Source organism: Neomonachus schauinslandi, chromosome 12, assembly GCF_002201575.2.
Source record: "Neomonachus schauinslandi chromosome 12, ASM220157v2, whole genome shotgun sequence".
NCBI classification, from domain to species: domain Eukaryota; kingdom Metazoa; phylum Chordata; class Mammalia; order Carnivora; family Phocidae; genus Neomonachus; species Neomonachus schauinslandi.
Window position 1 is genome coordinate 94,374,858 of NC_058414.1, and position 72,089 is coordinate 94,446,946.

Below are 72,089 nucleotides of genomic sequence, written 5' to 3' on the forward strand. Positions count from 1 at the left end.
AGTTAAGAAGTCTTGATGAAAAAGTACATGTGATCTCAATAGCCTCCCAGGGAATGAACTAGGGTGTGGATGGGGAAGGAGCATCCCTCTTGAGGATGATGTAATGGTTGCGACGGGAGCCCCAGGGGATGGTGGCTGTGGCTGACGGTGGTCAGGGCTGTGAGGTCTAACAGCCCTCCCTTTTGTGGAGATTCTTTTTCCTTTTCCACCCTGGGAGAATTTGGTTTTAATTTTATAAAAACTACCGGAAGGTTTCTTTACAGCAACCCATCTCTTTTCTCATTATTATTTCCATTGTTCTGCCTTCGGTTTTCTCCCCTCTGAGGTCTAAGTGGCAGCCAGACTTTTTCCATGTTTATTCTTCCTTTAGAATCACACATTGTAATTTTCCACATTTTCACATTGTCTCTGGAACTTTGTTGTTTTTCCTCAAGCAAGTCACAAAGTCACATGTGAATTGAATAAACATGTACTTTGAGTTCTGAAAAACGAAGACTCAAGCGTTTCATTTAGTTTGTGTCCAAAAACGATTTAACCTCTTTTTGTTTTTAAGAATCACCCTATTAAATCTTATGTTGAAATATTGTTTTGAAATAGCTTGCTCCATTTACTGTACAAACATTTCTAGAAATAACTTTGGAAAAAATTCTGTTTAGAGTTGGGTGCCTCTAAGGCAGGCTTAAAAGTTTTTGCTCAAAGGCCCCAGTGTGCAAATTTCAGGATCTAACTTGCAATTGGATGTCTGGTAGGGAGAAATTTTAACGTCCTCTGAGAGTGAAAGTAGTTTCCCTGCTGATTAGGGTATATGCTGCTGAGTGGAACTACACTCATGAACTAAAATCTTTGTGCAGATTATTCCATATTTTTACTTTAAACATTTATTTTTTAATAGGTTACATTTGCATGGCTAAAAATTCAAAAGGTACTCAAGAGTATATATAAAAAATCTCTCTCATAACTTCCCCTTCTGAGGCATTCTCATCAGTTTTATGTCTGTCCTTCTAGAGAGATTTCATTCTGTAGCAGAAAGCCACCAATAGCTAACTACCAAACCAGTCAACTAACTTACTTATGTACTTACTTATATATTCCACACAAGGAACTCACTAACCAACTGACTTATTAGCTGTGTTCTTTCTCCTTGTGTCCTTCTACACAGATGGGTGCACAGTATGCATGCTGTTCTGCTCCTTGCTCTTTCTACTTAACATATCTTGGAGATCTACATGTTGGGGAAACACCGCGTTCCTCACTTTTAGGTTTTCTGTTTTTTGTTTTGACATAGATGCACCACAGTGTCTTTAACTGGTCACCTGTTTGTGGTCATTTAGGTTGCTTCCTGTCTTTTGCTATTACCGCGATGTTGCGATGTTGAATGAGTCTTCTACATAAGTAATCTTCCACATGTGCCAATTAACCATAGGATAAATTCCACGAAATGGGATTACTGGGTCAAGTGGCATGTGTATTTCTAATTTTTTTTTAATCAACTTATTTTATTTAAATTCAGTTAGCATATAGTGTATCATTAGTTTCAGATGTAGAGTTCAGTAATTCATCAGGTGCATATAACACCCAGTGCTCATTACATCACGTGCCCTCCTTAATGCCCATCTCCCAAGTTCCCCCATCCCCCACCCTGCATTTCTAATTTTGATGGATATTGCCCTCTATAGGTTTGGATCAATTTACTTCCCCATCAGCAGTTTAGGAGTGCACATATTTTCACACTTTCTTTTTTGCCAATCCGTTAGGTAAAAAATGGCCTATTAGTGTAGTTGTCATTTGCCTGATTCCTATTTTGGGTAAGGTTTATTATTATTTTATATGATTAGAGCCATCTGTGTGTTTATTTTCTGTAGACAGTTATATCTTTGCTTACTTTTAGATTTGTATTTTTGCTTTTTTCTTATTGGATTGTAGGAGCTCTTTATATCTTAGAGAAATTAGCTCTTTGTTTTTGATACAAGTGGCAAAACATTCTCCCACCCTCAGTGTTTTTTATTTTATTTTTTGTCTTTTAATCTTTAAATTTTTTATTGTTATGTTAATCACCATACATTACATCATTAGTTTTTTATTTTAATTTTTCTTGATACCAATATTAATTTTAAAACTTTTCTTATTTTGAAGTAATTATAGACTCACAGGAAGTTGTTAAGAAGAGTACAGAGCCCTATGTGCCCTCCCGGGGGTTAGCTCCCCCCCGATGGTAGTGTCTTACAAAGCCACAGTCCGATAGCGAGACTGGGAAACTGATACAGGTGCGTTACTGCTAAGAAGTCTACAGATCTTATTCAGTTTCCCCTATTCTTTCAAACCTGCATTCATGTGTGTGTGTGATTTGATGCAATTTTATCCCATGTACAGATTCGTGTAGCCGCAGTCGAGGCAAGGAACTCTTCCCTCATCACAAAAGAACTCCTATGTGTTACCTGTTTGCATTGTACCTGCCTCCCACCTTACCCTCCATGTGTTTTTATTTTTGCTTTTTACTTTTATAACAATGGCTTTTGCCGTGCAGATTTTTTTTTTGCTGAATTTTTTTATTTATTTGTTTGTTTTTTTAAAGATTTTATTTGTTAGAGAGAGAGAGAGAGAGAGAGAGCACGAGCAGGGGGAGGGGCAGAGGGAGCAGCAGGCTCCCACTGACCAAAGAGCTGGATGTGCACTCGATCCCAGGACCCTATGATCATGACCCGAGCTGAAGGCAGACGCTTAACCAACTGAGCCACCCACCCATGTGTCCCTTGCTGAATTTATTTAAAACAATAATGACGGCTGGAAGTTTGTCTCATAGTTTGAAGGTATTCCTCACTGTGATATCATTAAAAAAACCTGCCTTTTGGTTTCTTCTAGTACTTTTATGCTTTCATTTTTTTTTTTTAAGATTTTTTTTTTTGTTTTTTTTATTTGAGACAGAGAGAACGAGAGACAGAGAGCATGAGAGGGAAGAGGGTCAGAGGGAGAAACAGACTCCCCGCCGAGCAGGGAGCCCGATGCGGGACTCGATCCCGGGACTCCAGGATCATGACCTGAGCCGAAGGCAGTCGCCTAACCAACTGAGCCACCCAGGCGCCCCTATGCTTTCATTTTTATATTTAAGTACTTAACCCTTCTGGGATGTATTCTGATATAAGATATCCTATATGGATAACTTTTTTCCCCAAATGATTAGCTTGTTGCCTTAACACTTCTTACCGTAGAATTTTTTTCTCCACGGATTCAAAAATACTACCTTTTATCATTACTCAATTCCTATACATATTGGTTTATTTCCAGACTTTCTCTTCTGTTTTGCTAACGATATAATCACATGCCACTATCACCGCATTTTGGGTATTTTAGGTTTATGATGTTTGAGTGACTGGTAAACTAGTCTTTCTTCATTGATCTTCTTTTCTAACTTTCTTGGCTATTATTTTTAAAATAATAGTGTCTGGTCCCAAACGAAAATTCCTTTTTAAGAAAATTAAGTTGGATACTGCTAAATGTATAATTCAACATAAGGAGACATACCTATCCATGATGTTGAGTCTTTCTGTTCAAGATTATGGTACGCTTTTCCATTATTCAAGATTTCTTTTATTATTTTCAGTGGTGTTTTAATTTTTTAAAATACAGATCTTTTACATGATGTGCTATGAATGCCTATGTGTAATTAACCCTTTATACCTTAGTTTCCTGGCATATTCACTGAGGTAATAACAACTGTCTCGAAGTTCACTTAACCAGCTTTTTAAAAAAATTTTTTTTTTTTAAAGATTTTATTTATTTATTTGAGAGAGAGAGAGTGAGTACATGAGAGGGGGGAGGGTCAGAGGGAGAAGCAGACTCCCCGCCGAGCAGGGAGCCCGATGCGGGACTCGATCCCGGGACTCCAGGATCATGACCTGAGCCGAAGGCAGTCGCTTAACCAACTGAGCCACCCAGGCGCCCCTTAAAAAATTTTTTTATTTAAATTCTAGTTAGTTAACATACAGTGTAATATTAGTTTTGGGTGTACAATGTAGTGATTCAACACTTCTATACATTCTCTGGTGCTCATCACAGCAAGTGCCCTCCTTAATCCCCACCCCCTCTTTCCCCCACCCTACCCCCACCTCCCTTCTGGTAATCATCAGTTTATTCTCTGTAATTAAGAATCTGTTTCTTGGTTTGTCTCTCTCTCTCTTTTTCCCTTTGTTCATTAAAAACAATTTTTTTTTCAAGCCCCGACGCAGGGCTTGAACTCATGACCCTGAGATCGAGATCTGAGCTGAAATCAAGAGTCAGACGTTTAACCAACTGAGCCACCCAGGCACCCCTGTTCATTTGTTTTGTTTCTTAAATTCCACATAGGAGTGAAATCATACGGTATTTGTCTTTCTCTGACTGACTTATTTTGCTTAGCCCTTTAATAGCTTTTGACGTCAGCTAAGGGAGACAAAAAAGAGCTAAGAGTTGTGTTTTTTCTCTGAAGACATAAAGGGGAAAGGAGAAAACCAGAATAGGAATAGTAAGAGTTACTAAACATTATCTAGCTGTTATCTTTAAACTGTGTTCCCTATTATGTGTTGTAATGTCGCTATATTGAGCTGTTCTATTGAGAAAAGAAATGAAAAGACTGAGAAAATGTACTGAAGATTAAACCAGCAGGAAATCAGATTGATTGGTGGACTTTGGACTGTGTGCTAGGCATTCCACAGCCCTCTTCTGGTAGCATTTCCTAATAGCAAATCCAGTTCTGTGGTGTCAGGAAAGCTTAGCTAAAACCTCTATCTTATCGACCTATGGCAAATATCACAGCTCACTGCCAAAGGTTTCATAGAAGAAATTTTGTAAAAATTTAAAAACATAACGCAAAACAATATATAAGTCAGGATGTGTTAATGTTGTGGAGGGCCACCGATTGTTTGAGAATGTATTTGGTGAGCAGATATTTTTGGGGTGCCCGCCTGTAGACACGCCCTGTGCCCACCTGTAGACACGCCTTGGGCATTACAGACGTCGTTTCTACCCCCATGGTGTTTTGGGGAGCCTTGTGGGGAGCCAGGGGCCAAGTGTCTAGTCATACAAATGAGCATATCACTACAAATCCCTCAGCAGGTGATAACATTGTGGATGAGATGACATTTAAACACACAATTCCGGGTGCCTGTAGACCCGGAAACCTGTCAGTGAATTCCAGGCTGAGAACCCTGCTCTCTAGTAGTAGTTTGGTTGTGTAATTGTGTGAAGCAGAGTGCTTTGGGGGAGGGGGGGGTGGTGGGATTTTTGTTCTGGATAGAAGAGACTGGATCTGTGCTTTCCTGACAAAGCAGGGAGGTGTTACCATTAGGGATCCTCTAGCATGAAGTTCCCAGGTCTGTTCAGAATGGCCACGGAACAATGTTCCTCATGCCTGTTGACTCCCTCCTTTGTCTCTGAGTGACTCTAGAAATACTCTCCTAATATAGTTCCCACCTCAGACCTCAGTTTTTCTCTCCTGTTCTTCATGCATTGGTTTATTCTCCATGAAAAAAGATAAAAAAAGTATGAAGGCTTTGCCAAGCTCATACCTTTGATAAGAATCAGACCCATTTTTGTGAATCAGTATTAGAAAAGCAGACTCCAAATCCTTCCTTAACCAGACTGGGACCTGTCTAACCAGAGGGTTGCCTCTTGAGATACGGCATGAGATCAGAAAAAAACAGGGTTGTCCCCACTTACAAAAACACCAAGTAAACTCTGTTTATTTTTACTTAGGCTTCAGAGTGTTACTCAGATGGCTAACTTTTCATTAAAAAAAAAAAAAGTAGAAGGCACTTTACAGTTACCCCTCTGTTCAATCTCAACTTTAAGATCTGTTCACTTTTACTTTTAACATTTCCCTATGTTTTAAATGATTTCTAGTCTACATTCTTCCCAACTCTTTGGTCTTTGAAAGCTTACCTACCTGCTCTACGAAGTCTGCCCTAATTAGAGGAAGTTGAATTATAAATAGTTGTTTCACTTAACTCTCTCTAGTTAAGCATGAAATAGAGAGTTTGTTGGACTAAAGGAAGAAAAAGTCTGTGCTACTTGTTTTTGTCTAGTTAGTCTAACAGGCCTGGTCCAGAGGAAGAGGACAGCTTCTGGAATACCCTATAAGATATGTTATTCCCCATATCAAAAACTCTGCTGTCTTGCCAGGGCCTCTAAAGCAAATTCTTTGGCCTAGTTTTCAGAGACCTATGAAGTCCACCCCCTCTTTCCAGCCTTACTTCCGCCTCATAACTCCTCAGAATGAAGTCTTTGCTCTAACCAAACTGGTTTGCTTACTCTTTCCCAGGCAGACCTCAGTTTTTTCTACTTCCTCACTTCATTTGGGTCGTTCCCCCACTCACCAAGAATGGACACATCTCTCTCAACTCCCTCAAATGTCCAAATTTGACCATTTTCTAAGGCCCAATTTAATTTTTTCTTCTCCTTTAATCCCTTTTTTCTTCAAAGATTTTATTTATTTATTTATTTAGAGAGAGGGAGCATGAGAGGGGGGAAGTCTCTGAGTCACCCAGGCGCCCCTCCTCTAATCCCTTGTCAAACCATCCAGATTTTTTTCCCTTCATGGGAGAATTTCATGAATTCCATGGGGTTTTTAATCTCTATCCAGTATTTGGTAATTAACCAAATATTCCCTTATTTTATTTTTTGCATTGTTGGATTATGTTGCGAGTTCTTTTTTCTTTTTTGAAACTTATCTTTTATCTTTCTAAATAGTCTCCAGGTTGTGGGGAAGGATCTCCTATCAGACTTTGTGTGTCTCTTGCAGTACCTGGCGTGGTGTATTGCACACAAATCTATTTACTGATTGATATTTCTTTCCAAGACGTGAATGGTGTCCCAGGTCCATGATGCTCTTAGCACCTGGGAGGAGGGGTTTGGGATGATAACTGTGGTGAGGAAAGGCTTCAGGCTGGGCACAGAAGAGGTGTTCATTAAATGTGGTATTTGGTGATTGACTGCAGGGAGATGGTGAAAGTAGTCGTGGGGATTATGCTGACGTTCATCCAGTCAACAAATGTTTAACATTTCTGATTGGTGTAAACTGCTTTTGAATCTTGATGAGAATAGGTCAGAGCTACAAAGATTTCAGAACTTGTCATTATCTATATATGCCTTCAAAAACAAATAGTACATTTTTCACATACACACACACACACACGTGTGCACAGTTGCACAAATACTTAATCCCTTAGTACAAGCTTCACTGTCCTTAGGGAGCAGCCTTCTCTTTTCCACTTCTCAGTTTGTCTGTATTTCTCTGTTAACACAACTGAGTTCCTACCCAGCATTCAGCTCTGGGCCCCAGCAGCCCCACGAGACTGGAGCCACCATGACAATCTGGTGTGTGTGACATCCATACAGCCACGTGGTTCAGCACGCGGTGTCCACAGGTGGGCAGGTGCATGGTGACCACCGTCTCCACCACAGAATTTGCCAGGCCTACGAGCCAAGAGACAGCTGCCAGCCCAGCACAGCACCTTGGGCTCATCACTGCCACATAGCGCAAGGGGTCACAGACAGCCACGTAGCGGTCATAGGCCATAGCGGCCAGCAGCAGGAACTCGGTACCCCCCAGGGCCAGTGAGAAGAAGAGCTGGGTCCCACATCGGATGAAGGAGATGGTCTTCTTCTCCAGCAGGAAGTGCACCAGCATCTGGGGCACCCCACTAGAGGTGTAGCAAATGTCCACCACCGAGAGGTTGCAGAGGAAGAAGTACATGGGCAGGTGCAGTCGTGTGTCCAGTCCGATCAGGAGGATGATGAGCCCGTTGCCCAGCAGGGTCAGCAGATAGGCGGCCCCAAACAGGACAAAGAGTCCAGCCTGGGTCTGCCTGTCACTGGAGAGGCCCAGGAGGACAAACTCACTTTCCCAGGTCAGGTTGTCCCTCCTCATGGAGCAGGTGGGTCAGGCTGCCAGCAGGAAGAGGTAGGTCAGAGTCTATGGCCATACCACCCTGAACGTGCCCGATCTCGTTGGATCTCGGAAGCTAAGCAGGGTCGGGCCTGGTTAGTACTTGGATGAGAGAGGCCAGAATCAATCAGAATTCACAGTCTGGGCCTGAACAAGGGACTGTAAGCAGGCCTGCAAGAATTTTTATGTTTTCTACATTAGACTCTGAGCTTCTGGAAATCAGGGATCTTTTGTGATTTTTTTCTTTTTTTTTTTTTTTGAGAGAGGCACAGAGAGAGTGCCTGTGGGGTGGGGGAGGGGCAGAGGGAGAGGGAGAGAGAGAGAGAATCTTAAGCAGGCTCCACACCCAGCACAGAGCCCCACCGGGGCTTAATCTCAGGATGCTGAGATCATGACCTGAGCTGAAATCAAGAGTTGGATGCTTAACTGACTGAGCCACCCAGGGGCTCCTGTGATTTTTCTTTGTATGCAAAGATTCGTAACAAATGTTTCACAATAAAATGTTTGAGTACACAAATTAAAAAAAAAAAAGTTTAAAGTAGTGGCCTTGAGGATTATTCTCCAATCCTAAAATGTCGGACTTGTGTTCTGGACTTCCTCCTTGTCTTTACTACTCACACTGGAGCTCGTGGTTCTTCCTGTTCCTCCCATAAGCCAGGCTGGGTCAGTGACAGAGAAAATCGCTCACTTGGTTCTCGGTGTACTGATTAATCAGGCTTATTCCTGGGTTGATAAGATCAGGGCCTCAGTGTAGAACATTACATTAACTATAATTATGTCCCAACTTCTTGTGATTATGCTATTTCCTTGGTGAAATGCTGGCATTTCTTTGGATGGTAAAGTAAGTGATTTATAAAAGATGAATGCATACATCCCTTACTTGCAATGATAGCATTTGGAACTTGCCGGTGCCCACAGATGAAGTCAGTAAGGGAGTGCCTCTGAAACCCTTTGAGCTGTGTTATGTGTAAATCCTGTCACAGCAGAGACAGGTTTGCCCTTGGAACACCTCCCTGTTTACTTTGCTGGTCTTTAGCCTCCCAAAGGATAAGTTGTCATATTTCCTTTATTACAAATGTACTAAGCATTTATAGTCTTTATTTAACTGTATATTAACAGCAAGTCCCCCTAGCTCCATTGCCATATTTACATTGTGTGTCTTTGCAACATGGTGGGAGGAGATAGTGCTATTGGCTAGTTTAGGAATAAGGAGAGACCACAGGGACATGGAGAAGAGTCCAACTGCTGGAAAAGCCCATTTGGATGCTCACTGGGGAAGCTTGAGATGGAAGGAAAAACTCCAGATCCTAGGATTTGCCTATGAAAATCCCACACCGCCCATGGTGGACACCAGAGCAGTGCCTGCCATGGTAGCTACACGTTAGAATCACCTGGCACACTTTGAAGACCAGACCAGAAGCTGAGACCATACTCCAGAGCAATTAAGTCACAATCTCAGGTGAGTGAAACACAGATATTAGTATATTCATAACTTTTAACATTTCCCAAACAACTAAAATGTGAAGCTAAGTTTGAGAACCACTGCTATAGACGGAACCTATTAATCTTATTTTTGAAGATTCAAGACATGTTCTTTTTGGGAGAGGAATATGTTTTGAGATAAATCTAGAAGAGTTTTTGTGGAGGAAAGATCTTTTGGGCTAAGCTTCTCATTCTTTGTTTGAAAAAGTTGAGGCCAAGAGAATTTAAATGATTTGCCTCAAATTCCACTGAATCAGTGAAAAAGTGATCCTTGATATCTTGCCTTCTTTGTATGTGTTGGGTCTTCCCTTAGTCTTACTTTCTTAGGTCTTGTCCAAAAACAATGTTTCAGAGTATCTTAGACCCAGGGAAGAAGTAGTAAATATCAAGTGAGATAATGTGTGAGAAAGCCCTCATAAATTTCAGAGCATCATCTAAATGAGAAGGATCTGTATTATCGATATGAGAGATGGGTCATAGAATCCAATGAAATGGAAATGAAAATAATTCAACCCAAGTCATTTTAACCAGGCTTGAAGATTGGGCTCATGGCTGGATGGGGAAGAGGGCAGAGCCACTGGACACACCCTCTCTCTCTAGCTAGTTGGAACCCACGCTTTTCCTCCGGAACCCACGCTTTTCCTCCGGAGCCCACGCTTTTCCTCCTTTCAGTCCTTCTTGGCCAGAAGGTGTCACTGTAGAAAATGCTAAGAATAGAGACTGGCTTTGGCAGGGTACCTTGCTGATTTTCAGAGCCCTGCACCTGGGATGGAGCCCCAGATTCCCACTGAAACTATTTCTTTCATCGGTGCAGTAAGTAGCCAAACTTTACTCCCCAAATGTGGCTCCTGAGTGCTCAGAACAGCATTAACTGGAATTCTCACCACGGAAGAGAATAAAATGCAAAATGAGAATACAGAAGTGAAAAAAAGCTTGAAGGAACTTTTAGGATCATCATTTCCACCTTATCATTTTACAGAATGAGAAAACTGAGGCTAGGGGAGCAGAAGTGATTGTGTGAGGTTGTTCCGCCAGCTAGGAGCAGAGCTAGAACTGGGTCTGGAATCAGAGGACCATATTCCCATGTTCTTCCTTCTGCATCACGTTGTGTGATCACTTGGAGTACAGACTGTATCACAGCAGGTCGTGGGGAGCAGCATCCCCACAGAATGATGTGTGCGACAGGTTTGATTTATGGAGGGGAGGGTGATGTCAGGAAAGGTGTAGTGTTTAGGATGCTGCTCCTGGGGGACTTTGAGCTGCCCCAAAGTGATGCAGGGAAACTGGCTGAAGAGCAGTTTGCATAGGCCAGCACACTGGTGGCCCAGGTCATTAGATCAGCTGACCTCCTTCCATTTCATTGGTAAAAGGGAAACATCCACCCTAGAGTTTAGTGAGAGTAGGGAGTCCACACACCCGGACTCTCAACTTTCTCTGCAGTCAGGGGTAGAATTGGAAAAACCCTCCACTAAGCCTTGCCTTTTCACTTCCCTTTTATGACTTCTAACAAACTACCTGCTTGGAGGGTAGAGAGGGTGTTTTCTCTTTTTATTGTACCCCTTTCTCATTTCCAGCAGAGACTGGCACATAGAGTTGATGGCCTGACTGACTGACTGAACATCCTAGTAAGGAGTGGTTTCTTTAAAATTCATCCTCTCATCTAGAGCTCAGTATAGAACCTTCTTGTTGATGTTTTAGAGAGTCCACTCTGTAATAACACTTCAAGAATGACTCCACTCAGAAGAGCTCTTGAGGGACTAGTTTTTTCCTCCTGATTAGTAAGTGCCCTTCAAATACACTGAATCTCTCTTTAAAGAGATAAGGGCCAAAAATTCTTTTTCTTTTTCTTCTTTTTTTTAAATTTCTATTTTTATATTTTAGAGAGAGAGAGAAGATATGTGAGCAGGGGTGGGGGGGTCGGGGCAGATGGAGAGGGAGAGTCCTAAGCAGGCTTCATGCCCAGCGCAGAGCCTGACACAGGGCTCAATCTCACGACCCTGGGATCATGACCTGAGCCCAAATCAAGAATCAGATGCTTAACTGACTGAGCCACCCAGGAGCCCCAAAAATTCTTTTTAAGTTCTAAAAGTCAAACAATAGGGTAAGTAGGAAAATATTTTGGACCTACCATCCCTTCTATCTTGTAACTTAATGAATTAGTGTCTTCTTTGGATAAACTAGATGTTTGCACTCCTTCCATGAACAATAGAATGTAAGTATTGTTTTATATACGTAGGGTATGTTTTCATTATAATGATGAAAAGTAATAGATTATTGTCCCTACTATATTGTAACTTAATGGAGGATTATACGTCAACCAGTAAAGAAGCCATAACATTGCCTTTGGTTGACACCTTCCAAGTTTTAATTGGTTTTATAAAAAAGAACCCCCATACACAAAGTTGGCTCACTCAGTGATCTTGGTGATCATTTTGTAGCCTGGCTATGTTAGAAGGTGTACTAGGATATCACACTGCTCAATGCTAGATGTTCCAGATAGGTGATGAAGATAAAAGAAAATAGAGTAAATTATAAGAGCTTGTGATTTGTTCTTCCTCGTTAACTAAAGAGAAAGAACTGAGGTTTCCTTGCTGTGCAAAACGCAGACACTGGGCAAAGAACAGGCAAACACCTAAACACAGAGGCACTAGAGAAAGGAAAAGATAATTTGTTGATTTGGGAAGAGAACTTAATAGTTACAGAAGGATCTAAAAATGATGATGAGTTCATACATTTTGACTGGAGATGGGGCTGAGTGCCTCCCATGGGAGTGGGAGCAGGGAGGGAGGAAGGCCAATGAAGGGTGCTGGTGGTAGGAGGCGAGAAGGAGGTGGGCAGGGGCTGAGGGAGGGAGTGAGAGAAGCTGACACTCAAGGGAGGGGAAGGAAGCAGAGGGCGTCTTAAATAAAAAATGAAAAAAAAATTTGCTGGACATTTCTCCAAAGAAGATATATAAATGGTCAACAAGCACCTGGAAAGATGCTCAGCATCATTAGTCATTAGGGACATGCAAATCAAAACCAGAGTGGGATATCATTTCCTATCTCCTGGGATGGCTATAATCAAAGCAAAACCTAAGGGTTGGGAGGATGTGGAGAAGTTGGAACCCTCCCTGGGGTGGGTGGTTCAACTGTGGATGACAACACTTTGGCAGTTCCTCGAAAAGTTAAACATAGAATTATCATATGATCCAGCAATTCCACTCCAAGGTATATACCCCAAAGGACTGAAAACAGGTTTTCAAACAAAAACATACACACGAACGTTTATAGCAGCACTGTTCACAGCAGCCAATAGTTAGAAACAACCCAAACATCCCCTACCTGATGAGTAAGGAAAATGTGTTTGTTTCCATACAATAGGAATATGATCCAGCCATAACAAAGGAATAAAGCACTGTCACGTGCTTCAAAAACATGGCGCTCAGTGAAAGAAGCACAAAAGGTCACGTATTGAATCCATTTCAGTTAAGTATCTAGAGTAGGCAAATCCATAAAGGCAGAAAGCAGATCAGGGTTGCCAGGGCCTCGGTGGAGGGAGGAATGGAGAGGGACTGCTTAAAGGGTATGAGGTGCCCTTTTGGGGTGATGAAAATGTTTTGGAACTACATAGACCTAAGGTTGAATAACATGGTGAATATACTAAATATACTGAATTGTACACTTTAAAATGGTAAAAATCATGACTCATATGTTATGTGAATTTTATCTCAAAAAAGAAGTTTTACTAGAATTTAAAAAGGTACTCCAGGGGCACCTGGGTGGCTCAGTGGGTTAAGCATCTGACTCTTGATCTCAGCCTAGGTCTTGATCTAAGGTCATGAGTTTAAGCCCCATGTTGGGCTCCACGTTGGGCTCCATGCTGGGTGTAGAGCCTACTTAAAAAAAGTTATAATAGGGGCATCTGGGTGGCTCAGTCGTTAAGCATCTGCCTTCGGCTCGGGTCATGATCCCAGGGTCCTGGGATCGAGCCCCATATCGGGCTCCCTGCTCGGCGGGAAGCCTGCTTCTCCCTCTCCCACTCCCCCTGCTTGTGTTCCCTCTCTCGCTGTGTCTCTCTCTGTCAAATAAATAAAATCTTTTTTAAAAAAAAAGTTATAATAAAAAAAATAATAAGGTACTCCATTTCCTCCGTTGCAACCTTTTGGCCTTTTCTCAGGAGATTGATTAGAAGTTTGAATTGTTCTCAGTTTTGTTTTGTTTTTTTTAATTTTTAAAAGATTTTATTTCTTTGAGATAGAGCAGAGTGAGGGAGAGCATGAGTGGGGGGGGGGGGGGGGGGGGGGGGAGGAGCAGAGAGAGAGGGAGAAGCAGACGCCCGCCTAAGTAGGTTGCTAGATGTTGATGTGGGGCTTGATTCCAGGACCTAGGAATCACGACCTGAGCCGAAGGCAGATGCTTAACCCACTGAGCCACCCAGGCGCCCCTCAATTTATGGTTTTTTGTTTATTTATGGGTAAGACAAACCAGGTATCTGTAATATTTAGGTAAGAGACACTTTATTTTAATTTTTAAATGTTTTAAGTATTTTTCTTGGGGCGCCTGGGTGGCTCAGTCGTTAAGCGTCTGCCTCTGGCTCAGATCATGATCCCAAGGTCCTGGGATTGAGTCCTGCATTGGGCTCCCTGCTCCGCGGGAGGCCTGCTTCTCCCTCTCCCACTCCCCCTGCTTGTGTTCCCTCTCTCGCTGTGTCTCTCTCTGTCAAATAAATAAATAAAATCTTAAAAAAAAATAAATGTTTTAAGTATTTTTCTGGACAAAATTATCGCTGTTTCGTTTTCTGGGTTAGAATGTTTAGTGCTCAGTCACTCATTGTGTGTTACCAGAGTAGAGCAAACTTGGAAACAGATTCCTTGCTAAGGAATCTGCTTTTGGCTCACCTCTGATGGTGTATGGCATGATAGTCAAGTGTGAATTCTGAATACATCTCTCTTTTCAGAAGAGTACATCCTTAGACCTGATTGTGTAGAAAGTATGTGTTTGAGGTTCAGAAGGCTTGAATGTTGGCCAGCCATTTGCCACCACTGCAAGCCTGAGAGTATGGAGGCATGCAGAGTGACATTCGTGTGACTCATGCACGCTCCAGGGCTGCTCATCAGGGTGGTAAGGATTGTTACTATGACTTTGGCTCCACGTCCCTGTGTGAATTCCCCACCCTGCTGAGCTGGGCTGGACCATGTGTGAGTCACATGGGTGACCTTTGCACCTCTGGCCCAGTGCCTGTTAGATCCCTTGGGCACAGTGAATTTTGTAAATTACAGCTCCCTCCTCCCCTCCCTCTTCTCACTGATTGCAGAAAAGCTTAGACACATAGTTGTAGATTTTCGAAGGAAATATACTTTCCTGGCATAAGTTTTGTGCATTGCCCTGACTTCTGATTTGATCTTCTTTTCCGGTTCATATATGGTGGGTTATCTTTTTTGTTTTTTCCATTTAGTTTTCTGTAGTGTGTATGTATTTGTAAATTGTAATTCACATTTTTGGACTAAGGGACCAAAAAAAGAGCCCGGGGATAAAATCCATTTCCCTATTACCTCAAAAGATAGTGAGTGGTGTAGATTGCGGTCCTCCTACCTGCTCCCTCACAGCACGCACACGCACAGACACATGCATACATTATGCCGAGGACACACTGCAAGGTCCACGGTCTTCAGAGTGAGGCCTCTTATGATAAAGTTGCACACTGAAGTTTTGATTCAGAACTGCTCATCAGAACTCGACCCAGAGCGGCCTTCATCTCCTTGTTCCGCAGACTATAGATGAGTGGATTCAGCATGGGGGTCACCACGGCGTAAAAGAGCACCACCACCTTGTCCTGCTTGGCTGAGGCTGGGGAGCGGGGCTGCATGTAGGTAGCCAGGGCCATCCCGTAAGACATGGAGGCCACAGTGAGGTGGGAGGCACAGGTCCCGAAGGCTTTGCGGCGTCCCCCCGTGGAGTGGATCCGCAGAATGGCTGCCACAATGTAGGCATAGGACAGTGAGACCAGGCAGCAGAGCACCAGCAGGACCACACTACTGGAGGCCAGTATGACCACCTGGTTGAGGGTGACGGCAACGCAGGCCAAGCGGACGAATGCCAGCGTCTCACAGGCCATGTGGTTCAGCACGCGGTGTCCACGGGTGGGCAGGCGCATGGTGACCACTGTCTCCATCACAGAATTTGCCAGGCCTATGAGCCAAGAGACAGCTGCCAGCCCAGCACAGCACCTTGGGCTCATCACTGCCACGTAGCGCAAGGGTCACAGACAGCCACGTAGCGGTCATAGGCCATAGCGGCCAGCAGCAGGAACTCGGTACCCCCCAGGGCCAGTGAGAAGAAGAGCTGGGTCCCACATCGGATGAAGGAGATGGTCTTCTTCTCCAGCAGGAAGTGCACCAGCATCTGGGGGACCCCGCTAGAGGTGTAGCAAACGTCCACCACCGAGAGGTTGCAGAGGAAGAAGTACATGGGCAGGTGCAGTCGTGTGTCCAGTCCGATCAGGAGGATGATGAGCCCGTTGCCCAGCAGGGTCAGCAGATAGGCGGCCCCAAACAGGACAGAGAGTCCAGCCTGGGTCTGCCTGTCACTGGAGAGGCCCAGGAGGACAAACTCACTTTCCCAGGTCAGGTTGTCCCTCCTTATGGAGCAGGTGGGTCAGGCTGCCAGGAGAGAAGCAACGGCAGAGAGGGGTAAGCAAAGGTCCCACTTTAGGAGTCGGGGATTAGGCCGGGAGCTGGAACTGGAGATGCAACAGGGACACCTACCCTCGGGTTCCTTAACCTAGATGCTTAGGGAGAATGCAATGAAAGTGCTGGAGGAAGGGACAGCTGGACTCTCAACTAGACTGAGATTCTCAAGGCTAAAGTCCCTGTTCTGGTCATCCTTTTGTGGCTAGGACCCAGCACAGTTATAATTACAGAGGAGGTAATCATTCACAGCAGAAGGAAAGAGAAAAAAAAAGTGATGGAGAAAGGAAAGAAGGAAAGACAAAAAAGAAAGTAAAAAACAAAGAAAAACTAAGGAAGAAAGTTTGGAAATCAGAAAAGGAGGGAAGTGGAAGAGAGGGAAGAAAGGCAGATCTAGTTTTAAGCCAGCATCAGTTCAGCTCCTCTGTGTGCCAGGGCCTGTGCTAGACATCAGACACCTGCCCGTGAACAAGAAAGACAGAAGCGTGAGTCCTGCTTTCCTGGTTCTTGTAATTTAATCGGACACCAAGATTAAATTAATAACTACAAAAATTAATTAAGTATAATTGTGCTAAGTGCTCTGAAGGAGAAGAACAAGGTTACTAGTTGTTTAATTCGATTTGTGGCTGTAATTAAATTACCACTGGTTATGTCTTACTTCTCAATAATGTGCAATTTACATAGTAAGTTGCAGACATTTATTTAGATGTTTAAATAAATGATTAACAAAATAATGCCATGAGGGCTTTTGGAAACCAATGATCACACTACTACTGAATATGAACTGACTGAAATCCACTGAATCTTTCAGAGGGAATGAATTCTCCTTTCTCAGCTAGGATTGTGTTGGATTATCTCCCTTCCAATGTGTTGACCAGCCCAGTATAAAAACAGAATCAAATGCTACCAGTTTTTCTTAATAGAAATGTAATCTTGAGGCATATTTCCTGCTCTTAAAACAGTTAACAATTAACTCATTTATTAAAAATATTTGAGTATATGAGGTACTATGCTTTCAACCGACTTCTAGCATATAATGCCTCTCAATGTTAGGAATTTGTGTTTAGAAAATCAGCAGTGCAACAGAATCAAATAAGAAACTTTAAAATAAAAATCTGTGACAATCAAATGAGCCAGCCAAACAAAGGACAAAAGGAATACATCAGCGTTAAGAAAACCAGAGTGGAGCCACAGAATCCAATATAATAGAACTGAAAAGCATAATCCGCTTGAGATTTCTTCTGGCTGGCAACAGTGGCCTTCGAGAGAGCAGAGAACCTGGGGGGAGCAGGCACCTCTCGCCTTCTCTTCAGCCCTCATCCTGCAGTGGCCGGAGGGCGTCACTGCAGAAACGAAAAATAGAAACTGGCATTAGATTCTCAGGTTTGGAGACCCTGTTCTGGGGCTTAGAGGATGGTGGCTAGTGGCTGGGTTTTGAACACTGCCCCAGGGAGCCTTTGGCTGCCCCCAAAGCCGGGTCCTTGTATCAGCCAAAGGAAGTAACTGCGCTCTGATCTACTATGATCTGTAGGCTGCCAAGCATCCAGAATTCAACCCTTCAGGGTCACTGTTATGGGTCCAGATTCCCTTCAGAAGAGCCCTGTTACTATATAAGAAAATCAAGCATGTGAGAAGTGAAAGAAGCCATGGAAATCACGTATTCCATCCATTTCATTGTGTAGACGAGGAAACCAAGGAACAGGAGTAAGCTGGCAGGCCCAGGTGTCACATCTCTCTGGGGACCAAGCTGGAACGAAGTTTAAGTGTGCACAGCACATTCTCAGCTCCCACTGAGCCGGGTAGTGAGCGGTGGGAAGGAGTTGTGGAAGGATGTGGACTAGGAAGGGAGGCACCCGAAGAATCTTAGATTGGAGGCCCAGCACAGCTATCTTGCCATGTAGAGAAATGCTGTGTAGTGAGTGGGAAAAGCTTTGAATGAGAAGTCATGGGATCCAAGTTCTAATTTGCCTCTTCCATTAGCCTGCTAGGTGCCCTGGGCTGGTTATTTGACCTCCCTGAGCCTCAGTTTCTTTGTTTGAAATGTGGGAATGGTAATAATGCCTACCTTGCAATATTTTGAGTAAGATTAGATGAAGAAATGAACATGAATGTGCTTTGTAAAGTACTAAGTAAACATGACTATTGTTACACTCAACAAGTCAATTTCACGGAAGTAAACTCTGCCCAGTGATATGGAGACAAGAAACAGTATGAATATGTGCTATGGAGGCCAGAAAGTTAACAGAATATAAATAAATATAAATCCCCTTTGCAATACATCCTATTGCCTAAATAACTTAACTATAGAGACCCTGCTTTAATAACTAAAGAATTAAGGTAGAGAGTTTGTCCATACCCAGTGGGTAGTACTATGCTCTACGAGCAGTATGAACTCAATACCCTTTTTCCCAATACAATCTTGAAATACGCTGTTTTTAGATGGTGATAAACTATTTTTATTAATAGATGGTCTTGTTCTCAGCTTTTTGGGATTAGAGAATTTCGTTCCACTTTGCTTGACTTAGTGAACATTTACTGAGCACTGAGTAGTGCCTGGCCCAGTGGCAGGTGCTGGGTAACAACATCAATGCAGCCTGGTCTCCCTCTCCAAGAATTCAGCCTGCCAAAGGACAGAGAGGGTGAGTTATCATGACCTTATCCGAGTTTTCCAAAGGAAGCTACCAAGTCTGATAACTGAGACTAGAGTCAGAATATGTAAATAACCAGGCAGATATGTAGAAAAAATAAAGTTGAAGCAAAGAAACAACCAGTGCATTTGCTTTTTGAAAAAAGTAGATGCAGTTTAAGGCGAACATAGATTGGTAGTAAGGAGACCTGGGTTTCCACCTGTATCAACAAACCATCTAGATATCATTATAGACCGCTACCTTTATGAGGCATATTTTCTTCATTTGCAGAATGAGCAAGGAAGGTAGACTCCAAGATTTCTTCCAGCTCTAAAGGTCTGCAAAAAGTGAATACATGTAAGCTATAGTTTAAAGCAATGTAAGAGGGGAAAAGAAAAACTTCAATCTTTGATTACTCTAAGAATACATAGCTAGTGAGGCTGTGGGCACTAAAATATTATAGGTTACTGGGTTTGGGGATCAAAGCATTTGTATTACACGTAACTATTTGGGGAGGTGCCACTGAATGGGATCAGGAGAAGTTCAGGAAATAGGGAAGCGGCCATACAGATAGAAATGGGAGAACCGCTTGCTTGGGTCAAAGCTTCTTTCTAAAGCTACCTACCTACTTTCATTCAAACAAACCTACCTTCATTCCCTTAAGGACTATGCTTCTTAATGACTGAGAATATTCACCTTCCTCTTTTTCAAAAAGAGACAGGCTTATGTCTAAGTTTGGTTCTTATAATAATTAAGCTCAGCCCTTCTCGCCTTCCTTCTTATCTCCAGCATAATGCAAATGTCTTGAGGCTAAGAAAAGAGACTTAGCCCTTTTGACCTCCACTCTTCAGCGTTTTGAATGTGTGTCTGTATATCCTGAGCACTTCAGTTTATACTGTTGGTTGGGTGACTGACCAAGACCGGGGACTCGACTGAGGAGCTCAAAAACAATGAGTTGCATTTTCTGGGTCATGGGAAGAATCAAAGAGCCTCCAACTATAATGGTGAGAAAAACACAGGGGAGGATCCCAGGGCAGTCCTAGCTGCTCCCAGGAATTCGGGCTCTACTCTCTCATCACCTCCTCTCCACCTTCCCTGTGGGGGACTCACCGAGGTTCAGTGCTCATCTCATGCACATAATTCCTTTTGGATGAGGAGGCAGCACATTTCTTAGAAAGTCTGGAAGCAGCAGTCCAACCTCTTCTGGGGGCTGGAGTTTTTACTTCCTCAGTCTAAGCTGGTAACTTTTTAGAACATTAGAATCCCCAGAGGGCAATTACTTGTTCTTGGTGTGTACCTTTATTCACCCCTGCCCCCAGCTACTTCTCTGCAATCACAGCTCCCCGTTCTTTTTAGTTCCCTATGGGATAAACATTTTGAAAACATTTTATCTCCACTTTTAATTGTCCTTCTAGTTCCCAGACTAATGAGCCCTTCCTTCTCTGACTTTTGGATCATTCACTGCCCTTCAAGGCTATGGCATTGCTGAGGACTTTTGGCAGGAGTCAGGAGACAGGAATATTTACTCTGAGTTGATGGAAAGGGATTGAGATTAATTGGGAAAGAGAAGAGGAGCTAAAATCTCAGAGTCTGATCTCCTTTCTGAGGGAAGAAGATGAGTGCACCTTCTCCCCTCTTTCTGCACACCTAGTTTTAGTGACCAGGGAGTGGTGAGTAAGATTGCACAGTAAAACCATCATGTCTGTGGCCTGGAAGCCACTGAGAAGTCCCAAGTTCACAGTCATGAAAATATTTCCATAGACTCCTCAGTGGTCTCCAATATCACATTTCTGTTGAGTTGTGTTTCCTTTGCATATTTTCATACCACCACAAGTTTTCCTAGCTCTCACTAAGCTTGATCTCCCGGTTCTTGATCATCTTCCACAAAGTTTTAATCTCTTTACTGGAATTGGTTAGAAGGAGCAGAGAAAACAGTGGGTCAGGATGGGGTTTTATTCCCAATATTTACCTATCGATTTCTATGCAATAGAACATAGGTCTTTGATAAGATAGGAATACAAAACAGAGATATTATTAGCAACTTACTCATTAGAATTTTTCTATAATAATTGATAATATCAGCAAGATAAAGGCTTAATTATCTTGAAGATTTGTCACGCTAATGACAACGGACAGGGGGATGGTAGTTTTATTTCTTCTTCTTCCCTCAGGTTTACCTCTGCTCCTTCCATCACACAGCAAAGCTCAGGACACCAAGGACCTGAAGCTGTCCTAACCTTAAGGTCCACTGAAAGCAAAAACTGATGTGACCTTCTGTCTGAGAGCTGTAACCAAAAGTTAAGGAGGATGGCAGAGGTAGAAGTCTGAGGATACCATGAGGGAGAAGAGGAAGTGACACCTGCCAGGTGGGCCTTGTGATGCAAATCAAAGGTAGACTCAGTACGGTCTGATATAGGTGAGCCAAGTAGAAAGGAAAGAACTTTTGGGGACCATCTTCCCCAGATGACATAGTGAATGATCCTGTAATGAAAATATCTGCTTGCTGGCAAAACAAAAATGTATCTTTCCTACTTTTCTGAACACAGGTGATATGTAACTGGATGAGAAAAGTAGGTTAGAAAATTGTAGGTTCAGTATGATCCTATATTGCATAAAATAATATACATACAGTTGGATGCATATAAAGATAGGAACATAGAAGAAAAACTGGAAGCATGATCAAAAATATCAACAGGTTATCTCTGGTAATAGGTTTGCAGGTATTTTTATTTTCTTTTTGTTCATCTATGTTTTGAAAAATGTCTACAATAAGCATATTATTTTTCTAATAAGAATCTCAGTGACATTTTAAAAATAATTGATATAGAGGTATCCTGTTGAGACAGGAATGCTGGGATATCAATTCATTGGCTCAAGTCTAGTGGTACTGAATGGCCTTTGAGTAACATGGGTGAGTATTAGGGTAGAAGGAAGGTATCATTATAATTCTGACTCAGGAAAGTAGATATGATGGCAGGTTTTATGTTATTTAGACCATGTGAGATAGATCTATAAACAGCCTATGGTGGTAGACACTCTGGACCAGGGACAGAACAATAGTTTTTTGCTCTGGCTTTGGCATAATTGGCTCTGTGACTTTGGGCATGTCATTTAAACTCCTGGATCTCAGTTTCATCATTTGTGAAACAGGAATTGGATTAGACCTCTAAGGATCCTGCAGTTTTGGAAGTCTCTTTGCTAGTGTGGACTTTAAAATATTCTGCTTTCATCCTAGTTATGGAGGTCGGACACTAGAATCAGACTGTTGTGGGTTCCAGACTGTGGTCTTGAGGAGATAGGAGTAATTGTCTCCTTTGAGCCTGACCCACGCCAGGAGTTTCATTGACAGTCAATATTTTATGTACTATTGGGACCCCCTAGCCCTTGGAGATAATTCACTTCCTGCATTGCCTATGCAGCCCCAGACCTGCTCCTTGCTGGATCTTTCTCTTTACTTTTTTGGAATTGCACTACCGCCACCCATTTCCCTACCCCCTACTTCTCCACCCAATATCTCCTTGCCACAAGACTTTCCTGTTGCTATGAATACGTTATTCACTTCCATTGAACTACTATATCTGGTTCTCGGTTATGCACATTTCCCATTCATTTCTTTCCACTTGGTGGGTTTTGTTTTGTTTGTTTGTTTTTTACCAGAATTAGCTTTTCCCCATCTTTCCCAATGAAATGTGAAGAGGCACCTTGACAGGAAGGCTGATGACTGCCATACTTGACAGCAGCTTTAATAGCCTTGGATACAGCTTATCACTAATTAGCTCTGTCATGAGAGGGTCTGAATACTGCTCCGCTTCCTACCTCTCTACACACTAGGAAAAAAATTTTTTTAAGATTTATGTATTTATTTGAGAGAGAGAGAGAGAAAGAATGCATGTGCATGAGTGGGGGGAGGGGCAGAGGATGAGGGAGAGAATCTCAAGCAGACTCCCCGCTGAGCATGGAGCCTGAGGTGGGGCCTGATCCCAGGACCCAGGAGTCATGACCTGAGCTGAAATCACAAGTGGGTCGCTTAACTGACTGAGCCCCCCTGGGGCCCCCCAGGAAAATTGTTTAAATGGTATTTCTATGCTTTGGTCTTCTCTCTGTGCCTAAGCAGGTGACTTGGGGGAAACGACTTAAGTGGTGGAGGGGGTGCATGATGAAAAAGAAAGATTTGGCAACTAATCTTTAATGAGTCCTAAATGCTTTGTAAGTAGCATTCCCTTGAAACTTTATATAATTTCCTTATTATGTATTGACATTGGACAGGTACAGTACAGCGCCTTTCTGGAAACGAAGGCTTTCCTTAATAGATTGACAGCACACAGGGAGTCTAGAACAACCTTTACTTCAAGATCAACTTGCCAAAAAAAAAAAAAAGATCAACTTGCCTATGGATGGGGTAACAAATTTAAATACATTCTTCTTGGATGTTTGGTAAAAATATACCTTCCTTGTCTTCAATAATGATCTTATCTTTCTAAGTCTACATCCTGATGGGTAGTATGGAAAGGGGGAAAAAGCAAACAATGTAACATGCCAATTAAAAATATCTTAGTTTCCTACAGTGCAAACAGTCTCTCTTGACTTAAAATAATTTTTCCAAGTAAATATTTAATTAATTCAAAATTTGACCTTTGATCAGAATGGTTTATTTCTTTCTCTCCTTTTGTGTAGAAGAGAAAACCTGATACTATGGGATGTGGTGGGACTTGGGGTGGGGGTATAGAATCACTCCTGTCTCATACGCATACTGGTACTGGTCTCTGCAGTTGAGCAGCCACTCTCATCTGCGCATATGTACATGGCCTTTCTGTTGAGAATCTAGATCTTGCCTTTAGCATCACTGTTGAAGTCTGTGGCATTGTCAGGGCTCAGTGGCAATCCTTTTTTCGAAATGATCCTCTGTCAGGGTTTTCTGATGTGATTCCCCCAAACACACACATATACACCACCTCCAAGAACTGACTCTGATTCCTTTTGGGGCCCTGGCTGAGGAAGTTTACTTTTTTGCCCCTCCTCTCCAAAAAGCTGATCCTCCCTTCGCAGGTTGTCTAGTTTGGCACCTCACATTGGAGCCATGTAGAAAGTTGGGACATATATCCTGCGTCCTAGGAGCCAGAAACATGGCTCAGATTGACCCAACTGGCATGCTCTCCCACTGCTGCTCTGAAATCCCTTGACCTCCTTGGAGTTTCTGAGCCACCTTGAACAATCGTGTCTTGCCAGGTCTCCAGTAAGGATCAGAAAAGCATTTCCACTCTTGGCCCTCTCTTCACCTATCACTTCTCCATCCCCGGGGAACTTGTCCCTCAGAGGTATGGTCAGAACACATATATTTGACTGTCTGCTTCTCTTACTTTTTTCTTCCTTTATTTCTCCCCACACCTGTGTCAGAAGGGAAACGTTTTTCTCCTCTAAGGAATGCAGGGACTCCCCCTAGATCCTATCCTGAATTCCCTGTGCTTCTAATTTATCAAAATCTCAGTGTTCAAATCCAAAGTCTATGGATGCTTCAGGACAATAAGAAATGTGGAATTAATAAAGATAAAACTATATTAATCTAATATTCCTGGGTGCCTGGATGGTTCAGTTGGTTAAGTGTCTGACTCTTGATTTTGGCTCAGATCATGATCTCAGGGTTGTGAGATCGAGCACTGCGTCAGACTCCATGCTGAGTGTGGAGTCTGCTTAAGATTCTCACTCCCTCTCCCTCTGCCCCTCTTAAAAAAAAATCTAATATTCCCAAAGTATTATTTGTTATACCTACTATTTTTCACATAGTGCCCATCTTTCAGGGGGAATCAGGTATCTCTTCTCTCCCCTGTTCAGCTCACCACACCTGCCCCCACTGGACAGGTTGGACCTTCATTTTCAACTCCCTGAGTTTCCATTGAGGAAATTCTCCTGCCTCCCCTCCCCATGGGCTCTTTTAGTCTTTGTGCTCCATATGCATCCCAGCTATGATCTAGCATTCAGTTTCTTTTTGGTCTTTGGCCTGGGTTGCCAGTCATTCTGTTCCATTCTGTTCTCCCATGTTTACAACTGACTGGGGCTGTGGACCTTATGGGTAAAGGGGATAGAGGAATGTAGCCACAACTTTTCTGACTGCAGGACTAAGCAGCAACATGACAATCAGATTATGATCACTAAGCATAAGGTATGTGAGATATTTTACTAAAAAACCCTGTTTGATTCTTCTTGAGAGGCCCTTCTCAGTTCTCCTAGCTTGATATGGGGTTGGCCCTAACTCGGGGACTGGGTATGTGCTATGTCCTAGGGAATGAGAGAGGGAAACATTAATCTGTCAAATTCAGGTAGGCACAGACCTGGCCAGAGCTGGACAATTGTTTAAAGACCAGTGCAGATGAAAATCAATATATGTCTGATGTCAAATCTTACTAGACCATACTGCCTCCACCATTCCTTCCTTTCTGAAATGACGTGGTTGCAAATGGAAGAATGTGGAGGTCTCTTGATGCTCTGACATTCTGAAATTCTCTACATAGAGATAAGCAGAAGGGGAGGCAGTATCTTTCTGCTTCAGGATCTTTTCCATGCCCCAATTAAGCAAAACAATATCTCTTAATACTCAAAAGGAGCAGGGAAAATGTTTCTGACTGGGTGTTTCCTGCTACTCTTAGATATGGTTGCTTCCTGGCCTTTATACAAGGAAGCTGACTTGTGTTTTTCTCTGGAGTCTTCTGGCTAACTTCTAGACCTAAGAATTTGCTTCAATTTTGCCTTAACATTTTGACATTTTGGATCCTGTGGTGGGCTAAATAATGCCCCCCCCCCCCCCCCCCCCCATGTCTACATCCTGATCTCTGGAGCCTGTGAATTTTACCTTCTATGGCAGAAGGGACTTTCTGGATGTGATTAAGTTAAGAATTCTGAGATGGGGAGGCTATCTTGGATGGTCCCAGATGTGCCCAACATTGTCACTAGTATCTTATAAGAGGGAGGCAGGAAGATCAGAGTCAGAAAAAGATGTGTTGATAGAAACAAGAGTTTGCAGTGATGTAAGGAAGGAGTCACAAGTCAAGGAAGGCAGGTGGCCTCTAAAAATTAAAAAAGGCAAGGAAAGGGTTCTCTTCTGAAGTCTCCAGAAGGAAGAAGCCCTGCCAGCACCTTGGCCTGAGTCCAGTAAAATTGGTTTTGGACTCTGACATCCAGAAATGTAAGACAATAATAAATTTGTTTTGTTTTAAACAATATGTTTAAGTGCAGGCCTGTCTATGCTCAGCTTCTTGCCTCCCTTGCCCCTGAGCTGGGTTGTTTCCGGACATAAGTCACAACAGCTCAAGGACTTATTGACTCTCTGTGTCCCAGGGGTATTTTACACCATCTTAGCTACTTATGAAGACCAGGGGATCCTCACCCCAAGGGCTCTCTCCTATTTCTCCAAAGGCTTTGCAACTTGTATAAAAGGACAGTAAAATAGATTCCATCTCTGATTTGCCTCTGTGTGAGAACAACCAGATCAATGCTTTATGTCCACACTTTCCAAAGTGAAGTGCTTGCTTGCTTTTGCAGAGCTTTCAAAGAGGGTTTCTAAAATCAGTTGGTGGCTCTTGTCCCATCCCCCCAGCCCAGTATGAAAGGGTTGAAATTGAAGAGGAGGGAGAGAGATTGGAGAAAAGAATTTCTTGGAGAGAGCTGGTATTCATTAGTGTTTGTCATCCCTCACCTCCATGCATAAAGGATGGGAGGGTTTCCCCTCCACCTGAGGCCATTCATTGTCTTATACCAGTTAATTTGTACCCCTTGAGTTTGGGAAGCTAAGGACCGGTAAGAGGAGCTGTGGCTAGGGAAGCTGGAGAAGGCAAAGCAGAGAAGGAAGAGGGCTGCAGAGCAGTAAATGGCATTTCACCTGGAGGTACAGCAGAGATGCTCGAAGGTTTCTTGTAGACTAGAGGTGGGCTCCATGGAAGTGAGTTAGCCAGGCGTCACTTTGACTCTTTCCCAAGAGACTAAGACTTGGAGGGGAAATGTGACCCTAACAGAGGGTTGGACTCTCAGATACCCAGGGGTTGAGGGAGAAACTGTATGTGGTCACCAGAGGGAGGGGGTGAAGGGAAGGGGAAGTTGGTTGTTGGGGAGATCAGAAGCTTTGTGGACATAATGGGAACTACAATGAGCCCAGTTGGAGAATCTCTAAGGAAACTGTGAAGGTGCTTTTGAATACAGCCAACTTTGGGAATCTGCTTTCAAAGGGCACCATTGCTGGTCAAGAAAGACATTTCCACCCCTTACCTGTATCTTTTCCCTGCTCCAACCCAGGAAAAGTCAGGAGCAGTTTAGTGGAGGCCAGGGAGGGGATGGAGGTGAGGAAGAAGCCTAGAGAAGAGGGAAGAAGCAAACCCTCCTGATATAGGCTTCTGGAGTTAAGGGTGAGGAGAAGTATCAACTTGGAATGAGGGTCAGAGTTTTATTTTATATTGGACTGTCTACTTTTAATACTGAAATGATATTTTGGGGACTGGAAGCGACTGGAAACCTTTTTATTTTCCAAGAGGAGTCAGGGCATCTATGCTCCATGTTATGGATTTAGTCCAGGAATGGGGGAAGAACTATCCCCACGGTGCAGGTTTGAGAGTATGGGGGTCAGAAGGAATAAAGTTAGTTTTGGCTAGTACCCGGAGAATTCAACATGTTCAGTAAACCAGTTCTTAGTTTCCAGAACACGATAGACATGAGATCTATGGTTTGAAACCTGGAATTCCATCTTGGCCATGACCTTTTCCCAAGACTTTCAAACCTGTTTCAGGCTCGGATGGACTCTGTGTAGCCAAGGTTGTTTTACCTACTTAGCAGACCATGGCCCGGCCGAGGCACCAACACCTGGTGGCTGAGGGTGTGGGTCCTGAACTCTGAATGCGTGCATCTGAATCTTGGCTCCCCTCCAGTGCATTTATGACATTGGGCAAGTTAAAGTCTCTGTTGCCTCAGTTTCTTCAAATGTCAAATGAAAAGAATGATAAAATGAAAGCCAATGTTACTTTCACTCCAGCTGGTGATTAAACATGATTTGAGTTGGTTCTCCACATTTTTTCACTATTGGCTGGGACCTGGCAGCCATTGCATGATTGTGGGGCTCTCATGAGGATTAAATGAGATGGTCCATGAAAAGCACTGAGCACAGTGTCTAGTCTATGGTGAACCCTCAACAAATGTGAAGTATTTTTGTGTTTGAAATACTGCCAACACTTTATTTTTTAATTTTTATTTTTCTTCCAAATTTTAATTTAAATTCTAATTAGTTAGCATACAGTGTAATATTGGTTTCAGGAGTAGAATTTAGTGATTTATCACTTACATATAATACCCAGTGCTCATCCTAACAAGTGCCCTCCTTAATACCCATCACCCATTTAGCCCATTCCCCACCCATCTCACTCCATCAACCCTCAGTTTGTTCTCTATAGTTAAGAGTCTTTTATGGTTTGCTTCCCTCTCTCTTTTTTCCCCCTTATCACAAATTCATCTGTTTTGTTTCCAAAATTCCACATATGAGTGAAATCATGTGGTGTTTGTCTTTCTCTGACTGACTTATTTCGGTTAGCAAAATGCACTCTAGCTCCATCCACATCATTGCAAATGGCAAGATTTCATTATTTTGATGGATGAGTAATATTCCATTGTATATATGTACATATATACACATATATATATACCACATCTTCTTTAGCCATTCATCAGTCAGTGGACACGTGGGCTCTTTCCATTGTTTGGCTATTGTTGGTAATGCTGCTATAAACATTGGGGTGCATGTACCCCATCGAATCTGTATTTTTGTACCTTTTGGGTAAATACCTCATAATGCGATTGCTGGGTTGCCGGGTGTTCTATTTTTTTAACTTTTTGAGGAACCTCCATACTGTTTTTCAGAGTGGCTGCACCAGGCTTGCATTCCCACCAACAGTGTAAGAAGGTTCCCCTTTCTCCGCATCCTCAACAACATCTGTTGTTTCCTGTGTTGTTAATTTTAGCCATTCTGACAGGTGTGAGGTGGTATGTCATTGTAGTTTTGATTTGTATTTCCCTGATGCTGACTGATGTTGAGCATCTTTTCATGTGTCTGTTAGCCATCTGGATGTCTTCTTTGGAAAAGTGTCTATTCATGTCTTCTGCCCATTTCTTAACTGGATTATTTTTGTTTCTTGGTTGTTGAGTTTAATAAGTTATTTATAGATTTTGGATACTAGTCCTTTATCTGATAAGACATTTGTTCCATTCTGTGGGCTGCCTTTTAGTTTTATTGATTGTTTCCTTCACTGCCCAGAAACTTTTTATCTTTTTTTAAAAAGATTTTATTTATTGGGGCACCTGGGTGGCTCAGATGGTTAAGCATCTGCCTTTGGCTCAGGTCATGGTCCCAGGGTCCTGGGATCGAGCCCCGCATCGGGCTCCCTGCTCAGTGGGGGCCCTGCTTCTCCCTCTCCCACTCCCCCTGTGTTCCCTCTCTCGCTGTGTCTCTCTCTGTTAAATAAATAAATAAAATCTTAAAAAAAAAAAGGTTTTATTTACTTATTTATTTGAGGGAGAGAGAGAGAGCACCAGAGTGGGGGAGGGACAAAGGGAGAGGTAGAAGTGGACTCCTTGTTGAGCAGGGATCCCAATGTGGGGCTCCCTCGCAGGACCCTGAGATCATGACCTGAGCTGAAGGCAAACGCTTAACTGACTGAGCCACCAGGTGCCCCTGGAAGCTTTTTATCTCAATGAAGTCCCAATAGTTTGTTTTTGCTTTTGTTTCTCTTGCTCTGGAAACGTGTCTAGGAAAAAGTTGCTATGGCTGAGGTCAAAGAGGTTGCTGCCTGTGTTCTCCTCTAGGATTTTGATGGTTTCCTGTCTCACATTTAGGTCTTTCATCCATTTTGAATTTATTTTTGTGTATGGTATAAGAAAGTGGTCCAGTTTCATTCTCCTACATGTTGTTGTTCAGTTTTCCCAACACCATTTGTTGAACTGTCTTTTTTCCATTCTGTAGTTTTTCCTACTTTGTCAGAGATTAGTTGACCATAGAGTTGAGGGTCCATTTCTGGGTTTTCTATTCTGTTCCATTGATCCATGCATCTGTTTTTGTGCCAGTACCATACTGTCTTGGTGACTACAGCTTTGTAATACAGCATGAAGTCCAGAATTGTGATGCCTCTAGCTTTGCTTTTTTTTTTTTCAGGTTTGCTTTGGCTATTTGGGGTCTTTTGTGGTTCCATACAAATTTTAGGGTTGTTTGTTCTATCTCTGTGAAAAATTACTGCCAACACTTTAGAAGAAAGGTGCTAGTCAAACTAGTGCTACAAATAGAAACTAAATTTTTTCCTTCACACATTTACTTCTATCCTGTTGAGCCTTGTAAACTCATTTTTTTCTGATTTTCCCTTTTGCAAAATACAAGCTGTTCCAACAGTTCTGTGCATCAAAACCAAAGTGTTTTATGCTGCTTTTGGGATTTTGTGAGAGACATTTTGGAAGTATCTTTTTAGAAGCTGCCATGGCTTCCATGGTTTTATTGCCCCTCAAGCTTTGCATTAAGTGCAGAAGGCTTCAGAGCTCTTGGCCCATGGAGCTGTGGAGGGCAGCCTGGGCTAAACCACAAGTAGAGGCTAGGTTCTAGCTCAGGAAGCCTTCTTCCAGCCAGGTGAGGTGGGTATGGGGACACTGAAGCCAGCAGGGAAGTCAGAAAGGAAAGTGAGTATAGGGGCTGGGAATGATTATCCAAGAGCTAATATGGGTCCAGAAGCTATCCACAGAGACAAGAACTCCTTCTCATCTCATCCCTGCTCCTATTAGCAGTGAACTTACCACTGGTGTCATAAAGGGTGGAGATGGAAGGGTCTGTCCTGGAAACTGCCTTATAGACTTCTTCCCTCTCTCCATGTATCTCCAAGTCCAGTGGAAAAAAAAAATCCAAAGGAATTCCCTCAGCTGCCATAAGAAAGTCACCTGACTTTACCTCTCTGATCTTGCAGATGGGGGTTCCATTTCTCCTTATCCTAAAAAAGGAAAAAACCTTCTGTTTGAGTTGTGTTTAATTACTTTCCAGGAATTTCATCAGCGCTATCTCATTTGAGGAAGGAGAAATCGAGGCTGAGTTGGGCTACATAAATTTTGCCAAGGTCAAGTATTTACTAACTCTGACTCCAAGGGTTCTGACTCCAGCTTATATTTAGATTCGCTCTTTATTTGTTTGTTGTAAAACATTAATCAGTGGCCAAATCCAACCATCTAGGCAAAGTCTATTCTTTTTAAATTGAAGTATAGTTGACTCACCATGTTATATAGTTTCAGGTGTTCAACATTGTGATTCCACAGCTCTGCTCTGTACATTATACTTTGCTCACTACAAGTAGCCACCGTCTGTCACCATACAATGCTATTACAATAGCACAGACTGTTCCCTATGCTGTACCTCTCATCCCCATGACTTACTCATTCCATAACTGAAAGCCGGTACCTCCCACTTTCCACCCATTTTTGCCCATCTACTCATCCCCCTCCTCTCTGGCAAACATCAGTCTGTTTTCTGTATTTATGGGTCTGTTTCTGCTTTTTTGTTTGTTTGTTCATTTGTTTTGTTTTGTTTTGTTTTTTTAGATCCCACATGTAGGTGAAATCATATGGTATTTGTCTTTCTCTGACTTATTTCACTTAGCATAATACTCTCTAAGTCCACCCATGTTGTCTCAAATGTCAAGATCTCATTTTTTTTCATTCTTTTTTATGGCTGAGTGACATTCCATTATATCTATCTCGTATCTTCTTTATCCCTCCATCTATTAATGAATGTAGGTTGGCTCTTTTAAGAATCTAGTGGGAGCAGTGCTATAATCATTTTTAACACCACACCATCAAACATGTTTAAAATCCTACACTATCAGTTTGAGGTAGCAATAAGATCAGTGGAATGATTTTGAAGGCTTCTGCTTATGAAAAAGATACTCATTTAAAGAAAAAGAAGATATCTATTTCAAACACCCTTGAAAAGCATTTTTAAGATAACCTAGATTGTCCAAATATTTACTCTAAAGTTCTTTCCAAGAAAAACAACAAAACTGTTTATTAAAGATTATTAAAGATAGCATATTATTTTTAAAAATCAAGTATATCATATAGGTTATTTTTTTTAAATTATCTATATGTGCCTTTTATGGTTGGGAGCCTTGTATCCAAAATAGGGACTGTTTATACCCATTTAATAAGACTTTAGAGTATTTATTTTACCACATCAAATTGTTTAGAAAGTTTATAGTATTTTTATTTTATGATCCATTTTTGGCCATGTAGAGGACTGATTTAGTGACAATTTTTGGCTAGTGTATTACCTTCTGATAATATTGTTCTTTTAGGAAAATACAATTTATAGCATGATATACCTCCTGAAGATGTAAATTACCAGGAATATCATAGGTAAAATAGATTTTTAAAATAGAGTGAATTTCTTCTGCTGAAGCTTTTAATTTCAACTACTCATGCAGCAAAACATTTTATCAATGATAAATGATTTTCAGATATAGAAGTGACATTGGACAAAGCTGAAATAAGCCCATATTTTGCAAACATAACCACACCATAACTGAACCTCCTTAGACTTCCTTCTCTAAGGATTGCATCCTCCACATGAACCATAAATCCCAGTGCACTGACAGGTCATTGATTTCACTGTGGAGTGTGATAGATTGAGGGAGGGAGGGCTACCTCACACGTCACACAGCAAGCCTTCCTAAAAATCACCCTAAATGTCTTTGATTTTCTCCTTGAAATCCCTTTCCCCATTATAGCTGCCTCTTTCCCCATAGCCTAGGCTTCCTCAGCCAGATGCCCATGCATGAGTTTGTTTCTGGAAAGAGCAGTGTGAAGAAGCAGGGATCCCATGTAGAGAAGGAGATGATGGAAGGATCCAGGTTCTCAGGGCAGAAGGTTCCGGTATCCAGTGCCCAGCATGGTACATGGTCTGTCCTAACAACAGAGGCATGGGGTCTTCACCAGAGCAGTCCTGCTGTGTGGTGTGGCTAGGTTCCTGGCTTCACTGACTACATACCCAAATTTACAGCACTCCTGGAGACTCTACAGGTCTTTTAATACCCCTTACAAATGATTTTTTTTCCTTCATAAATTGCTTCAATTACTAGAGTGGATTGTTATTTATTTTTTTTAGTACAACCAAAATGCTGATTGATCTACCCTGTTGATCTCAACTTCAGTTCTTAAGCCGGTTCTCAGTCTTTTCAGGCATTTCACTTTACTAGGCTTCTCACCTCAGAACTCCCTTATTACATAAGGAAAGAGAGGAAGAAAGCAGTCCAGCAAAACAAAAACTGCAACTGCCTGGGACCCTCAATTCATTCAGGAAAAACAATGACAAAAAAACAAGAGCAAAGCTGCAAGAGCTTGGAGACAGACCTACCCAAGACAGACCCACCAAAGATATACCCAAGTAGAGGTGAAAAGGGTAGACTGCAACCTGCTTTCTCCTTTTCCTGTAACCCCAACCAACACCCCCTTTCCCATGCTCTACTACATATATATACCCTCTTTCTTCCAAGGTATGCCACTTCTTTAAGGTATGCCTGTGTAGGGCTTGAGGTGTAAGGCTACAGATGTTCTTTGCCTAGAACAGCTTTGGGACCTCAGTGCCCAATTTTGCCCACCAGAAAATACCCTCCATTAGTGATGCTTTTAATGCCAGACACTGTTCTAGCACATTTCCTATATTAACTTTAATTATTACATCAGGTGATGTGAGACAGGTACTAATATCAATTCCAGATTATCCAGTGAAGACTCACAGGTCTAGAGAGGTTAGAGTAACTTGTTCAAGGTCACAGTTAGGAATTCAAGTGCCCAGAATTCAGACCTAGGTAGCCTGGCTCAATGCTCTAGTGATGGTCACAGTTTTGCCACTTTTCTCCAAGAAGGCCCACCTTGCCTCTACAGCTGCCATATTCCAGGAACGTTCTGTTGAAGGACTTTACTTCCCTCTTCATGGATGTGTGTTTAATTGTGATGACAGAATGGAGTAAATTCATTCTGTTGATGTTTCCCACAAGGATAGTGACTCCTTTAGGGAGTAGCTGAAGTTTAGAGACAATGTGGACCTCTGTGATAAGGCCCTAAGACCAACATACCAGGAACAGACAGAGGAGGAAATAGACCCTATAGGGGATGTGAACACCTGATGATTAAGGAAGATTATATGGTTATGAGGACTTCTCCTCTCCTTATGATATGAAGAAGGTACATTTACCCATTGTCGGGAGGATCATAGACATCTTAGTTCTCTACCATGTGGGATTGGAATGTCAGAAGCTCTCGGTAAAGATTTAAGTCATTAATAGAAAGGCTAAACTATTATCTACATCTCAAATTTCTTGAAGACTTGTGGCCCCCACAGGGCTACATATTACTTCTGTAAGTGGGTCTTAGACTAGATGTGGGAAATGGTCTCATACGCAGAGGAATTTTATTTAAGGTGAATCAGCATCTTCCATGTTTACGTCACCTTCCTTTATCTGGTCTGGATGACCACGTTCTAGTTCTCTCCCCTCTGCCCCTTCTAACCTGTTTGTCCTGCTACCTGCCTAACTTGGGGAAGTATTCACTGATGGGGAACTGTGATTCTTAGTAATCTAGCCACCTTCCCCCACTTGGACCTGGCCACCTCAAGGACAAGACCCTGTGTGATCAGAGAAATGGGAGCTTTCCTATCTTAAAGATGTTTGTATGCTCAAGTTCAAGCCATGGCAGAGAGTAGCAGTAAGAAATGTATGAGTGGTTGAAATGGGACCTGGAACTCAGGTGGAAGGATTACATTTAAGTTGGAGAGGGGGCAACCTCTCTGAAGGGCTGGAGTCACTGATACTGAGGGGCAGAGGTTCTCAATCTTTATTGCACCTTACAATTACCTAAGGGGCAGCTTTTTAAAAATTCCAATGCCGACCTTCACCAAGACCAATTAAGTCAGAATCCCTAGTATTTGGGTCTAGACATCAGTATTTTTGAAGGTCTTCAGATGATTTCAGCATGCAGCCAAGTGAGGGACCCACTGAAATCAATGTATTGTGGACAGAGGATAATTTCTGGCTGAGTCTGGATCTGTTAAAATTCCAGTGGCACAGTGTGAAGAGCTGTGAGATCTTCTTCAGCAGTTCTAAGTGCTCACAGATCTGTATTTGAGAAGTTACACATGATGTCTTAGAGTCTGTGTTTGTATCAATCATGTTTTTTATTTTCTATACTTGATGATGTTTTGATGTCTTGGGGGCCTTGCTGGTTGAGGATAGGAGGCCCCTCCCAGAGCTAGCTAGTTCCTAGAGATAGCAAACCAACTTCCTGTGACTGTGCCTTTCATGTGCAAACTGACCAACCCTAAGCCCATATCCCCAACCACCCCCTTCATCTGACTCTTCATGTATCAAACCAGCAAGTTGCCTGCCCTGTAACCCCAGGGCCAGGTCAGCTAAACCAGACAGCTGGAGACCACTCTGATATCCCAGAGCCCCTTGAAATTATTCAGACTATCCAATCCTAAACTTACTCAAGCTTTCCTACCTTGCCTTGCCCACTCCTTCCCACAGAAATCACAAGAAAGGCTCGGGGCCATGCTTTCCCCTCTCTCTTTCTGCCTCCCGACTGACCCAGTGCTTCCCCATGTGGTCCTTCATGGTGTGACGCACCCCTTCACTTGGGAATTGTAACGAATAAACTTCCGTCAAGGGCAATTGTCTCTGTGTCTGTTACCTTATCGCATCTGATTAAAACAAATCCCAGGCACAAATCTTGAAGCAGTGCTAAAGATTTCAGCATTTGAAATGAAATCCAATGTTCCTTTCCACTCCAGCAGGTGATTAAACATGATTTGAGTTGGTTCTTCATAGTTTTTCAGTGTTGGCTGGGGCCTGGGAGGTGTTGCACCATTTCTGGGTAGACGGCATTTCTCAATGTGGGGTTTGTTGTTTGTCTGCCAGGACTTTGCACCTGCTAAGGCCTTTGCTGAGGTTTGTGCAGGTGAATTTGATGCTCTTTGGGCTGGATGAGACATCCCTAAAGTCATCTCTGGCGCCAGTACCATGTTATTCTAGAAATAGTAGTATCATTTGGCATTGGTAACTGCTCCATCCTTGAAATGCTCTTTCCTTGGCTTCCATGATGCCACGCTATCTTCGATTTTCTTCTACTCTCCTGATTGCTCTTTTAAAAAAACTTCTCTGTGCCTTCCGCCTTCTCTGCCTAGCCTTTATTTTTATTTTGAAAGCATTTATTGAATAAGTGACATATATGTATGCAAGAAGGGTATTCAATGAGGAGTAAAGTTCAGTCCCACCCTGTGCTCTGGTTCCCCAGACCTTCAATTTGGTTACAAAGGTGTATGTGTGTGTAAAACATACAGGACATATACAGACACACATGATATGTACATACACACATTCTGTGTGTTTTTGTATATAAATGCTATCATACCATAACACTGACTTCTTCACTCTTTCATTCAACAATGTACTGGCAGCTAAACATGCCAGACACTGTTTAGGAACAGGAAATACTGTGGTGAGTAGACCATTTTCATAGAGTTTATATTCTGCTGGGAAGGACAGATAAAACATTAAAAAGAAAGAAACACCATTTCAAATACTGAGAGATGATTAGAAATTAAAGCATGATAATGTGATGGAAGGCAGAGAGGCAATATTATATGGCGTGATCAGTGAAGCCCTCTACAAGGAATTAATATTTGAGTCCAGACAGCGTCTGAATGACAAGGAGCCAGCCTGTGAAGATGGTGGGAAGAGCACTGGAGTGGAAATCACAAGTGAAAAGGCTAGAATCAAGGATGACTGCACTGTATACCATTACACACCTTGCTTTTTCACTTAACAACACATATAAGAGATGGTTCCATAAAACTGCTTTTTCTTTTCGGCAGCTGCATAGGATTCCATTAGAGGGATAAACCATAATGTGCTTAACCAGGCACATATTATTATTTAAATAATTTCTAATTTTTTTGCTGATCCAAGCAATTTTGACATGAATATTTTTGAACATGCGTATTTGCCCACAAGACAACTACATTGGTAAGGACATAGCCGGGAAGTACAGTGATAGGAACAAATGATATGTGCCTTTAATTCTAATTGATATTTAATTGATGTGCCCAGTTCCCCTCCATAGAATTGAACAAATGTGTATTTCCAGCAACAAGGGGGTCCCTGTTTCACCCTTAAATAGTGTGTTTGCCCTTTTGAACATCATCAAAATAAATGCTCAAAATAGCATTTTGAGATTTTATTTTGCACTTCTCTCATGAGTGAGGTTGAAACTCTTCTCCTATGAGTAAAAGCCATTTGCATCTCCTTTTCTGTGACCAGTCTATCCATACCCTTTGCCCATTTCTTCTTTGTGATTATTCATCTTTTTCTTACTGATTGGCAAAAATTCCTTATGCATTAATGAAATGAGCCTTTTCCATACATTAGATATGGAAGTTTGTCTCTTCTCATTTCATTTTGTTTAAGGTAGTGTCCCACGAATCAAGCTGTTTTATATCTAATTAACAAATTATGTGTTTTGCGTTATGCTTAGACAGTCAGTCCGTCCTTCAGTGCGGCTGTTCCTTGCGGTCCTATGTTGGAACTGCTCTGTTCCTCCTCTGTCTCTTGTTCTGTTCTTCGCAGCCATGCCAGTTGCCACTGATAAGCTGGTGAATTCCAAATATGTTTCTCTAGCCCAGATTCTCCTCACTTGTACCCACTTCCCAACCATACAGTCCCACACCCCGTGTCAACATTATCCATACTGAACTCACCACCTCCACCTTCTCCTGCCCTCAACCTGGTTACGCTTCCTGTGCGCTCCATCTCGGGGCCCCTGGTCTGTCATCTTTTCCTCGTCATCTCTGACTCCTCTTTCTCTTTTATCCCTCAGCAATTTGCAGTAAGTTCTGTTAGATCTACCTTCTAAATATTTCTCCACCCTGTTCACTTCCCTCCATTTCCAGTACCACTTGCCTGAAATGGGCCAACATTATCTCCAACCCAACATTATCTCCTACCCAAGCTTCCTAGCAAATATACTTTTTGTCATGTCCTTCCCCAGTTCCTTCTTAACACACTAGTCAGTGTTCAGATTGGAACATATCACTCCCCTGCTTGAACATCTTTAATGGCTTTTCCTTCTTTTCCTCCTCCTTGCCCACCCTCCCTTCTCTTTTTTCCTTTTTCTCCTCTTTTTTCTTAGAATGAAGCCCAAACTCTTTAATTTGACTTGCAAGCCTTGTGTGCTCTGGTGCTTATTTGTACCTCTAGCATAATCTCTTAATACTTGAAATACACAGCCCCCCCCCCCATCCCCACCAATTCGAGTCAGTCCCATTAACAAGCTCCTGGAATGTATAATGGTCTCTTTTGACTTGGTGCATTTGCGCATGCTTTTCCTCTGCCTGGATGCTCCTTTCCCAGCTGTCTTTGTTTGGCTCGGCTATCCCTGCTTGCACTTATGTCCTAACACATCACTTCATCATAAACTTTTACTGATGCCCCTACTGCCCCAACTCTAGGCTAATTGCTTTCCACAGGGTCTTGTATTTTTCCCATCGTGGTACCTGTCACATAATAATGCAATGCCTATTTATTTGCCTGAGTCCCCTAGTAGATTTTGAATTACACATGGGCTTCATCTTCATTCCTTCAATAATTTGGGTTGAGGTGCTAGAAATACTTGGCATTTTGATCACAGTTGAATCCTTAACTGTTAAGTTCTTGGCATGGAACCATCACTCAATAAACAGCTATTTATTGCGCATATGGATGAATGAATAACTTCTGGGATTTTCCCAGTGTAACTAACATCTGTACTTAAGGTTTTGTGCCAGTTTATCCCCTTTAATATGCCAAGATATACGAATGTAACATTGTTTAGAAACAGTCACATCAAGGGACTTTATCTTCTCTGTTGGTTTTACATGACAATGTGGATTAGTAATTCTTTAGTAATTAGTGTTAAAGTAGTAATTCTTCCTTTCAATGTCTCCTCCCTGTTTCTTTGACAGCAATATTTCCTCCAAGCTACTGGTGGATTAAAGTTCCTTGGTGCATTTCTACTCTTGTACACAGGCGTACGCTGGACCCGCCCATGCAGAGCTCACTCTAGTTCCTTTTTACTCCCGAGCTATTGGTGAGGAGACAGTTTTTAGCCAAGTGGACTCAGGCCTTTATCTAGGTGATGGAGGGTAAGAAGTCCCTATGATTCACTGAGCAGGCCCCCAAAGAGGTTTTTTTTTTTTAAGTAATGATTGTTTCTGTATAAAAGTAATATCCATTGAGAATGATTAGGAGAAATCTGCAAGATATACAATCAAGAAAATAAAAATCACCCATAATCTCATCACATAGAGAGCAATTATTAACATTTTGGTGAGTGACATCACCAGCTCCATGGTCTCAGTGGCCATCTGTGAACCCAAGTCTACCCTCCTCTGGAGCCTGTGTTCTGGATTACTGGATCTGCCTCAATCAGCATCTTCACCAGTTGGTCCTGACAGCATTTCAGCTCCACAGGTTCAACACAGAAGCTTCCATCACCACCCTCCCAACTTGCTCCTGCTCCCATGTTCTCTTTTTCAGCAAATGGCACCACCATGCACCCAGTGGCCCAGATTAGAAATGCTCCTTAACTCCCCTTTCTTTCACGCCTCCATATCCAGTCAAGGTTCTGCAGTTTTCACTTCCTGCATATCTCTTGACTCCATGTCCCTAATCCCCTGGGTCAGTCCTCTGGTGCAGACTCCATCACCTTGTCCAGACTCCATCAGCTTTCTCCTGGAATAGGGCAGCAGCTCCCCAGACAGGCCTCCATGTGCCTGGATGGCCAGAGTGACAACACAGGAACAGCAAGTCATCAGATCACTCGGGAAATTCACATCCTTCCGCTGTTTACAGGGTCCTTCCTCCCAGTGTCCCAGCCCCTGTTGGACCCTTTGCTGCTTGGACCATTCTTCACCCTCCGTTTCTGATTGACCTCTACTCAACTTACAGTTCTCCTTAGTCATCTTTGTTTTTCCAACAAGTTTTCCTGACTCCCCTCTCCTCTCAAAAAGTCTAGCACAGAAACTCCTTCTCAGGAACCACTCCATCCATCGCCTCTTCACCCCTCACGTTTGTCCGTCCGCTCCCATCCGTGAGCCCTTGCGGCCATGAGTCGTGCCTTCTTCATCACCGTAGGCCCATCAGCCTGCGCGGGCTCGGGTGCATGGGGAGAACCAGCAAGCACTGATGGGGCCACTGTCTGCAGGTCTAGGGTTCTGTACCCCGCTGTCTTTGGCCATCGCTCAAAGGAGGGGTGGAGGATGGAGCACCTGCCGTGGACACTTTTCCAGGTTCTCTTTCCCGAATCCAGTCCTTGAGTCCCCCCTGGTGGCGTTCCTGACACAGACACCTCCCGACCGAGAAAGCTTTAGGGAGCGGCAGCAGAGCTGCCCCCTCTGGCCTGGTGCCTGCCTGCCGTCAGGGCTCATCACACAGACCTTGTCCCTGCCGCCCCCGCCCCAGCACCCTGCGGATGGCGGCGGTGATCTCGCGGTTGCGCAGGCTGTAGATGAGCGGGTACAGCAGCGGCGTGACGTTGGTGTAGACAAGTGCGAGCATGTGGTCCCGCCGCGGGGAGTAGCTGGACTTGGGCCTCACATACATGAAGGTGGCACAGCCGTAGTGCAGGAAGGTGACGGCCAGGTGTGAGGCGCAGGTGGAGGCGGCCTTGCGCCGGCCCCCGGGGGAGCGCAGGCGGCGCAGGGCGGCGGCGATGGCCCCGTAGGAGGACAGGATGAGCAGCGAGGGCAGCAGCAGCAGCACCAGGCAGGCGCCCAGCAGGGGAAGCTGGTCGGCGTAGCTCCGCGTGCAAGCCAGGTCCAACAGCGCCGTGATGTCGCAGAAGAAATGCGCCAGCAGGCGGGAGCCGCAGAAGGGCAGGTGGAAGACGGCCACCGTGAGCCCCACGGACACCGCCATTCCCCCGAGGCAGCAGGCCAGGGCCAGCCTCGCGCACAGCCCTGGGGTCACCACTGCGGTGTAGCGCAGCGGGTGGCAGATGGCCACATAGCGATCATAGGCCATGGTGGCCAGCAGGAAGCACTCGGCCCCACCCAGCGCCACGAACATCTGCATCTGAAGGGCGCAGCCCAGAAAGGAGATGGGGCTGCCCCTGCCGAGGCCTGGCGCGGCCAGGTCGGCCAGGGAGCGGGGCACCACCACCAGAGTGTAACAGAGCTGGATGGCTGACAGCTGGCCCAGGAAGAACAGCATGGGCCGTGGGCTGGGCACTGAGGCCACGGCCACCAGGATGAGCACGTTCCCGCCCAGGGTGGCCAGGTGCACGGCCAGCAGCAGCAAGAAGAGCACTGGCCTCAGGTGTGGGAACTCAGAGAAGCCCTGAAGGAGAAAGCCACAAGGCAGGGTGGCATTGCCTGGGCTGTCCATGCACTGGCCTGCCCAGAGGCACCTGTAGGAAAGAAATGGGGAAAGGGAGAGCTTGTGGGTATAGCTCCTCTGCCCCAGTGGTTGAGAAAGTGCTAGATGGAATTTAAAAGGTAGGAGGGAGTAGTGGCTGCAGAGAGGGGGGTAGGGTTCCCGGGTGCATTACCAGCCTCCCCTGCCCCTTGTTGGTGTTTTATTAACTTGGATAGTTTTGCCTCCCTCCTGGACTAGACTTCTCAATGTGCTTTTTCCAAAGAAGCCTTAATTTTAGGCCCTTTCCTTTCAACCTATCACTCCTGACCTCCACCTACAAAGGATTCCCTGCCTTCAGACCCTAGTTATTATTTGGTGGGTCTTGTATTGCCAGGAGTATTATGCTGCTCTCAGCCTTAGCTCCTCAAGGCAGGGAATGTGTCTTTATGCCCCGCTTCTATTTTCTCCTGCCTGCCCTTTGAGTTGCTTTCTGTGGTGTGTCACAGAATTGCAAAAACAAGATACAGATGAAGACCTTGGCGGTAATCTCATACAATCTCATAATTTTAAAAAGGAAAATAAAGCTGGTGGGATGTGTGTAGGGGAGGCTTAACCACTCACAGAAAGCTAGGAACAGAATCTGCTTTCCTGAGGCTGAATCCAGAACTTCCCATGATCCCTAAGTAGCCATAAAAAAGGGTCACTGGGATCAGTTGTTAATCCACATTGATTTAGCCTTACATAGAGACGTCTGTTCCAGGTGCTGAAGCAGACACTTAGGCAGCAGGGAGAGTAGTGGGAAGGCCTCTCTGGGTGCATCAGGAACAAAATGTCCCTAACCTTTTTATTAACCCTCTGTCAACATGAGAAAAAGTGATGTGTATCTGTTCTAACTCGCCTTTCAGAGTTAGCAGTACATTCCAAATTTGCTGACTGAGCACAATTTCTTTCTCAGCGTTGCCCGGTGACTCATTTGCAGGCAACATTTGGAAAACTTTGACAGCATGTAGGTTGGCTGCAATTGTTGCAAATCTTTGCAGTGAGGAACATGAGGTGATAAGGACTTTAGGCGAATTGCAGGAGGGTGTTTGATTTTCCAGTAGCTATTAATGGCATCTCTTTTTATTTCCGTATCTCTTTTTATTAACTTTAATTGTAAGCTCAACTATTATTTCCTCTTAGTGCCTCTGAGTCACTGTTGATGACTGATGTTGGAAGTGGAATTTGTGCATGGTTGTTATACCACAGAACACAACAGCAATAAAGCCGGGTTAAGGACAACGGGTAAATCAGTGGAAGAACTGGATTTTTGCTATCTAAGGCTCCTTTTTGAGAGGAGAATTTTGGTGGTTTATATTTATCAGTATCACTCCATGTTCTTTCTTGTCATCTGAGGGGAGCACCTTCAAACATGAGGGTGGGGTCTTTTAGAGGAGGAGTGGGGTGGGGTTTGGCATGGGTGGTAAGAGGGGAGTCACTTCCCATCTGTTTTAGAGCCCTTACATTTGCTGTTGTTTGTTTGTTTGTTTTGGCTGGTATTTATCTGTTGAGCCAATTTAACAAACCTGTGTTGAGTGCCTCTTCCTTGCCGAGTGTCGAGTGTCTTAGCCGTATGTGGGGACAAGAGGGAGAAGCTTGGCTGTCCTGGAGACTCAGGTAGGCTGAAACTGTGGAAGTACCCACCGTGGTCCTCTTCACTCTGCCTCGGCTTGCCGTTCTCTACTTCTTTCTTTTCATCTCCTTAAAGAAGCAGGGAGGGGGGCAGAGAGGCAGAAGCAATCCTGTTCTTTTTCCTTGTGTTCGCACTGTGCAGAAATGATAAGAAAGTTTGGGCGGGGACGCCAGTAACTACAAGCTCAAGGTACGTCATGTTTTACAAACAAGGCTGTGGAAAGCAAGCCAGGTAGGTTGATCCAATCAAATGTAGACTGAGGAATGTTTCTACTTAGTTTGGTGTATTCAGGAGCATTTATCATAAACCCTAGGAATGTATGTTAGAAATGTCTTTTATTGGGGGGCGGGTGGCAGGATGGGGGGCAGGGCAGAGACACTTTTCAAACTCAATGATTTGATTGAAAATCCAGCTCCACCCTAGTAGAAGCTGCAGAGGGAAAACACTACAAGGCCTGCCTGAGCCACCTTTCTCCCCAGGGGCAGAAGGGCAGATATTCTCATTTCCGGGTGATTAATAACACTGGCAATAACAGCTACACTTAAGAGACTGGTAGGTCCTTGCTCAGAAGGACTTTACACATTTAACTCACTTAATCCTAGTGACTCTTAGTATACTCATGATGAAGTAGGTAGACTCTTAGTCTCCCCATCTTACCAACAAGGAAATTGAGGCCTAAAGGAATTAAATGTCATGTAGCTGGTTAGTGCTAACGGCAGGTTTTATACTCAAGCAACCTAGCCTCTCATAGTTCATGGTCATATCCACTACACAGTCTTCCGTGTTTATACCTCTCCTAAAAAATCCTCTCCACGTAAGACACACCCTACCCCTTTCCCCATATCTTCCACTGTCCCTTGCCCAGAAATTGCCTACACTCTTCTAGGCATTTCTGTCCTCAGATTTCCCTTTGCTGACATTTCTCTTGAGGACATGTAGATGTGAGCAGTAATACAGATAACCTCAGATAGCAAATCTAAAAATAGTTTCTCCTTAGCTTTGACATTCATCACTGGTATTGTTACAGTTCTGGCAGATCTGCCTTCCTAATTGTGTAAGGCCCCATGGAGCACCCACAGACTCATGGCTGGCTGGTGGCCCAGGACATCTGGATGTGGCTGGAAGCCTCACTGGGCTGGGGTTACAGATCTGGGATTTGATTTTTGCTGTGCAGAATAATGAAAATGATCTGTAATAATGATGTTTTGAAGTCATTTTAATAGTCAATCAAAGCACGTCTAAAAAGAGGTTGGCCAGTGAGAGATTTGAGAGGCAGACAAGTCAGGCCCCTCTGGGTTGTAAATATTCCATAAGAACTGGAATAGAGCTTAGAGGTCAAAGGTCCAGATCCTCCTGTTACAGCCAGCGAGGCGCAGAGAGGTCACATAACCAGCCTGGGGTCTCACTGCTGTCTGTAGCAGAGCAAGACCAGAGCTCAGGTCTCACAACTCCTGGTTGATGGTTCTATTTCTGCCAGAATTGTCTTTCAGAGTAGACCCGAGCCCACTGGTCTAGTATTATTGTTTACAAAAGCACCAAAAGAGAGGTCACAGAAAAATTAGATCGTTGTCTCCCAGGGACTTAAATATAGAAGATTATAAATATGCATGAATTTCCCTAACTTGACTTAATAATCTATCATGGGCCTCCGGTCTATGAATTGATACAAATTGTTCTGCAATGTATTTTCTTCCAGTGCTTCCTTTTAGGAGAAATACATACTATATATTCAAAAGTTGGGTTTTTTTTTTTCCTTTTTGAAGTCCTCTGTGAAGTAGGAAAAGTGTGTGTGTGTTTGTGTGTGTGTCTGTGTGTCCCGTGTCGTTCCCCCCCACCCTCCATGTAAAATTTTGCTTTGTTATTTGCTGAGTTTGACTTGGGATGGGGACCAGTCACTTAACACTTCCAAAGGCTTGCCTCCTCACTGTCAGCTGGGGTTAACAAAGGAGAGGCATTGTGCGGATTCCCAGATAGTAGCACAGAACCGGGTGCACAAAAAGCCTGGAAAGCATTCTTCTCTTATCTCTCTTCTCCACGATTGATGGGCTTAGGTCATATTTCCTCCGGATACTCATCTTTCCACCAAGCAAACCTCCTCACCTCTTGATTGTGTCCTTCCGGGTGCTTTCCTTCTTTGTGCCTTCTCTGTCTTTCTGGGGTCCTAGAAGCAGGGTGTTCATAGCATTCTGGCTTTAAGAAACTCACAGGGAAATAAGTAGACATAGATGTGGATAAGTCTGTCTGTCTGTCTATCTACATATCAATCTATCACCATTATCATCATCACTCTCCCTCTCTCTTTCTACTTCTTTTTCTTTTTTTTAGGTTTTATTTATTTATTATTTGACAGAAAGAGACATAGCGAGAGCAGGAACACAAGCAGGGGGAGTGGGAGAGGGAGAAGCAGGCTTCCCGTCGAGCAGGGAGCCCAATGTGGGACTCGATCCCAGGACCCTGGGATCATGACCTGAGCTGAAGGCAGACGCTTAACGACTGAGCCACCCAGGCGCCCTCTACTTCTTTTTCTGTTATGTTTCCTATTGCTTTTCTAAAACTGTACAGACTATGGAAGAAGACATCTATAGGTTCAGACTCTGCTGCAGCCATTCACCAGCCACATTACCTCTGTCTCCCTGATCCTCAGTCTCTCAATAGAGATGGTGTCTAATTCATAGGGCTGTAGGGAGAAATAGGCACACTGCAAAGAAAGCCCACAAGAGAGTGCCAGGCACAGAGTGGGCAGCAAGAGGTGGTTATTCATCGTATCATTATTATAAAACAACTTCTACAGTATCGTGTCAGCCTTTGGGCTCTGTCTGCCTCTGGCAGCTATGATTGCCGTAAGGACTCCGTTTCCTATTGCATAAGCCTTGTCCTTGGTTTAGGACCACTAACTTGAAACTCATGAATTTACCTACACATGCATTGTTATGTATTTTAAGTTTAGATTTGTTTTCTGGAATAAAACCCCTTGAATTAAAATGCATTTACCATTTTCTTGTTCTATCACACAAACGTATCTTTTAGTGTTGTTTTTTGTTTTTGTTTTAGTTTTTCTCATCAGTTTGGTAACTTCTTTACTCAGAGGAGCTAAATACCATCTCTGGATGTGGAGATGCTTCCTTCTGCAACCATTCACAATCAAAGCCTCGACCCCTGGGGTATGTGCCTCTTTTGCAGCAGGACTTCTGTCTTGTGACCAGTTACTTAGACACGATGAGGCATCTACTGAGTCCTTGATGACTAAATTTGGTGAGATAGCTTGTCAAAGGCTTTTGAAAGTCTAAATAAAAGAAATCCTTTGTTGGTTACTTGTCAGCATCTTTATCCCCTAAAAGCATTTAACTAGATTTAATAGAGCATATTTTCCTTAGACAAACATTCTTGCTTTTCCCCATTTATGTGTTTTCTGAAGTGTTTAGTGATTTTACATGTTATAAAAATTAGAGATGCCATTGCTATTTTCTGTGTCTGCTCTGGAGCTTTTCTCAAAATGACGGTTCTGTGGGTAGTCTTCAAGTTCTCGAGCTCTGCCTTAATATGTTACCTTGGGTTTTGCGTTTTGGCCAACATTTTCTCCTCAAGTTTCCTAGGAATTCAGAATCACAAAATGTGTGCACTTGTGTTTAGAGCTCCCTGAATAGATGCCACTGTTAGTTCTTTTTTCCCCCAAAATCAATTGTGGGATTAGGGCTTTGAGTAAAATATCATTTCGGGCTTCCTGCTCTCTTTCATTTTCATCTGGAGAGGAGCTTTGAACCGTACAAATCTAGGAGTCCCACTGATTTTAGAGCCAGCTCTCTGCCTTTGATGCTTTGAAAGAAACTCCCACTTAAACGCAGCAGCCCCCATTTAAAGTCAGTCTCTGATCCAGGCTTCTGCCAGAAGAAGAGGGCTGTGCTTCAGAAAAAAGCACTTTCATGTTTAACATCAAAATTGTCTGGCAAGGAGACCGTCCCAGCGCGAGCACTGTAAAGGTCAATGTTATCGCACATAACTGCATGGTCATCCTACCGTTACCATTTGAAAAATATTCTAGGTCTCACGACCAGTCACCTTATCTACTGGAAAAAAATGTTGTGTCTTTGCTCTAGGGGGAAATTAGTTTGTTTTCAAAATTTATTTATTTATTTTTAAATCAGCTATCATTTTCCACGAAGTCAGTTTTAGTAGGTTTAAAAATGCTTTTAATTTCTGAACTGCATCTTGTGGTACAAAACAGCAGGAGGGCTCCCTCAAAAACCCAGAAGAGCCTCCTTCTGAAAGCTGCTGTTTGGTCCTTGTTGGTCACAGCCTGAGAGCTAGAGCTCAGTGACAGGGCAAGGCAGCTGCTTGGATGAGGAAGTCAAGGCAGCCTCAGTTTTGCCAGGGTAGTTTCATGATTCATTAAAATGAAAACAAAAAACAAAAAACAAGAAAACAAATACTGGTGAGAAAAAAAATGTTCCTGTCCTGGGCCAGCCACCTTCTAGAAGAGAACCCTGTTAATGTCTTCAGAACACTGCCTCAGAAAGCCATGGGCCCCTCAGAAAACCGGTCACCTGCAAGAGGTGTGTGCATAATTTTGGCTTCAGGAGATCTTTCCAGTGGGGCACACTCCCCACCATCCTACTTCCTGCCTCTCAATTTCCAGAATAGTTGCCTGTCATTGCTGAGAAAGGCAACAAAGATTAGATGAAATGAGCTAAAATGCACAGGATTTAGCCAGCCCAAGGGTGGGCTATGATGACCCAGGTCTTCTTCAAGGAAGGGTCCCTGTGGTTGGTGTGGTCTGAAACCTGGGGAATTAGTTCTTTGACAAGGAAGGGAGAAATACACGGAGCCACTGATAATACATGACAGGGGGTTTTCATGTCCTGTGGAGCCAAATAATTATTATGGATATTATCTTCTTGAATATTTTCTATTCTGCCTCTGAGAAAATAAATTGTTTTCCTTAGTTTTATTCTTACATATTGGAACATATGGAAACAACATATCATTGGATGCCTCTTGACATGAGAACATGTGTTCCCTCGAGAAGACAGACTCTCCCACTTTTAGATGGGAAAGCTGAGGCAGAAGAAATGCATTTGGGTAAATTAATTGGATAAAAATAGAAGTAGAACCTAAAATTCCTGGTATCTGCAGCTGCCTGATGTTCCTCACACCTGACCCCACTTCAGTGCATCCAAGACTGAAGGGTTTCACAGTTAGAGTGCTTTGAGCATCGTGTGCCCTGTGACTTAATGATGTGGGGCACTGGATCTGACCTAGGGAGGGTGGTAGTATGGGAAAAAATTCTACTCTAACATTTGGTCTCTCTTTTGGGCAAACTTAGCTGGGAAGTATTCTGATTTCCTTATTTCCATATTATTTTTTCTAAAGATTTTATCTTTAAGTAATCTCTACACCCAACGTGGGGCTTGAATTTACAACCCTGAGATCAAGAGTCGCATGCTTCAGGAACTGAGTCAGCCAGGCACCCCTCCATGCTTTTCTCTTGGTGTTTCTTTCTCTTCCTCTGCCCACCTACCTTGCAAACACTGGGCTTCTCCTTACCTGGGCCCAGGAGAGGGATTACCTGGAGATGCAGAGGAGAGGAGACTCAGCTTGTAGTGACTGGAGGTTAGAGAGATCACAGGCACAATGCAAAACAGGAGGCTACAGAGTTGCAGTAGGCAGTTATAGAGGAGAAGGAGGGCTTGGAAAGAGGAGAAGAGATGCGGAGGCTATACAAGAAACCTGGAAGGGTTTTCCACAGTAGTTTCTGATTAGCTGTGTCTGGTGGGTACTAGAACATTGGCTTGCCTTATATCCCTGGAGAGGTGGGGGTAGTAGGGAGGAGAGGAGTATACTAGTCCCTTCCAGAGGGAGGACAAGAGCCAGAGCATCCTGTGATTAATCCACTCACCACAATCCCTCCTATACTGTCCAAGAGGAACAACTCTTCCGGTCTCATGCGGCCCACTTGCCCAGAGTGCTATCTGTCCCATTGGTACCCAGCACTTTCCCTAGAGTGTGCCTTGCTCCTCTCTTGTCATGGCAGTTCCCATCTCTGCATGCTGGAGCAGGTGGCAGCTGCAGAACATGTAGTGAAGTGTCAGGTGCCTGGTAGGTCTCAGATGTCTTAATTTGTCCGGTGGCTAGGGCAAGGGAACTGGCTGTTGAGATGCATGAATGAATCTCCTTTCTTAACTCTCACACATGTGCAAGGACGCAGGAAACTGCACTAGGAAGCCTCCACCATGGGATACACACGCCCCTGGAGTACGAATTAGGCAACTCTGGCAGGCAGAAAATAAGCCATTCTGATCCCTCTCTTTCGCACCCCATATCCAATCCACCAAGAAATTCTGCTGGCTCTGCATTTAAAGTATATTCATATTCAGAATCCAACCACATCTCACCACTTCTACTGCTCATCTAATCCAAGTCATATTTTCCCTCACCTGGATCACTGTAATGCTGATCTCCTTGCTTCCACCCTGCTCCCCTACAGTCTATTCTCAACAAAGCAGCCAGAGGGATCCTTTTATAGCATTCCAGTCCTCGAAGCCTCCAGTGGCTCTTCATTTCACAAAGAACAAAAGCCAAGTTCTCACAATTGCCTATAAGGCACCACCTCCTGACCACCCACTGATTTTCTGACCTCATCTGCCACTACTCTGTCCTCACGGACTCCACCCCAGCCACATTGGCCTCCTCACCGTACTTCAAACACACCATGTCTGCACCTGCCTTGGGACCTCTGACTAGTTAATTCTTCTGCCTGGAATGTTCTTCCCCCAGATATCCACATGATTCACTTCTTTACCTCCTTCAAGTTTTGCATCAAATGTCACCTACTCACTAAAGCCTTCCTCAAACATCCTATTTAAAATTGCATGTCTTCCCTCACATTTCCTATCCTCCTTTATTTTTTTCCACTAGACTTATCACTTTTGAATGCGTTATATAATTTACCTAATTTGGTTATTGTCTATTTCCTCCCTAGAATGTAGCTCCAATAGGACAGGATCTACACCCCAGTACCTAAATCAAGGCTTGGCACATGGTAGGTATTCAATAAACATGCTGAATTGTTGAATTAATGAATAAATTGGTGAGTAAATGAATGAGAAAAGATAAGCTCTAGGGTCCTGTGATGTCAGGACACATGCACACATAGACGTGCAGGATAATAACCAAAATATCAAGAGCAATTCCTCAGCTCCCAAACACAGAGGGACCTGCCAGAGTTGCCTAATTCGTACTCCAGGGGCGTGTGTATCCCATGGTGGAGGCTTCCTAGTGCAGTTTCCTGCGTCCTTGCACATGTGTGACAGGAAGGATCAAGGTGTGAGATGAAGAAGGCCTCAGCTGCAGCTAGTTTGGGGGAGGAAGCATGATCAGAAGTTCAGTGTAGGGTATGTTAAGTTTGAGATACCTACTAGATGTCCACGTGGATTTGTGTAGTTCATGGGGGTTCATGGGAGAAGTGCCACTTAGATGTATAAATTTGAAGTAGTCAGGGGCGCTTGGGTGTCTCAGTTGGTTAAACATCCGACCCTTGATTTTGGCTCAGGTTAGGATCTCTGGGTGGTGAGATCGAACCATGCATCGGGCTCCATGCTGAATGTGGAGAGCCTGCATGGGATTCTCTCTCTGCCTCTCCCTCTGCACCCACCCCGCCAACCTCTGCTTGTGCTCTCTCTCTCTCAAAAAAAAATTTTTTTTTGAAGTCATCAATTACAGGTGGTATTTAAAATCATGAAACTGGGTGAGATTAGTTAGGGAATGAGTATAGTTAGAGAAAAGAAGGAGTCCCCCAAACTGAGCCCTGGGGTATTACAGTGTTAGGAGTTTAGGAAGATGAGAAGCCAGAAAGGGGGCCTGCAGGGAGGTAGGGTCCTATGGCCTCCATTTTTCAGCCCCGGAAATCATCTACTTGCCTTCTACCTACTTCCCGGTGTGCACATCTCCATCATATAGAATATTTACATGGAAAATGATTCCATGATAGAGTAGAATGACTTCCCCTATTGAGAATAAACAATTATCACAATTCCTACATACTTCTTATGTTAAGGGTGTGTAGTTGGATGGGAAGCAAAGGGTCTTATTCCTTCCATTTTCCCTTCTTCATAAAGTGTAAGGAGCTACACCACAGACTGGAAGTGAGGGCAGAATCCAAACCCCATGAAGAAGGAAAGAATTGGAAACAGGGGCACCTGGCTGGCTCAGTCAGTAGAACATGCGACTCCTGATCTCAGGTTTGAGTTCGAGCCCCACATCAGGTATAGAGATTACTTAAAAATAAAATCTTAAAAAACCCCCCAAAACTTGGAAACAAAATTCTGGGTTCTAAAATTCTAGGTTCTTATCCTAAATTTACCTTTGTTTGTTTGTCCAAGCCTTAGTTCACGTGACTGAATATAAGAATATTACTATAATCTGTGTCTAATTAGCAGATTGTTTTAAGATTTCATTTGCTCTTTAACAGCTCTAGGGGGTAAAATTGAATAAAAAGAACTGTACACATTAAAGGATACAATCTGGTGTTTGGACAGATGCAAATACCCATGATACATCACCATAGTTAAGGGAACAGACGTATCTGACACTTCCCAGAGTTTCCTGTTTTCCTTTGTTTTTGCGGTATGAACACTTAACATGAGATCCACCCTCTTAACAAATTTTGAAGCGCACAATACACTATTGTTAAGTGTAGGGACGATGTTGTACAGCAGATCACTAGAAATTACTCAGCTTGCATAACTGAAACTTTGTGCCCTTTGAATAACAACTCCCCAATCCCCCACCCTCCCAGCCCCTGCAACCACTATTGATTTCTCTTTTGCTGTGAGTTTGACTGTTTCAGATTCCTTCTGTAAGTGGGTTTAAACAAACTCATATTTCTCTTCTTTTTTATTTTTTAAATTTTATTTTAGTAAACTCTACACCCAACTCATGACCCTGAGCTCAAGTGTCGCACGCTCTTACTGACTGAGCCAGCCAAGCGCCTCTTAAACAAACTGATATTTCTCCCACCTTAAAAATCTCTCTTGATCCCATTTTTTCACCTAACTCCCACTTTTATGTAGTCAGAAAAATTCCTAAGGAGTTGTCTGTCCTTGCGTCCTCACCTTTTATTCTCTCTTTAAAAACTACTTTACTGAGGTATGGTTGACACAAAAAACTGTTTTGAGATTTTAAATGAGATCTTACTTATGAAAACATTTTGTAAATTCTAAAGTACTGCGTAAGTGCCACTTACAATTATTATTATATTAAAGAGCTATGATCAATATATTTTCCAACATAGAACTCTACCCCCACTTACCTGGCGCTGAGCTTTCAGAATGTAGAGTGCACTCCCATTTCCCATTCTTTTTATGTGCATAGTTTCCCAGTAAAGTGAGAGGCTAATGGGAAGGGACTCTGTCTGAACAGGTCTCCTTAGTGATCAGGACTCGCAGATGTGATGATGTCATTCACAAACAGCAGTGTGGTCGTGGTTCAGAGTTTTGGAAACAGTGCCAAGGGGAACTTGGACATAATTTTCAGGATGTGTAAACTCTGCGCTAAAGCAAAGGTTACCAAAGACAAGGAGTTTGGGGTTTTATACACAATGTTTTCTTTGGCTGTAGTCTGGCTTTATTTGAAGAGTTGTGTCAACATAGGGAATTCTCTACTTGGGCCTAGGGATTCCTCAGGGTGGTGGTGCCTCTGTCCCCTCTCAGAGGGTTGCTGGGAGTTTTCTCAGACTTGGAACCATGTGAGATCTGTGTTTGAACAGAGCCTGGAAATACTTACATCATCTCCACATTCCTCAACCATTTGTCATCTGATTGCAAATCAACTGGTGAGATGACAGTGGAGAAGAGGTTAGTTAAATTATTGAGTTTGATGAATATCTATGGCCCTAAGGGGAAAAAGTTAATTTCTTTTGGGGCTTTGCATTTTTTCTTTTGGTAAATTTATAGAAATACTGATGATAGAAAAAGCGCAGTAGAGTAAACCTAAAGTATCAAAAATAACCTATAATGATACATATGAAAATCAAAGACATAGAAAAGAAACAAAATAGAATATAACCCAAACCTTAAGTTTATTTACTAAAAATTCCAAGAAGATGGATAAATTTCTAGAATTCTCACCCCAATGAAAAATGAGAAAAGATACATATGAGTTTAAAAAATAAAAAGGTAGAAATTAAAATAGATACAGTAGAGATTAAAGATAATAAGAGAATATTATTAAGAAGTATTTATAGAGGGGCGCCTGGGTGGCTCAGTTGGTTAAGCGACTGCCTTCGGCTCAGGTCATGATCCTGGAGTCCCTGGATTGAGTCCCGCATCGGGCTCCCTGCTCGTCAGGGAGTCTGCTTCTCCCTCTGACCCTCCCCTCTCTCATGTGCTCTCTCATTCTCTCTCTGTCAAATAAATAAATAAAATCTTAAAAAAAAAGTATTTATAGACACAATGGACACACATGTGAAAATAAAAGCTCAATTGGCTTAAGAAGAAAAAAAAACTTGGAAAGACTTATAATCATTGACACTGAATTACTATTAAAGGGATAACCTCTTTGCCCTTCTCACTACTCCCATGGAAAATAATTTTAAAGATGGATTTTACCAAACTTTCAAGGGACACATGATGCCCATATATTAATGTTTTTCATTAGGAAATGAAATGAAGTGGTCATGGTTCCTCTTGGCACTGTTTCCAAAACTCAGAACCATGACCATTTCATTGGGAAATGAAACAAAAAGAAAGAAAAACTGATTTTATGAGGTTTGCATAACCTAGACTAAAAAATCCTTATATTTATGAAAAGTATACACCAGTTTTATAGATGAAAAAATTTTTTAACATTATCCACGGAAATTGAATGTTTTTAAAAAACATATTTTTACCCAGTGACAGTTTCCTCAGGAATACAGGGATGATTGAGCTTCAGAAAATTTATGATTCACTGTCATAATGGCTGGCCAAAGGAAAAGAGAGTCATCTCAGTACACATGAAAAGAAAAATGATGAAAGTTCTTAGAAGTTAGAAGTAGGAACTTTTAAGTTTCCAGGACAAACAAAAACTAAAGAAATTTGTGAACACTAAGTGAGCCCTACAAGAAGTATTAAAGGGAATCCTTTGAGTGAAGAGAGAACCCAAAAGTAACAAAGACCAGAAAGGAACAGAGACAATCTACAGACATAGTGACTTTACAGTTAATACAATGGCACTAAATTCATATCTTTCAATAATTACTCTGAATGTAAATGGACTAAATGTTCCAGTCAAAAGACATAGGATGTCAGACTAGATAAAAAAAAACAAGACCCATCGATATACTGTCTACAAGACACTCAGTTTAGATCCAAAGGCATGTCCAGATTGAAAGTGAGGGGGTGGAGAACCATTTATCATGTTAATGGACATTAAAAGAAAGCTGGGGTAGCGATCCTTATATCAGACAAACTAGATTTTAAACCAAAGACTGTAAAAAGAGATGAAGAAGGGCACTATATCAAAATAAAAAGGTCTATCCAACAAGAAGATCTAACAATTGTAAGTATTTATGCCCCTAACTTGGGAGCAGCCAAATATAATATAAACTAATTGATAACAAAATTAAAGAAACACATTGATAATACAATAATAGTAGGGGACTTTAACACCCCACTTATAGCAATGGACAGATCATCTAGGCAGATCAACAAGGAAACAAGGGCTTTGAATGACACACTGAACCAGATGGACTTCACAGATATATTCAGAACATTTCATCCTAGAGCAACAGAATACACATTCTTCTCAAGTGCACATGGAACATTCTCCAGGATAGATCACATACTGGGTCAAAAATCAGGTCTCAACCAGTACCAAAAGATTGGGATCATTCCCTGCATATTTTCAGACCACAATGCTTTCAAACTTGAACTAAATCCCAAGAGGAAATTTGGAAAGTACTCAAATACATCGAGGCTAAAGAGCATCCTACTAAAGAATGAATGGGTCAACCAGGAAAATAAAGGGTTTAAAAATTCATGGAAACAAATGAAAATGAAAACACAACGTTCAAAATCTTTGGGGTGCAGCAAAGGCAGTCCTAAGAGGGAAGTATAAAGCACTACAAGCCTTTCTCAAGAAACAAGAAAGGTCCCAAATGTACAACCTAACCTTATACCTAAAGGAGCTGGAGAAAGAACAGCAAATAAAGCCTAAATCCAGCAGGAGAAGAGAAATAAAGATTAGAGCAGAAATCAATGAAATAGAAACCAAAAGAACAGTAGAACAGGTCAACAAAACTAGGAACTGGTTCTTTGAAAGAATTAATAAGGTTGATACCAAAAAGAAAAGAGAAGGGACCAAAATAAATAAACTCATGATTGAAAGAGGAGAGATCACAACCAACACCAAAGAAATACAATTATAAGAACATATTATGAGCAACTATATGCCAATAAATTAAGCAATCTGGAAGAAATGGATGCATTCTTAGAAACGTATAAACTACCAAAACCAAAACAAGAAGAAAGAGAAAACCTGAACAGACCCATACCCAGCAAAGAAATTGAATCAGTAATCAAAAAGCTCCCAAGAAACAAGAGTCCAGGGCCGGATGGCTTCCCAGCAGAATTCTACCACACACTGAAAGAAGAATTAATACCCATTCTTCTGAAGCTGTTTCAAAAGATGGAAATGGAAGGAAAACTTCCAAACTCATTCTGTGAGGCCAGCATTACCTTTATTTTTTTTTTTAAAGATTTTATTTATTTATTTGGGAGAGAGAGAGAGAGCATGAGTGGGATGAGGGGCAGAGGGAGAAGCAGACTCCCCACTGAGCAAGGAACCCGACATGGGGCTCAATCCTGGGACTCTGGGATCATGTCCTGAGCCAAAGGCAGAAGCTTAACTGACTGAGCCACCCAGGTGCCCTGAGGCCAGCATTACGTTGATACCAAAACCAGACAAAGACCCCACCAAAAAGGAGAATCACAGACCAATATCCCTGATGAACATGGATGCAAAAATTCTCACTGAGATACTAGCTAATAGGATCCAACAGTACATGAAAAGGATTATTCATCAGGACCAAGTGGGATTTATTCCTGGGCTGCAAGGGTGGTTCAACATCCACAAATCAAACAATGTGATACATCACATTAATAAAAGAAAGGACAAGAACCATATGATCCTCTCAATAGATGCAGAAAAAGAGTTTGACAAAATACAGCATCCTTTCTTGACAAAAACTCTCTGCAGTGTAGGGATAGAGGGAACATACCTCAATATCATTAAAGCCATATATGAAAACCCATAGCGAATATCATCCTCAGCAGAGAAAAACTGAGAGCTTTCCTCCTAAGGTCAGGATCATGACAGGAATGTCCACTCTCAACACTGTTGTTCAACATTGCATCGGAAGTCCTAACCACAGCAATCAGACAACAGAAAGAAATAAAAGGGATCCAAATCAGCAAAGAAGAAGTCCAACTTTTACTCTTTGCAGACAACATGATGCTCTATGGAGAAAACCCAAAGACGCCAGCAAAAAATTGCTGGAACTGATACAGGAATTCAGCAAAGTCACAGGATATAAAATCAATGCACAGAAGTCAGTTACATTTCTATACACTAACAATGAGGCAGAAGAAAGAGAAATCAAGGAATCAATCCCATTTACAATTGCACCAAGAACCATAAGATTACCTAGGAATAAACCTAACCAAAAAGGTAAAGGATCTGTTTTCTGAAAACTATAGAACACTTATGAAAGAAATTGAGGAACACACAAAGAAATGGAAAGACATTCCATGCTCATGGAGTGGAAGAACAAATATTGTCAAAATGTCTATGCTACCCAAAGTAATCTACACTTTCAGTGCAGTCCCTATCAAAATACCATCAGCATTCTTCACAGAGCTGGAAGAAACAATCCTAAAATTTGTATGGAACCAGAAAAGACTCCAAATAGCCAAAGTAATGTTGAAAAAGAAAACCAAAGCTGGAGGCATAAAAATTCTGGACTTCAAGCTGTATTACACAGCTATAATCATCAAGACAGTATGGTACTGGCACAAAAACAGACACATAGATCAGTGGAAGAGACTAGAGAACCCAGAAATGGACCCTCAACTCTATGGTCAACTAATCTTTGACAAAGCAGGAAAAAATATCCAGTGGAAAAAAGACAGTCTCTTCAACAAATGATGTTGGGAAAATTGGACAGCCACATGCAGAAGAATGAAGCTGGACCATATATTCTCGTATATGGTATTCTTATGCCATATACAAAAATAAGTGCAAAATGGATGAAAGACCTAAATGTGAGACAGGAATCTATCAAAATCCTAGAGAAGAACACAGACAGTAACCTCTTTGACCTCGGCTGTAGCAACTTCTGGCTAGGTACGTTGCCAGAAACAAGAGAAACAAAAGCAAAAATGAACTATTGGGACTTCATGAGATAAAAAGCTTTTGCACAGCAAAGGAAACAGTCAACAAAACTAAAAGGCAACCTACGGAAAAGGAGAAGATATTGCAAATGTCTTATCAGATAGAGGGCTAGTATCCAAAATCTATAAAGAATTTATCAAACTCAACACCCAAAAAAACAAAATATCCAGTCAAGAAATGGGCAGAAGACATGAACAGACATTTCTCCAAAGAAGACATACAAATGGCCAACAGACACATGAAAAAATGCTTGACATCACTTGGCATCAGGGAAATACAAATCAAAACCACAATGAGGGCGCCTGGGTGGCTCAGATGGTTAAGCGTCTGCCTTCGGCTCAGGTCATGATCCCAGCGTCCTGGGATCGAGTCCTGCATCGGGCTCCCTGCTCTTTGGGAGCCTGCTTCTCCCTCTGCCTCTCTCTCTGTCTCTCATGAATAAATAAATAAATAAAATCTTTAAAGAAAAAAAAAGAAAAAAAAAAAAAAAAACCACAATGAGATACCACCTCACACCTGTCAGAATGGCTAAAATTAACGAGTTAGGAAACAACAGATGTTGGCGAGGATGTGGAGAAAGGGGAACCCTCTTACACTGTTGGTGGGAATGCAAACTGGTGCAGCCACTCTGGAAAACAGTATGGAGGTTCCTCAAAAAGTTAAAAATAGAACACCCTACAACCCAGCAACTATACTGCTAGGTATTTACCCAAAGGATACAAACATAGTGACTTGAAGGGGCACATGCACCTCAATGTTTACAGGGGCAATGTCCACAATAGCCAAACTAAGGAAAGAGCCCAGATGTCCATCAACAGATGAATGGGTAAAGAAGAGGTGATATATATAAATGGAATATTATTCAGCCATCATAAAGAATGAAATCTTGCCATTTGCAATGATGTGCGTGGAACTAGAGGGTATTATGCTAAGAGAAATAAGTCAGTAAGAGAAAGAAAAATACTATATGGTTTCACTCATATGTGGAATTTAAGAAACAAAACAGATGAACACAGGGGAAGGGAAGAAAAAGAAAATAAGACAAAAACAGAGAGGGAGACAAACCATAAGAGACTCTTTGCTATAGGAAACAAACTGAGGGTTGCTGGAGGGGAAGTGGGTGGGGGGATGGGGTAACTGAGTGATGGGCATTAAGGAGGGCACTTGATGTAATGAGCACTGGGTATTATATGCAACTGATGAATCACTAAATTCCGGGGCACCTGGGTGGCTCAGTCGTTAAGCTTCTGCCTTCGGCTCAGGTCATGATCCCAGGGTTCTGGGATCAAGCCCCACATCGGGCTCCCTGCTGGACGGGAAGCCTGCTTCTCCCTCTCCCACTCCCCCTGCTTGTGTTCCCTCTCTCACTGTGTCTCTCTCTGTCAAATAAATAAATAAAATCTTAAAAAAAAATCACTAAATTCTACCTTTGCAACTAATAATACACTGTGTGTTAATTAAATTGAGTTTAAATTTAAAAATTCACACACCATCAAATCATGTATAATGATGTATAAGCGTGAGAAAGAGGGGCACCTGGTTGGCTCATTCGGCTGAGCAGATGACTCAGATTCAGCTCAGGTCAGGATTGATCTCAAGGTAGTGAGATTGAGCCCCACCTCGGGCTCCACACTGGGCAGCAAGCCTGCTTAGGATTCCCTCTCTCCCTCTCCCTCTACCCCTCCCCGCTTAAAAAAATGTAAATTTTGAACTAAGGTGGAGAGAAGAATGGATGAGTAACTCTCCTGATATTATAATATACTGCAAAGCTATAAGTAGTATTTGTATAAGAATAAATGGACATACAGTACAGACTGACAGTCCAAAAACATGTGTTTTTTATGTAAAGTCAGTAAATGATGGTGATGCATCATAAATCAGTGGAAGATGCTTTAATTTTAAAATAAGTGTTTCAGAGAAGTAGGTTTATCATCTGACGAAAAATCAAGTAGATGCTCCAGATATACCAAAAAGATGTAAAATGCATAATCCTTTAAGAGAAAAATTGATGGATTTGACTACATTAAAAGTAAATATTTTGGTTAATAAGGACAATATAGGTAGAAATAATAGTCCAGGAAGTGATACTTGCATCACGAATATCAAAGAGTTATAGTTCTATAAGGAAATACCACTAATTAATTTTATTTTTATTTATTTATTTTTTTATTCTTATGTTAATCCCCATACATTACATCATTAGTTTTAGATGAAGTGTTCCATGATTCATTGTTTGTGCATAACACCCAGTGCTCCATGCAGAATGTGCCCTCCTCAATACCCACCACCAGGCTAACCCATCCTCCCACCCCCCTCCCCTCGAGAACCCTGTTTGTTTTTCAGAGTCCATCGTCTCTCATGGTTCGTCTACCCCTCCGATTTCCCCCGCTTCATTCTTCCCCTCCTGCTACCTTCTTCTTCTTCTTTTTTTTTTTTTTTTCTTAACATATATTGCGTTATTTGTTTCAGAGGTACAGATCTGAGATTCAACAGTCTTGCAAAATTCACAGCGCTTACCAGAGCACATACCCTCCCCAGTGTCTATCACCCAGTCACCCCATCCTTCCCACCCCACCCCCCACTCCAGCAACCCTCAGTTTGTTTCCTGAGATTAAGAATTCCTCATATCAGTGAGATCATATGATACATGTCTTTCTCTGTTTGACTTATTTCACTCAACATAATACCCTCCAGTTCCATCCACGTCGTTGCAAATGGCAAGATCTCGTTCCTTTTGATGGCTGCATAATATTCCAGGAAATACCACTAATTAATTTTAAAAACCAAGAAAAATAGAGGATGTGATTAGGCTATTTGAAAGGAGGAATTCGAATGGATGACAAGTCATTGAAGAGATTCTCAGCATCATTTTTGTCACAGACAAGAACATTTAAACAACCACGCAATCTTTTCTCCTTCTCTGTCGTCACTGCTATGATGTGGATCCTTGACCTGCATTTTAATCTTGTCTTCGCACTAGCCTTTCAGGAGCAAGTTATCTTTTTTGCCAAGAAATGAAAGGAAATTTGTCCTATTTCTCAAGGGATTTTTTTTTAAGGTTTTTAAAAAATTTACTTATTTGAGAAGAGCGCACATGAGCTGGGGGGACGAGGGGCAGAGGGAGGTGGAGAGACACACTCCCTGCTGGACAGGGACCCTGACACAGGGCTTGATGTCAGGACCCTGGGACCATGACCTGAGCCGAAGGCAGATGCTTAACGGACTGAGCCACCCAGGCGCCCCAATTTCTCAAGGGATTTAAATAAAAGTCATTAATCAGGTCAGGTGCTACTCCAAGAAAAGCCATTGGAGAGAAACAAAGCTGGGCCCACATGTTTATCTTGTCTTGATTCCTTCCATGTTCCTTATCATGCCACTCTGAAACACTTTCACAGTAGCTAATTGCAATTTGTTCAAAACATAACCCATTCAATTTTTTTCCTCTTGTTTTCTGAAGTTCAGCAATAAATACATGTGACCACTTTGGAAGTATTGTTATACCTTAGTCCGTGAAGCAACATATTTCCCAAATGTGACTTTGAGGCCACACCAGCCGGCCTCACCCAGATGGAAACACACTGAACATCACACCTCACACAAGATGCTCAGCCAACTATTAAATGGAAAAAACAACAACAACAAAAAGAAGAATAAGTGAGAAACCATTTATAACCACGAGGTTGGCAAAAATTAAAATGCCAGGTAATATAAACAACTGGTGAGGTTGGGGAGAAATGTGAGCCATCTTGTACTGTGTGAGGCGATATAAATTAACAGGGTCATTGTGGAACAAGTTCATGGTTAGTGAGACAGCACTGTGTTTGTATTCTGTGTCCTCGAGGTTTCACTGTGAAGTGTACACCCCACAGACCCTCTCCTGGAGATACAGAAATACATGTGTTCAGGAGTTCACTGCAGCATAGTGTGAACCAGCAGGGCTGGAAATGACTTGACTGTCCAACGGTAGAGAAAGGGATAGGAGAATGTGCTACATGCAAATCACGGAATACCGTGCAGGCGGTTAGAAGTAAGAACTACATTTAAATATGTCTGCATGAGCAAATCTCAAAATATAATGGCGAGGAAAAGAAAAATGCCGGCATGTTAAACACACAAGAATGAGTACTTGAATGTAATATTAATACTATTATTAAACATCAGAACATGGAAAGAGGCACTGTGCATGACTGATAAATGCTATTGTTCCACAAAGTGATTATGGTCACGTTAGTTTTTTGCCCTTCCCTCTGAGACTTAGTTCTTTTCTTTCTCTCCTAAAATCGGTGGGAATAGGAAAGAATATAATTGGTTGTAGCTAACTAGCATGAAGTAATGATTGACGCTTCCCTTATTATGCTGTCTTCTCATGTGAGGTCTACGGTATCACAAGTTCACATCAGAAATGCTTGTCACTATTGTTAAATTTCTAAGATTGCTTTTTACCATCTTTGATGATTTCTCATAATAAAGGCTTAGCAATGCAGGGATGAGGGCCATATTTTCAACCTCCTTGCAGTCACATAATTAGTTCCTGAAATGAAGTGATACTGCAGAGCCTTGTTGCTGATTTTCTTGTTTGTGCTTATATGCTAACCACACTTTTCATCCTTGACTATTTCCCCTTTGCTTAATGAGCAGCAAGGAGATGTTTTTGGTATCACCAACCCTTCTGTAAGACAACATTGACTAGACCTTTTAACTGATTGCTCCTTTGTTTGTGTTAGTAGGACTGCCTACTTACTTCAATTCCATCCATTCCTCTAGCTTCCTTTCTGACCAGACACCTGCCAACCCTTCCCAATACCGGTGCCTGGCCAGTCTTGAAGTGAGTTCCTGCAGATGCCTCAAAATTGCTTGCTCATTTGCTGAGGAAATCTCCGTGATATCTCTGCCAACCAACCTTCTGTTTTTCTCAAGCTCACTTTCGCTTATTTTATTCTTTTATTTTTTTTATTTTTTTATTCTTATGCTAATCCCCATACATTACATCATTAGTTTTAGATGAAGTGTTCCATGATTCATTGTTTGTGCATAACACCCAGTGCTCCATGCAGAATGTGCTCGCTTATTTTATTCTTAAAAAAAGATACTCTTTGTTGATTATTGCTTCTCCTGTTCTTTCCATTTCTGCCCCTACTGCATAACTTGGAGGAGTTCCCGGACGTGGTAAACCCTCAGTGTTTGCTGCTCTTCTTACTGCCACCCTCATACTGCTACTGAGTCTCCTGGGACGCCCGGACGTCAAACAATTATGATGCTTTAGGCCTTGTGCCAAGTATTTTCTCACTTAGCTTAATACATTCTTTTGCCGAGAACACTGAAACCATTCAAGAGAATTTTTTAGCTTTTTCAAAAGTCAGTCTCCTTAAAATTTGAGCCCTCCACTTATCCTTCTCATTTCAGAACAGAGGTGCGTCTTCCTCTGTAAGGCCAACCCTTCAATATGTATTTTCATCCTATTCCTCTTGATCGCTCCCAAGACTGTGTTTTCCTGGTTTCTGACATCCTACATTCTTCATCCCTACTCTTCCCACGGGCTCGTTTCTCCTTCAAACATGCACAGGTCTGCCTAAATTGTCTTGAAAACCCCCAGGTTTGGACTTTTTTTCTGTATAAGATTCTATACATTTTTCTCCTTCACATCCTTGTATACACTCTTAGGTAAGGTTTTAGTCTATCCGATGGCTTCTTGCCTGAATTCTACACTCCTAGAACTCACTTCTATAATTTCTGAAATAATCACAGTTGGTAATGATTTCCTAGTTACTTAAACCCTCTTCTAACTACGTATTTTTCATAGATTTTTCTATTGCATTTTGCCCCTCTGAGCACTGTATCCTTGAAACTTTATGATAGGACCTATTCTTGATTCTGTTACACCTTTCTGCGCACATTCCCCTGCCTCTCCCTGGCTCTGTAAAGCCAGATGGTGAGCATCATGTGAGGGCACCATCTGAGGGGATCCTAGAATCAGAGCGTGGACAGGAGGTCAGGCCTGGGCCAGCAGGAAGGTCAGTATTCACACTGTTATAGAGAAATCCAGAGGACACAAAAAGACAGAGAAAGGCAGAGAGTTCATATTCCTGGCATCGGTTGATAGCTGATCTGCTGCAGTTTTAGGTGAACTACGTTGAGGGTTTACAAGAACTGATGGAGAAAGGAGGGGCAGAATGTGTGCAGGTAGTAGTTGGGTGGGGTGACAGGGAAGTCGGTAGGCTGGTGGGCAGAAAAACAGAAGGGGAAAAAAAGGATAAGGAGGAGACTTGGCTCCATTTACTTACTTTCTCCTGATGGAAGTTAATCCTGGGTTGGCCTTACTTGGAAGCCTGTGAGTGATGATAGCATGAAGCCGCAGGCTCAGTGATTGCGAGACCTGGGCTGGTCTGATTACTGGTGGTGGAATGAGTAGAACCTGCTGGAGGTAAAGACCTGATAAGCAAGGCACTTTGACCATCATCATCCTTCCTCTTTAATAAACATCAGTCATCCACACATTTTATACCTTTCTATTATACAAATTTTCATATACACATAAAAACAGAGAGAATAGTGTAACAAGCCCTCATATCAGTTATCCAATTCAACAGTTATCAGCATTTTGCCAATCTTGTTTAATCTGGCTTTGCCCATGTCCTTACGATATTTGTTTTTGTTGCAGTGTTTTAAAGGAAATCCAAAATAGTCTATTATTTCACCCACAAATAACTTAGTGTGTTCACTTGTTTTATAGCTAAGTGCCTGCACACACTGGTGCCTTTTCTGCTTTTGTACAATTATTTATGCAGCTCTTTAGTTATGATATTTGAGTACCAGGTGTGTCTTAAAAAGGAGCAGTGGGTTCTGCAAATGGGTATAATAAGGACTCTAGTACTAATGCCTCTTGTTTACTTTAATCTTTGTGGCTTTAAGATACCCCACTAAAGACTAGGCCTTATTCTGGGGCGCCTGGGTGGCTCAGATGGTTAAGCGTCTGCCTTCGGCTCAGGTCATGATCCTGGAGTCCCGGGATCGAGTCCCGCATCGGGTTCCCTGCTCAGTGCAGAGCCTGCTTCTCCCTCTCCCTCTGCCACTTCCTCTGCTTGTGCTCTTCTGTCTATCTCTCTGTCAAATAAATAAATAAAATCTTTAAAAAAAAAAAAAAAAGACTAGGCCTTATTCTTTAAATTAATGCAGAATATTCCTTTCTTAGGTAGTCTTGGTCTTAAAGGTGAAATTTGTATTTTGGTTAATAAGGACTTTGCCATTTGAAAGTCTCTGAGCTAGTCTGATAGCAACCTTACAACCATCACGATCAACTTAAGTTATTGAGCATCGACCTCTGGAAGATAAATAAATACTGGAGATAAATGGACCAATCTGGTAGGAGAGGTATGAAGGGCTATAAAACATAATTAACATTATGGTTTTGCAAGATGTTACCATTGGGAGTAAATGTGTAAATGTAAATGGGATCTCTCTGTGTTATTTCTGAAAAATGCATGGGAGTTTACAATGATATCAAAATTTAAAAAGTTTGCTTTTTATAAAAACTAAATTCACAACATTAGTATATTACATAATATCACTTCTAAATTCACTAAATTTTCGTGAGTGCTAAAAATACTAGTTTTTGCAAATATCTAGATTTTATCTCTGTTTCAACATATCCTTTAGTAATGAACATTTGAATCTGGCACCACCATTTTCTGTCTATTTGAACCCATCTATTCATTTGTTAAATATTATTTCACCATTCCCATCTCTTTCAACAATGTAAGTAAATTTCGTCATACAGGGGAAAAAAACACAATTAACAATACAGAACTGCAGACAATGCATCCAATAAACAGAACAAAAAATAGGTCTGCTCAACAATTATAGCAAACCATCTATATAAACCAGAAATCAGGATATTGTGATTTAATAAAGGACTTTTTTTTAAATTAAAAAAAAATTTTTTTTTATTCTTATGTTAATCCCCATACATTACATCATTAGTTTTAGATGAAGTGTTCCATGATTCATTGTTTGCATATAACACCCAGGGCTCCATGCAGAACGTGCCCTCCTCAATACCCACCACCAGGCTAACCCATCCTCCCACCCCCCTCCCCTCTAGAACCCTCAGTTTGTTTTTCAGAGTCCATCGTCTCTCATGGTTCGTCTACCCCTCCGATTTCCCCCGCTTCATTCTTCCCCTCCCGCTACCTTCTTCTTCTTCTTTTTTTTTCTTAACATATATTGCATTATTTGTTTCAGAGGTACAGATCTGAGATTCAACAGTCTTGCACAATTCACAGCGCTTACCAGAGCACATACCCTCCCCAGTGTCTATCACCCAGTCACCCCATCCCTCCCACCCCACCCCCCACTCCAGCAACCCTCAGTTTGTTTCCTGCAATTAAGAATTCCTCATATCAGTGAGATCATATGATACATGTCTTTCTCTGTTTGACAATAAAGGACTTTTTCAAACATGTGAATTTATTTACAAGAAGAACCCCTCAAAATAAAATCAAATCACTTTCATGTTTATTTGAATCATCTTTATTAAGAAGGATAAATCTCCTAAAAACAGGACCATGTAAAAAAATCTATGACACATGATTCCCAGTGCAGTGAGCTGAGTCTGGAGTCCTCCACAGGCTTTTTGGGTGGTCAGAGAAGGATACCGTTGAACTCAAAGGTAGAACTTGGTCTGACTTGGTCAGGAGCCAATTTCAAGGCCAAAAAGGATTTGTATAGGGCAGTGGTGGAAAGTTAAGTCCAGAAAGGGATGTGGAGGTGAGTGGTGAATGTCCTAAACTGCGTTTTGTGGAACATTGTCAATCAAATGTTCCTAAGTTTTCATTGAAAAAGTGTTCTGTGATCAAATGCATCTGAAAATGTTAGTTTTTTATTTTTAAGTAATCTCTACACCCAATGTGGGGCTCAAACTTACAACCCAGAGATCAAGAGCTGCATACTCTACTGACTGAGCCAGCCAGGCTCTCCGAAAATGTTAGTTTTAAGAAAAAAGTTTCAGATCTCCTGGTCACATATTTGAGCTCTTAGCTAATGTGAATGTAAATGGACAAGAGATGATAATAGGTAGCATTTCTTTCTTTTCTGTTTCTAATGAAGGACCTATTAATATCCACAGAACACTGGCTTTTCTCAGCACACAGAAGGAATTGATCTTTATCTTAAAGGATGTGAGGAACCACAAAAGTTTTTCTGCAAGAGAAAAAGTGGCGTTACTGAGATTCATCTGGTGTGGGTTTAAGATGGAATGAAAAGGGAGAACACAAAAGCAAGGAGAAAACTAGAGTAGTAGTTGACAGGGGAAGGTACGAGGGTCTGGATCCGGGCATGGGGTGCCTGAGAGGAAGGGAGAGTTTGCATGCAGGAGTAACATGCAGAGAGAATGTTCACTTTCAGTAGATAACTGAGTGGGACAGGCGAGGGTGAGGAGTGGGCCAAATGGGATTCTGAGGTTTCATGTGTAGGGAAAATTTGAGACCATTGACAGAAATGGAGCCATGCACATAAAGAGAGCTCACGAGCTGGAAAGGATGCTGAGGTCAGAAGTGAGCATATTGGGCTCCATGTGGCCAGGCAATTATGCGTAACAGCTGCTGATGCAGGTGTAAAACGAGGAGCGAGAGGGCAGGGCCAGACTGAAGGCTTGGAATTTTTTTATTTTATTTTATTTTAGTTATTTTATTTTCTATTATTTTGTATTCTATCTTATTTTATTTTATGGAGCGTGATTTTAACAGTTGATCGATCGACATTGTCATTCACTTCTAAATTCACTAAGCTGATTGCTGTGATTTGGACATATAATATCAAGCCTCTCAATGAGGGTTGGAAATTTTTATAACCGGGTCTTGAGTCTATGCGGACTTTATGGGCAGTGTAGTACGCTAGAAAGAACACAGTATCTGGAGTCAAAAAACCTGGTTTCTAGTTCTATCTCTGCCACTAATTCTTTGTAACTTTGGACAAATTATCTTGCCTGAATATATACATATGTAATAAAAGTGCCTATCTCAAAGGATTGTTGTTTGTGGAGGTTGAGTTAGATAATATTTGTGCATAAAATGTAGTGGGCTGTACCCATTTTAGTTGCTACTATGACTGATAAGTCTATGGAGAAAGAAACCTGAACTGTAAATCTCAGATCCAGAGATCAGTCCCAGAGTAAGTGCCTAGTAGTAAAGACCACTGTAGTTCATGTCAACACAAAGGCCAGGATCTGGCAAATTGAGCTAGGATGGAGGAAGTCAGGTAGCATAAAAGCGGGCAAGTATTTTGCAGCAAGGAGTTCTGGTAGCAATTAGTAGAGATTGACTCACTGGGAATGTGGGGCACGAGGGGCAGGCCATAGAGTACTCCATATGAGGTAAGAAATCCAAATCAGCAGGCCTGGGGTGGAAGTTAAGGACACCAAATCCTAAAGCAGGGAATGCCAAGAGCAGAGCAGAAACAAAAGCAAGCCTGGCAATCCCAACCAGGGATTTGAACTACGTAAAGGCCTTCTAAATTTAAGAGGCACGTCTTGACCTTGAGGAGGTCCTTAAGTAAAGAAACAATGCTACTCAACACTCAGAACACTTACTGTGTTCCGGGCACTATCATAAACTCTTACGCTGATTGAATCACCGAATTCTCAAACGACACTGTTGTTATGAGCATTTTGCAGATAAAGAAACTGAAGCCTAGAGGAGCAAAGTGACTTGCCCCAGTTCACACAGCCTGTAAGAAGCAGAGCTAGGATTTGCCTGCAGTGTGACTGGTGCTAGAGTCTCCCCTCTTTGCCTGTGTGCCCAAACTGCTAGTGTTGGAAGGGAGGGGGGCAGGCAAGGGGTAGGCACCCCATTCTGCTACAGGGCAGGTGACCCCGTCCACCACATGCTCCCAGGCTCTGAGGATTCTTACTGCTGACCTCCATACCTAATATGTCTGAACTCTCCATACGCTGTACACTGTACACTGCTGGTCAGTGTGTTCGTGATCACCGTGAGTGTTAATCCTAGGACAGAGAGTGGCTTGATTTCCTTATTCTATTGGATTCTATATCAGGCAGCATGACATAGCACTACCGGTGGGCCTTGTGTTCAGCGAAGGCTGGATTTGAGGGCTGGCCCCACTCCTCAGTGGCTGTGAGCCCTTGGCTCGCTAGGGTTCTCTAAGCCCGAGTCGGTCATGTGTCGCTGTAGGCTGGCATACACACATCATTCCTTGTGCAGGCTTGGGAATCACAGCCTTTGAATCCTGGTGTGGACTTAGCTGTGTTCCATTGGGGAATGATGAACTTTTCTGTTTCTCGGTTTCCCCATCTATAAAATGGGCAAAATAACAACTGCATGTTGACCAGAGAGCTGTTCTGAGGATTGAATGGGGTTTAACATGATGTGTGCGACGTGGTGAGTTCACAGCCAGGGTTCTCTCTCTACCTGTGTACAGGGTCGTAGTGAGGGCACAAAGGGACAGTTCTGTGCAGTGGGGAGCACGGCTCATAGCACAGGGAAGTCCTCCCTAAATACCATGTATTCGTGTTGTTTTCTTACTCATCCTAATGCATTTACCACAGGGCGACAGCAATCCCCCGGTCCACCTTCTTTCCCTTGAGGACTGACCCTCTGTGCTTACTCAGGGACGTGCCTCTTAAATTTAGAAGGCCTTTAGGTAGGTTCAAATCTAAAATTCATTCTCGTTACTGACTCCCAGATGCTGAGACAAATTTTCGTCTTGGAGCTGCTGGCCGCAGGACAGTATCTTCCCACTTCTGTCTGTAGTGTCGTCTGGAGGGTTCTGCGGCCCTTTGAGCTCCATGCGGGCTTCTCAGGAGGCAGTCTTGCTCCCCAGCTGGAGCTGGACAGCGCCTAGCTCTGGTGGCGTCCCCGTGCTTGACGAGCAAGTCAGATACTTCTCCTGGCTGTTGGCTCTATGATTCCTTGTAAGTCTGTGCCACAAATCTTACCGCACACCCTACTTCATCCTCAAGTTCCCGGCAGGAAAATACTCTTCTTTGAGAGTTGAAGTTTTGTTTTGATCGGTAAAAAATAATTATGTAAGACTGAAAAAAGTATCAGTCCCCTACCCTACCCCCACCTACCTCTGACTTCTCCTCAATGTTAACTCTTTTAATTATTTCTTCGGGCAGTGTACTTAAAAAACAACCTTAATCTATTATTGGTTGAATTTTTTTTCAGTTTCACATATTATTTCTCATATTTCTCATAGTTTTTTCAGTTTCACATATTATTTCTCACCTTTCCACTGTGGAAGATGGGAATTTGGCTTTCTTATACTCCTCCCCAATACAAACACATGAGAGACAAACACAAGTACTTCCTTTCCCTGTATAATAGTTACATCATGGTTTTGGTATAGGATGATATTTGCTGTGTACATGATTGTAATTATGTTAATATTATTTGTGGATGAGCCATAGATTATACTATTATCACCAATTATTATATTTCCTTTCTTGTAAAACTTTTGTTTCCCCCAGAGTCAATAATTATGTCATCTTTTTGTTTGCTATGTAGCTATTACTCCTTCTCCCTGGAACATGGAGCCAGTGGTGTGAATCGCGGAGTGCATTTGAGCATATTTGCAATGTGTCAATTCATCACATGTTATGGAGACATCTCTCCTGGAGCTCAAAACTCCTGCTCCAACGTGGGCTTGTTGGTCTTTGCTCACTTCACAGCTGTCTTCCTGGCATCTTTCTTTAGCACCATGCTGAATGTTACTTCCGTTTTCTGTTGGATCTCTGTTGCCTGGGTGCTGGATCTTGCCCTCCCTCCCTCCTTTATTCTCTTATTAGTTAGCAAATATTCCCCTAGAAACTTACTTTAAAAAGTCTTTGAAGCCTTTAATGTCTGTTTATGTCTTTATCTGTCCAAACAATGGGTTACTATTTTGGGTGGGTATAAAATTTTGTGCTGAAAAACCTTATTCCTTAGAACTGTGAAAGTTCAGTCCATTGTTACTGGCTGCCATTGTTGCTTTGGAGAAGTATGATGTTATTTTGATTGTGAGTCCTTTTCATATAACCTATCTTTCTTTTTCTTTCTGAAAACATTTGGTATCTTCTCTTTGTTCAGAATAACCTGAAATATCACAACACTGTGGCATGGTGTGAGCCGTTTTTAAAATGGATCATGAGGGCGCCTGGGTGGCTCAGATGGTTAAGCATCCGCCTTCGGCTCAGGTCATGATCCCGGGATCCTGGGATCGATTCCTGCATCAGGCTCCCTGCTCAGTGGGGAGCCTGCTTCTCCCGCTGCCTCTCTCTCTCTCTCTCTCTCTCTCTGTCTCTTACGAATAAATAAATAAAATCTAAAAAAAATAAAAAATAAAAAAAATAAAATGGATCATGAGCGCTTTGGTGGGCCCATTCAACCTTGAAACTCCTGGTCTTCATTCAGGGAAATATTTTTTCATTATGTTTTGGATAATGTTCCATTTTCTTTCTTCTTTCTTTTTGGAACTCTTATTCAGGTACTGAACCATCTGGACTACTCTCTCGTTATCTCTTTCTCTCTCTCTCTTTTTTAAGATTTTATTTATTTATTTGAGAGAGAGAGTGAGCAAGAGAGAGCATGAGCTGGGGTAGGGGCAGAGGGAAAGGGAAAAGTAGACTCCCCGCTGAGCAGAGAGCCCAATGTGGGGCTTGATCCCAGGACCCTGAGATTATGACGCAAGCCAAAGGCAGACATTCAACCGACTGAGCCACCCAGGCACCCCTTTCTTTTTTTAAAGTATGTATTTTCTCTAGTTTTCCCTCTCTTTTTGCTTTACTTGTGGGAGATTTTCTTGACTATCTTCCAATTCTTTCATTGAATTTTTCATTTCTACTGTCAAATTTCTGATTTTAAAGAACATTGTATTCTCTGGTGTTCCTTTTTTTGTCTGTGATATAACGTTCTATTTGTTCTTATTTGATAGATGCAATATCTTTTCTAATTTCTCTGAGGAAATATATATTTTGTAATATGTCTTATGTATATTTTGTACTATCTTTTTTGGGGGTAATATCTTTTTTCTCCTAAGATTTCTTTTCGTGTGTATATTTTCTCTAACAGTGGAGGTTTTTTAAAATGACGGGTGCTGGGGTGCCTGGGTGGCTCAGTCGTTGAGCGTCTGCCTTCAGCTCAGGTCATGATCCCAGGGTCCTGGGATCGAGCCCCACGTCAGGCTCCCTGCTCAGCGGGAGGCCTGCTTCTCCCTCTCCCACTCCCCCTGCTTGTGTTCCCTCTCTCACTGTGTCTCTCTCTGTCAAATAAATAGATAAAATCTTTATAAATAAATAAATAAATAAATAAATAAATAAATAAATAAATAAATAAAAAAATGAAAGGTGCTTCCTAACTTTTTGTTTATGATGTCAGTAAAAACTATCTGGAATCACAGTATGTACAGACAAAGCTTGTTGATTGGTGGGAGTCAGCAATTAAGTGAGGTCTCAGTTTCTTCAATGGGCACCTCTAAATGTCAGGATCTGTAAGTCTGTTCTGCTGACTTGTCAGTATACTCAGAAAGGAATTCCCTAATCTCTAGCCGGTAGGGTATAAACCTGGCTGCCAGGATCCTGGGAATCTGATGGGGAAGGTGATCTGAGGGTGAGATGGGAAAGAAACCTCACTCAGTGCCTGTTTTCAGCATATCACCCCTGTTCTGGGATATGTATGGTGTCCTTAATACAGAGCTCTGCCAGTTCAACCTCTCCTATCTCCTTCTACCCCTTGGGTAGAGTAGGGGTAGCTCATTGATTATAGGGACCTAACTGCTTCTGTGCAGACTTTTAAGCCAACCCTCAAACCTCAACTCTTCCTAATTCCAGAGATGTCCTAATAATCTACAGTATAAATCTAGGCTTCAGGGCTAC

General features: G+C 42.4%; 2 protein-coding genes and 1 pseudogene across 2 annotated transcripts; all 3 read right to left on the minus strand.

Annotated features, from left to right (window-relative positions):
• Positions 1-7,267: 7,267 nt before the first annotated feature.
• On the minus strand, positions 7,268-7,900 carry LOC123326387 (olfactory receptor 2F1-like). Its single transcript, XM_044920019.1, has one exon. The coding sequence runs from the start codon at positions 7,898-7,900 to the stop codon at positions 7,268-7,270; it is 633 nt and encodes a 210-aa protein (XP_044775954.1).
• A 7,164-nt stretch (positions 7,901-15,064) lies between these two features.
• LOC110582803 lies at positions 15,065-37,548 on the minus strand (annotated as a pseudogene).
• Positions 37,549-40,150: 2,602 nt separating this feature from the next.
• LOC110582949 (olfactory receptor 10AC1-like) lies at positions 40,151-41,160 on the minus strand. The gene has a single exon (XM_021692990.1). It carries the CDS (start codon positions 41,158-41,160, stop codon positions 40,192-40,194), a length of 969 nt encoding a protein of 322 aa, XP_021548665.1. The 3' UTR covers positions 40,151-40,191.
• Positions 41,161-72,089: the final 30,929 nt, after the last annotated feature.

Coding starts and splice junctions, on each gene's coding strand:
- LOC123326387 (XM_044920019.1), bottom strand. CDS start 7,900: ATGAGGAGGGACAACCTGACCTGGGAAAGTGAGTTTGTCCTCCTGGGC.
- LOC110582949 (XM_021692990.1), bottom strand. CDS start 41,160: ATGGACAGCCCAGGCAATGCCACCCTGCCTTGTGGCTTTCTCCTTCAG.